This window comes from Amblyomma maculatum, chromosome 5 (assembly GCF_055883805.1).
Source record: "Amblyomma maculatum isolate TAMU_Amacu chromosome 5, ASM5588380v1, whole genome shotgun sequence".
NCBI classification, from domain to species: domain Eukaryota; kingdom Metazoa; phylum Arthropoda; class Arachnida; order Ixodida; family Ixodidae; genus Amblyomma; species Amblyomma maculatum.
Window position 1 is genome coordinate 58,615,024 of NC_139348.1, and position 72,089 is coordinate 58,687,112.

A 72,089-nucleotide genomic window follows, 5' to 3' on the forward strand; every position below is an offset into this window, starting at 1 on the left:
CAACCTTGAGGGCATGAATTTTGCAAGTGCCATGGAAAACACTGTAAAAACACAAAGTGCACAAATTTAAATACATGAATGTCAGGAGTTCTGCTCTTTCAAAATCTGATGTTGCCACCCGTCACGTGGTCTAAAGTGAAACGTCCCATCCAGACGTCACCATTACTCTGGTTGGCTAGGGAGGATATTTTTGAAGGTCCTGGGCGCTCAATCACGTGACACAAATTTGACGCAAAGTCTACGTCGCTTCTGCCTGTCCTGTCGGTGTTTTTTTTTGTTTGTTGTTTTCATAATGGAGGGAGTGAGAGGGCTGCTGCAAGTGCTGCAAGACATCTATCAAGTCCGATGGGCGGGAAGGATTAATGCAGCAGCTTGGCCGTTGGAGCGCGGCTTTGAACTGAAGGAGGGGAGCCTCTCTACGTCCTGCGAGCAAACGCACAGCAGCACACACTCTTTCTTCTTTTGAATGAAAGTAGAGGCGGGTAGACTAGCCAACGTAGACAGCGCGGTTTTTAATCAATGGCAGCTTGAGGCTGCCCTCGGCAAAGCGCAGTCACTATACCCAGAACAGCATGCACACTTGATTCCTACCAATTTGTGTTTTTTTTTCCAAGCAGTGAAATATGGGCTGCTTTGACTTGAGCTACAGCGGTGGTTCTACTAAAGATTTGACATTTTTGTGCACATGTACTTAGCTCAATCGGTCGCTTTTGCCTTTGCGGGGTAAACTATTGTGGAGAGGCAATACAAGGAACTACTACACGCAGTCGGCAGAAGTGCTGGAGGCAATGGAAGTCATGGCTGTGACTGCACTTCGAGTTGAAAATTTGCCCATTTACTCATCATAGCCATTCTGCCACAGCGTGTTTTACAGGCTATTCAGGAAGAACTTGCTTGATTTTGTGCATAAAGTTTTCATAGACTGCAGTTCATAAGCTATAAGACGGTGCCGACTGCTATGGCACATTAGCTGCGGCTTTCCCCGATGCATAGAAGGATGATTTCGCCATTTACAATTTGTGTAACACTCGCTACAGCTCGCTGGGGCATACGAGTAACCCATTCCACCCCGTTAGCCATGACCCGAGTGACCTAATTGAGTCTTGACTACATTCACTAACCTGTTATTGTGTTGCTGCTTTAAATATTTGTGTGTGTTTTAAATAACAAAAAAAAATTTTCCCTTGTACTGCCGATTTCACTGACGTTTTTCAATTGATTATTATACAAAATGTTCGATTTTCTACTCCTGACTGCCTTGATTATTGTGTCCTAGCTGTGTATAATTTTTTCTTTATATATAATGTAATAATATTATTGTTGCCACTCCTACTTGGGCCCACCAAAGGGCCTGCAGTATATTGTAAATAAATCAATAAATAAATAAATTTGAGATGATTGTGGCTGACCGCAGTCGAAAGCGTGTTAAACTCGTTTTTAAACCGGGACGTCGCATCGCTCTCGCACGACAGTTCGTTTAACGATGCCTAAGCCTACCCGACCTTTTCTTCTTTAATTCACCCTAATATATTTTCCTTTATATGTTACTGCCCGTAGCTCTCTATCTTGCAAGAAAAAACACTGCATACGCTTTGTTGTTCCATCAGCTGGCTTTGTATAGCTAGCTGTAATGAGGCGCACGGTCACCCGTTAAACCTCTTCCTTTATTGATTGGCCGCGTGAATGCAGCACCACAATGCAGTAGATGGCATGTCACAGCCACGTCATTGCCTCGGCAATGCATGCTGTGGCGCAGTGTGCAATATCTATATATATATATATATCTATATATATATATATATATATATATATATATATATATATATATATATATATATATATATATATATATATATATATATATATATATATATATAAAACAACGATATGAATTGTAGCCATTTTTATGCTGCAGTGATATCGTTCTGTTCACCAATTACAGCTTAACCACAAGCAAGATGACAGTTTGCTCAGAATATTAGCATCCGCTTTGGTGCTTTAGCACTATGATTAGTGTTACTAGTGGAATCTAGACACCTTGACAAGAAAGAAGGCGCCAGCTGGTCGCTATTCGTAACCACAACTGTGCTCAAACGGATGTTCTCTACTCATTTTCTTCTAAGGTTCCCTGACTGCCTGACAACTTACTTCCCTAGTTTGAACCATGTTTACAACTGTTACTTGGAAAAATGGTTTACTGTCGTTTGTCTGTAGCTATGTTATCCCAAATTCTACCGGTCATTGTTACAAATCCGCAACGGTCAGTAGTGGGTTTAATGCCCATGTCTTAAGGTATTTCCCCGGTCTATACAGTCTAAATGCTCTGGGTAGCAGAGCAGGGCACCTAAATTTGCTGAGCACTCTGTAATTTAGCCAGTAACGACTCGTAACTCACTCTACTCTGCTTACAAAGTAAAGCTGTGTTACTGTCACCAACGTCAGCATAGTAGTTTTACTCAAGAAGGGTACATCTCATTTTCTATCCATTTACTCTCCTCATATTCAGGGGACGCTTACTGATGCACGCCAACGTTTTTTTTTTGTTTTTTTTGTCATCTGCCCTTTTGATTACCTGCCGCCTTCGGTTATTGGTGTCTCCCTTTGAAATCTACTCTCAGCCTCAAGGGATCACGCGCTATCCGCTCTCCGCTTCTTTGATTAGTTTTAATTTTCAACTTTATTAAGTTACCAATTGAATGCAGTGTCTACATATTCTAGAACCGCGTCGGCTTAAGGTCGAACGTTTAAAAAGCTCTGGGTGGAAAGATTTTAAAAATGTAGAAACTAGGCGATATATTGAAGTCGCAAATTAAAACTCATACAGTGAATTAAAAACCAAAAAAATTTGGCACGTTTCACAGTTAGTGATCAGAGTGTCACATAGAACACAACCGCACTGTGACGTCCATCTTTGAGGACATTGGTGCATTTGTTCTGAACTTTAACGTGGCATATATTGGAGCATGTCTCGGCATTTTGACAATGCAAAGCGTAACACTTATCTCAGAGACGTTCTGGCCAAAACTATTTATGGGACTGTTGATGCTTAATTTCTTCACTTGTTTACGTTACTCATTTCATGTTTACGCTCCTCATATAGCCCTGATTCTCAACTTTTTCTAGTACATTCTCCATATATTTGCCTAATTAGTACGTATTTTTTATTGGTAAAAGCAGAATTTCCATAAACGCAGCAACCGCTCATATTAGGATGCGATAAATGAGCATTTGTTGCGATGTGCACAGATACAAAATAAATGGGCCATCATACTGCCTGGATGCAGCGGTAATGTGTCCGTACTAGACTCTCCACATTTCCTGCCCTGCAACAGAACAAGAAAAATATATGCTATCATGCAAGGAGCATGTTAGATTTATCCCTTCCCAGTAATTACACTCATGAAAACAGTTTCGGAACCGTGTGCAGAATGCAGGTACACAATGACAATTGATTATCATATTATGATATAGAGTAGCGATATTTTTGAGTGAGAAAAGAACAATATTTGCACCGAACATTACATGTATGTTACTCTGGCAGCAACATCAACGATCACAGTACAAGAGTTAGTCTACACTGTAGATTGCCAGTAATTGCTGCGCACGTTTTAAAATGGCGCTGATGTTTCTTTCATAATCTAAGAAACGATCTACGCCATGTTGCACGGACTGCTTGACTCTTCATTGAATGTTCATTTGCCAACAAGCCTGTGGTATCGAAACAGCTTACCTCGAAGGAAACATCTGTGGTTCCAACAATGACATCTGTAAGACCTTAAGGAGCCATATCTTGCAATGTCAATACTTATTCCAATGAATGGTCTTTGTATAGGATTCTCTTTTTTCGTCTCGTTTCAGGCCATTTGCATCGTTAGAGTTGACTCGTGAAGGGAATTACTATTTACAGCTCTCTAATGATCAGCTGTAAAGCATTCCGCGATAGCGTCTTCTAGGCCGCCATACTGAGGCGTTCTTTTTCATATTAGCGCTGTCAGCTTCCCCTGGACAACGATAACTACCTCGGTTTCATCTCTCGTGAACTACGTATGCCGACCTCGTTTTATTAAACTCAATCAATTGCAGCATTATCTATTACCGACTTATCACAAGTAAGTTGGATTTAGAAATTATTAGGTACCCGCACAAGGTACATGCGAACCAAACAGAGGCCTTTGAAACCGAAATAAAAGGTTGCACCTTGAATTCACAAGCATGTTTCGTTCCATGACGGTAAAAGTAAAGTCTTCGTTTTATCTATAATATTATCACTGATCATTCTCGGTGTACTGTTTTTCGCAAGCGAAGCACGAATTCGACATCGCAGCACACTAGCACTCTAGCGATTATTCATCTTCCGGAAACTAATTTCCTCTGTAAAAGAATCAACAAATTGATATTGCAGCACACTACCAAACAAACTTAGTTTTTCACTTACGCCATATGTGCAACGGGGAAGCATCAAGCAAAGCATTTATGCTGACTGCACCCAAAAAGAGAAATATGTCAAGTTTTTTCAACCAGCAGTTGCAGTAGTCAACGAATACACAATTTTCAATTGTTTCCTATCATTTCAAAGTATGCATCGATTGAGCAATCCACATAGCTCTCTAAATATATCTTGGTGCTATTGAGTCATTGCGTCAGCCATGAGTTTCTTGTTGCATCGGTGCCTCACTTAAATTCTTTTTCACATTTCGTTGTTGACTAGCTCGGTCCCACTCTGTTTTCAGTGCCTGAGACCTCTTGGTTCTTGATGATTTACGTACATGTTTCGAGGCTGCAGCTCCTTTATGGACGCTGTGTAACCTCCGTTCTGCCCCAAAAATGTTTGAAAAGATTTACCGTGGTTTTAGACACGGCAAGAGCGCTACAGCGACTTAACACATCGGGCCATTTTCAATGCATTAGAAACTGCTGAGGCCGCGAGTGCTTGGATCGATAAGAAATTATAGGAGAGCTCACTTTTTGTTCACACTGAAGATAGCGCATTGCGGAATTCCATGGAGCAAATAAGATATATCTGTTTTAAAGCCAGCAAAAGAAACCAATAAAACTTAACTAATGCGATTAAAGTAGAAAGAAGCGCAACGAATGGCCAAACGTTTAAGATCACCTCTCTGCCCTCAGCTGCAGTCTTTGCAAAATAGGCTTTGCGATAGATTGAAACGCACTATTTGAAACTGCAAACCATCGGAGTTCTAATAGTAAAGCCACATTAGCAACTTCAAGCACAGAAAGTTTGTATACATAGCCTAAATTTTCAATGAATTGCGAACTTCTACTAATATAAATTTACGTTTTAATGGCTATGATCAACGTAACGGAACTCTAGCCTTGCATGCTATCTGAGAAAGAAGAAACAGAAAAAATGCCCAAAGTGTGAGATAGTGATGCATGCCGACTATTGATTTTTTCAAAATCAGTTAATCATTGGTTGTGGCTGCTTTTGGGTTTCACGTTAAACAGCGCCTGTCGTTTATGACGCTGATGCGAATAAATACAGTGTTTTTTTTTATGAGCTATAAGCATCACATTAATGTTCTTAGACTATTCGCATTACAGTGGAGTGTCATAGAAGTGCGATATATATGATAGGAAATGAATATTGGAGAAGAGAGGCTGAAAAAAAAAAGTTTTTTCGGAAAGTCAGGAAGCGATGATAACCTTTTATTGCAATTTAGCATTATTCATCTTATATAACTTAGACAAGCAAGACAACGCTTTCCTCCTTTAAATCCCTAATTCAGTCCCGAGACGCTATAAATCGCAGCCCCCAAAATGATGGCTCTAGAATAGCTTTGAGAATATTGGCGGTGTTGTTGAAACGATAGAGGTGCTCCAACTTTTGTGGCCTCTTCACGAGTTTTTTTCCTTGCTTAAAACTGTGAGGGCATATTTAAAACATCCTAAGCGTCCAACACTGTGGATACAATAGTATCGCAAATGGGCCTAAAACGCTTCGCCATACAAAGCAAAACAGACAATAGCAAGCCCAAGTTAGTGGAGAACTGGATGTTCTTTTTTTCACATAGACAGTTAACAACCCTACCAATAGCCCTAAACACGTAGCTGCGGCTTTTGACGCAATGTTTGAGCACTAAAGGGTATCATTATTGACGTTATAGTTTTTGCAACTATCTTGCTGGTGAGAAAGAAGAGAACGAAGTTCGCTTCTCGTGTGCGGTCGACAAGGAAGAAGAAATTCGTCGAACACTATGCCCTCTTTGACTCCTTGTCTACCTCTCCCTGCATATATTTCAGTCCTCTTTTGTAACTATACTTCTCCCCATTATAGTATACTGTTTTGCATCCTTGATCGATAAATGATCGCTGTTATCACGAAAAATATTTACTTAGCCTTATTCCGTAGCACATCTTTCTGAAGTATGCAACATTCTTTTGCATTGATAACATCATTTCTTAAAGCCAATTTTTCAGTGAGCGCTAAGCATTACACAGTTACATACATAAACTTTGCAATATAATTTTGGTTCTTGACATACAAACATACAACGAAGCAAGTTTGTTCACCTAGCTCCCGCGAAAAAATTTATGATGCTTCTGAACGAGGCCGAACAAGGTGAATTGGCATTTTCGCGCACACTGAGCCACGCCAAAGAGCACTTGATTGGTTGCACAACTTTTATTTCCATCTCGGAAATGGGCATCATCTTCCCCGCCCCCGGCACGCGTGCTGGGGAAGACGGGGAGTCGTGCGCCCGCGGATTTTATGGATGGCAGGTAGCTCTTGGCTTGTTGCGGCCTCTTCCGCCAGATGGACGAGGCGATGCTGGATCGCAGGGTCCGCGCTTCGCAGCAGCGTATATCAGGCTTCTCTACTTGTTATATTTTGTCCTATCCCTGGAGATTCTGGGCGCTCCCAAATTATGTGGTCGAGGGTCCCTCTCGCCTCACAGTGGTTGCACCGATCATTGTCCCTAAGGTCTGGTAGCGCTTAAAGCACCCAGACCGGGTTCATGAACGTATTAGTTTGTAACCGCCTCCACGCAACAGCTTCTCTATTGTTGAGGCTGAAATCTGGCGGGAATACCAGTCCACGTCCACATTTATAATGGCGCATTATTTCCCCGTAATTTTGCAGACGCTCGTCGTATGCCCAGTGTTCGGGGGGCTCGACGTCTACCCTGAAGTAGAGAGCTCGGGCTAGCTCGTGAGCCGCCTCGTTACCAGGGACGGCAGCGTGAGCGGGTGTCCAAATTAACTGAATTTTCCTATTCAGCGTTCTTTTGGTGAGGATTTTGGCTGCCTCCGGCGATATCCTCCCCTTTTTAAAATTAAGGAGTCATCGTTCAGATTCCTTAGCATATTATTGGTGATCCCATCGGGGCCCGTGGCTGATTTAGTTTTCAGTCTTACAATTTCTGCCCTCACCTCTGCCTCCGTGATGGGGGCGTCAAGCGCCTCGTTGGGCGCACCACCGTAGCTCGGGAGGGGGAATGCTGATTGTCAGCAACGTACGTTTTTACTAACTTATTCATAAACGCCGCGTCGTCTCCTTCAAAGGCGTGTCTGACTTTTGCCAATCTGATTCCCGATTGAGTTTTTGAATTTGTTGGGTCCAGCAGATGCCGGAGCATGCCCCACTTTTTGAGAGATTCATGGCTCCCTCCATTTCATCGCACCTGCTGAACCAGTTTTGTTCGCACAAGTTGATCGCGTAGCTTTCAATTTCCTTGTTATGCTTCGCGATTCGTCTTCTAAGATTCTTGTTCCACTTTTGCTTTTTCAGCCTGCGTTCCATGCTTTGTTTAGCGTCCCACATGTGGAGCAGTCGGCTATCTGCTATACCAGGAGCGTCGTCTCCTACCAGCGTCTTTGTCGCCTCCCCAACGTGGTGCTTGGTCCATTCCTCGATGTTCTCAATCGGTTCTAATGGTGCAGTCGCCCGGATTTCTCTAAATTGATCCCATTCTCTAATGGCCGGTTGGTGCGCCCTGTGTGTTTTGACGCCCTCTTTGAGGACCGAAACGATAATGAAATGGTTACTGCCAAACGTTTGTTTCGAATTTTGCCAGTCTAAACCCCATAAGTTTTTTGAAAATGTCAGGTCTGGAGATGTGTCCGCGCACACGCTGTTAGCCGTTCTCGTTGGATTATAGGGATCCGTATGAAGGGTGAGAACTTGTGCGTGTCCTCCGATAGCTGCCTACCTTTGGTGTCCTGTATATCGTAGCCCCATTCTTGATATCTGGCATTAAAGTCATCAACGATCAACAAGAGATTATTCCCTGCCGCCTTGATGGCTTTACGCATAAGGGCCCTAAATCTAATTTTCTTTTTCTTGGGTGAGATATACATTTTAAGAAGAAATACACTAGGATACCCTTCTTTTTGCCTGTTAATATCTCGAGAAATACGTTCTCGATATCCTGTCACTGAAATTACATACGCACTAGCAAGCAACCAATCCTTGTAGGCGACAGAAATACAATCAGGAATGTCGTAAACCAAGGGACCTTTCTACGACCCATTCAATCTTCATGCACTCATGGTTATTATTCGGTGATGCTTTTCTACCTCTCAAGTATTCTTGATAAGCCATGCATCAGTGTCATGACATGTCCTTAGTGAAAAATCCCGTATCGCGGCAATGGGTTTGAATCGGTCCTGTATTATCCCGTATAAATTTCATACCTGTGTGAACAATCCTTAATGAAGCTTAACGGGTTTATACCGGACAGGTCATGTCCGGTATCTCAATCCGGATGGCCCGGACCGGTATAGAGTTAATACAGTGTAGACCATTTCCAGTATGCAACTCATATAGGACATCCAAGTCCAGTATGGATGTGATACAGGGCCGACCACCCTGTATTGAGCTCATATACAGGACAGGTCATGTCCAGTTTAACTGAAACCGGACAAACCCGTCATGAATGAATCTGATACGGGACAGTTTTTTCGGTTCTCAACACAATTCGGGCGGATCGTAAAGCTCAACCAGGATGACCACATCGGAACATGCCTTCGCGCTAAATAAGCATGGAACCATACATAGCATATGTTGAGACGTTTCTGTATATGTGGAGTATGCGTTGTGTCGCAAATACCTAGACGATATGAAGCCGTGGATGTGTGCGCTAGCAAGTATGTACACGCATCGCATTTTGCTTTTGCGTGTGCAGCAGTCGCTGCAGCTTGTACGATTTTGCGGTGCATCTTGATATCTGTGACTGAAGATCTGCCACGTTCAACCCGAAAATGCAAGCAAGAACGTAGCATTTCGTTAGCAAGGATAAAATACAATCCAGAACAAATGAAACACATCACTGACCATCGAAATATGCACAGATCGGCAGGGCATCGGGAGTCGCTTCCTCGAGTGTTTACGTATGCAAAACACTTGGTTGGAAGTAAATTCATTGACATCGCGGCTCCGATGGCATCAGGTGAAGCTAAATCAAGCAGGTTTACAAGTGTTGATGCACCGCATGCATTTATACGTAGCAAGAATTGCATGCGTTCGAAGACGATGACAAAACACATCAACACTAGTAAATTGTGACATTCTGAGCTTTGTCTGCAAGAAAGCTATACATTGTAAATATGCGGGACACGGATAACCCTTTGTGATAGCCAGGAAAAAGATTCAGCGCGTTTAAAAGGCGATCGTTCAATTACGACCACAAATTCTACACCCTACAAAAATACACAAACTACAAAAGAGCAATGTTGACTACAGAAATAAAAATATAACCACCACCACCTCATCCCGCCGTGGTGTAGAGGCTAAAGTGTGTGCTTGCTGGCCAAGAAGGCCGAATTTCGAATCGCAACATGTGCATTTTTTTTTTTGTTTTCAAATGTAGTCGTGTTATTTTATAGCTCTGCATGCTTTTTCTAACCTGGCATCCAGTTTTTTTTTTTTTGAAACAAGGGCCACGGATCATACTGGAATTTCCGGAATGAGTGCACCGCGCGGTTTCATTTCGGTTCAGCCTGTATCAATTAACCAGAAACCGGACGAACGCGTCATTTCTGGAAGTGATAGCAGGCAGAGTATTTCCGCTTCTGAACGAAGCACAACCAGAATGACCATGGAGGACACGCCAGCGCACTAAATAAGCATGATACCAAACATATTATGCAACTAATCTGTATATAAAGAGCACGCTTCGTTTCAGAAACACCTCGAAAATACGAAGCCGACGAAGTGTGCGCTAGCAAGCATATAGGTGCGTCGCGCCGCTTTTGCGCGTACAACAGTCGCTGCAGCTCGTACGATCTTGAAGTGCGTCTTCATATCTGCGAGTGAAGATCTGCCGCCTTCAACGCGAAAGTGGAAGCACAAACGTGTCGTTTCGCTAGCGATGCTGCTCGAGAAAAAAAAATAAACATTTCTGACCATCTAAACATGCGCAAATAGCCGCAGACCGGGCGACGCGTTCTCGAATGTTTGCATATTGAGAACGCTCAGTCGGAAGTGAATTCAGTGACCTCGCGGCTCCGCTGGTAGCACGTGAAGCTAAAACGCCCAATATAACAAGTATTAGTGCACCGGATATCTCTGTATGTAGGAAAACTTACAAACGTTCGTAGACGATGAAAAACACAACAGCACTAGTAAATTATGATATCTTTGGGTTTTCCTGCAATAAAGCGACACATGATAAAGATACGGGACATTTGTAAACCATCGTGATAGCCTGGAAAAAGATTCAGTGTGTTTAAAGGACGATCGGTGAATTACGGGCATAAATTCTACAGCCAAGGAAAATATACAAATTACGAAAGAGCAAAATTAGCTGCGTATACTGAATATACTGTAATAATGAATGTATGTAACCAACTCGCCCAAAATGTTGTATTATGAATAATAGCAACTGTAACCGTAACCCTTCGTAGAGTAGTAGTTAATGTGGCAGTTTCAAGACCATGAAGATTGAAGTTCGATTCCAGTCTAGTTTATTTTTATTATTTATTTTTTAAATGTAGTCGTGTTATTTTATCGTGTTGCATGGTTTTTCTAACCTGGCGACGTGTTTCTTTCCGGAAACGAAGACCATCAACCATACAGGCCATTCCGGCATCGGCATTCTACGCGGTTTCATTCCGGACTTCCCAGGGCAGTACAGGAAGTAACTGAAATAGCCCACAATCCTGTATCCCAATATTGTGCAGTAAACCTGTATGCGATTTCCTGTACGAATTTTATACAGGATTTTTCAGTAGAGGTAGGCTATAGGTAATGGTTAGATGGCGCGTGCGGCGAGTTCCGAAGGCAGGTTCGTGAGGACCTGCTACAGTACGGCTTGAGCAGTAGGCCGCTAGCAGCTCTCGTAGCGCAATTCAAATGGGCACATATTTAGGAACAATTACTGCGCAATGTAGCTCTAGTTAGACTGGTCAACAATGATGCATACCGACTCAAAACTGCTTGATAAGTATCACTTGTAATTAAATATACGCTCCTCACACGAGTGTATTAAGACCATTTTTGGGAAATCTATTTATTTAGGATAGTTTCAAGTCAAAAAATGAACATCTAGCCGCTTCTGTCTCTACTCCCTTCAATGCATCTTCTACACGAGCTGCCCGATACTCATGAGATATCACTAGGAGAGCAGCGGAAATGTAACAAACGCTCTTAATTACCCTTCGAAAGAAAGGTACTGTTCATGAAACGTGTCATTTTTTATGTAAAGGTATAGAGGAAAGCAAAGAATGTACACAAATTTTCGGACCACTTCATTTATTCACACTTGATGGAGCATCAAGAATTGTCAGGATAATAAATATTCCACCTAGTGACAAAGCCTCGCCGCTGTGGCTCAGTGCTTCCGGTTTTCGACTGCTGAACCCAAGAATGCGCGATCGAATCGATGCTTTTCGACAGAGGCGAAAAGCAACGCGCCCCTGTCTTGTCGATCCCAGTGCATGGTAAAGATTTAACATCTCTCCTTGGGCTAGTTGGTGCCCGCTTGATCTAGTGAAGAGATTGCGGCGAACCCTTTAGATCACAAGAAAGAAGACGAGACACAGGCGCTACATGGTGGCCTACATGGTTTGGCGCAATTGTTTCACTAGTTCGAAAAAAGGATCGCAGGCAGTCCAACTATCTGAAGCGTGGCATTTTTTCAAAGCCTGAGTAGCTATGGAACGTTAAAATTTATAACGCATACGAAAGGATACTTAATAACCAAACGTTGTGGTTTTTTCTTCAAAGTGAAATTCTAAACTCTATTTTTGGTAGTTGCAACACAGGCGACATTGCTCTCAAGAGAACGTGAGTACTTACTCAACGGAAACGGCGAGAAGCAGTAGAAAGCCTACGATGTATGCAGCAGAAATCATTTTACTGATTCGTATAGCGCATCCTGACTCATAGCAGATGCCTTTCAAAATTTAATGACAAAATTTGGACACCATTTATTTTAAATACTTTCTAAAGCTGGGATCACAGCGAAATAAGCATATATCAGCATACGGAAAGCAAATACGTATGCAGCGGAAAAGCTCCACGTCAGAAGGCACTTTGACGAGTTCGTGTGTCAATGTGTCACATCAGTGGCATAGGCGGTCGTTATTTCACATGATTTGTTATTATGCGTATTCTTCCCAATTTGAGGAATTGTATGCTGCATGGAAAAAGTAGAACGTGACTTTTTATGACTTTATGAATAATTCGCTTTTTTCACGTCATACCAAATATGTTAACTTTGTCCTAATTGCCCGAAGAAATACTGCGTGCTAGGTCCTACATGGGCGTACGCAGAGCAGTCTCCGGTATCCTTCTATCGACAGAACTGATTGGTGCGTGAATCAAACGCATCGACTTGTAGAATCCAGTGAAGTTATGGCCTTTCTTTACATTCATGGTTTATCAGTGCGGAATTCCGCCTAATATGACATACCTGTTTTACAGCAAATAAAGACGTACTGTAGCTTCCGTGAAGCAAATAAATGTAGAATTGAAATTGTAGAACAATGGTATACATAACAGTTTAATCTGATACACTATGAACTACAGTCTTTTTTTTTTTGCGAATTAGGCTTTTCCATATCGTGTGGCCTTTTTTCATTTCTCTAATTAGACCACCGCTATTCAAAACGGCAAGCATGCAAAGTAAAATTTGATACATCTTCCATATTGTGGATGTATTAGAAACCTCTGCTCATACACCTATACAACTTGGTGGCTATGCTCAATGCAGCAAAACATTGCTGCTGTGTATCACTATAACAAAGGAAAAATAAATGGGAAAAAACGAAACGACATGAGAGTAAAGCTGGCTGACTATTTGGTTCTTTTTGTTTTTTTATTTTCGCTTCCAGTGCTGGGGGCACCTCTTGGGCTTCACGTTAACCGGCTGCTGTCAATTATAACAGAGATGATACTATGATACTTTTTCTTGCAGAAGACAAAGATTATATTGCCGTTCTTAGACTGTTCGGGAATGTAGTTGAGCTCCATATTTGTGCGGACATTTATGGCAGGAAGTAAATATTGTAGTAGGAAAGAAAAGCTCAAAAATCAGAGCTGCGAAAATTTTTGATTTGTTGATACCGTTCTAACCCAGTTTGTGGTTGTATAGCAATGCATTAAAGAGAGACTAAAAAGAAAAATGAAGTGGGTTTGCATCGATAGAATGCCAGTTCCTAATTACAAAAAGCCACTCTTACCTAAATACCTAAAACAGAGCTGTTATGAGGAAGCAAAGAGGAAGAACAGGAATACAGGTATCTCCGCCACAGCCGAAACGGCCGAGGCTCGCAACTACAAATCATGTGACGTGCAAGGGATCCCGGAGGCTGACAAATGCGAATTACGTCAACTGTTTGAATGCGGTAGTCGGGTTTGTCTGGAATATGATAACAAGCTTTTATCACACGTAAACGACGGCGAAAAGACGAAAAGACAACGTAAATGTTGTGAGGCAAATGTAAAAATCTACTCATTTTGTCCGCTTGTACGCAGATGCCGCTTGTCTCTCAGCTAACACGGCGCTACAGGCGTCCACTTCAGTTTCGTTTATGTGTGGCTCAGGCACTTCGTGCGTGCTAGGATAGTTTGGTTTGGGTCTGCGGCGCCTGAAATACGAGCTCAGAGCAGCAGATGAGCCTACCCTAAGTGCGCATCGATTGAAGATCATGACTCGGCACGCACCTGCGAAGTATTATCCGCTCCCCGCGCGCCAGCAATCACGGAGTCCCCTCTTGCGTCATAGTGTTCGTCATCTTACCCTATTACGTAGTAGGAGAAAACAGTTTCAATTCGACCAGCGGGAACAAAAAAATACTCAACTTCTTATCACAATATCTCAGCAAAAATTTGATTTTGCCAGATATTTGGCGACAGTGTCACCTAATGCCGTTTATTAGATTTTGATAGCATATTTGGGTGTCTTTAGTGTCCCTTTAACGAAACAAACAAGAATTTTTTTCTTTTCAAATATTAACGCATACCACCATATGATCGAGACCGCAGCCTCTCAAAATAATTTCTACGGAAAACCTTCATTCATAAACGGAGGGATCAGCTTGCATGCCAACTTCTCGGATACTGCTACATGGCTGTACATCAAAGGTGATTGGTTTCTCTCGTTACTGGCTTTATTTTTCCCTCAGTGCAATATTTACCGTTGCTAATGTGCTCATTGCGCCAATTTGGGACTGAAAACAAAGTAGCATAATGCGTTGCGAATGAGAGCAGTGACAGGATGCATGCAAGAAACGGGAACAAAGTGGAATGAGAATTTAAGAATGTAACAGAAGTGATTACACGAGGGGGCGAAGTAGATTGAGACTGCCATTAGGAGAGGTATTTCGTTAGTACTCAATTTGCGAAAAATATTTCTTTGCTGCCTACTTATGAGGAACTTTATAAGCAGTTTTGGTTAAAATAGGAGAATAAAAGAAGTTGATAGTGAAAGCTTCACGACTATGACACGCCACGGCCTGGGAACTTCCCGACATTTTCAGGGATCGACCTCCGGCTACACACAGCAGTGCCTTCGGTTCATTTATCAGGGTGGGCGTCCGCTTGCGTGGAGCATAGCTCACGAAACGAGACTTCTTGCTCTATATGCGAAATCGCCACAAAATACGCTCAAGTTGCCAAGTACATGGGGACGAATTAAACCACATCAATTTCATGATCGCCGCAAGTAACGATGATAAAATCGCCTAAATGCATGCGGATGCTTTCTGCCCCACGATCTGCATTCTTTAGAGGAAGGTACGCTCGAGGCACAAAGTATTGTTTGTTCCTCCGTTGTATTAAACCATTCGCCTGCATGCGTTAATGAGAACGCCGCAACCATCATAAAAATTCAGCCCACCGCAAATAGATGCGGAGTGGATGTGAAGCCGATTGGTGGCGTGCTTGGTGCGAGGACGTAGAGGGTGAGGGAGGAAAGTTCCTTGCTTTTGGGCTAGGAAGAGAGACGCAGTCGCCCTGCCTATGTGAAAGTGCAGCGTTCACAGTATTCGTCGTGGCGTCTTCCGATTATCCTTCGTCATTCTCAGAAACGCGAGCGCGATGCAAGTGGCCCGCAGTCACGGGTGCGATAAGATAAAATATTTCGTCAACTTACCACCACCATCGGCTCTGCGTGAAGAAACTTTATTCGCTAAGAATTTTTATCCACGGGGTCATGAAAGAATAACCATGAAAAGTTGTGAATCCCTCTTTTAATGCCATTTTTGTCATTTATTATGATTGCAAATGTTTTTACTAACGTCTTTATTAATTGTAACTCCTAAATGCGCCGTTGGGAAGTATGCCAATGCCGTCCGATAACCAAAAAATGCAATACAATAAGCGGCTGCTTTTCTGTGGCTTGGTGACGCTCGTCCATAAAAAGCTTTTTGTGCGTGATTTAAGGGTGAATAAATTTTAATTACTGGTGGATTGAGTGAAATTAAAGGTGTATTTAATTTGAAAACGTAGATAAGGATGCTGGTTTAGATTAGGGTCGGTTAAAAGAAAAGATTGGTTAATCTTGGTGGCCGAATTAAGCGTTGATTACGATGCGGTTGAGTGTAGCAACTTTTATTACTCTGTAATAATGGTAGACTGTGACGGATTAAAATTAAATTAAAAAGATATATGTTGAGGTATAGAGAAGAATAGGCTAGTCTGAGGGGTTTAACATTTAAAAACTGAGGTATTCCTTTTTTCGAAACAGAAGCTTGTGCCCTAGACGTCGCCTTTTATCGCACAGAGCACCGATACAAGCCCGCCGATAAACAGACCTCTTAACGAGAATCTTTGGCATATTTTGAGCGCAGTTCCGTTTCCTTGGCTGTGGTGTGCAGGGCGTTTGCCTGGCGGCAGAAACCGTACCTTGTTTCTTACCCTGTTACTCGATGTATGAATGTAACGTGCTGCGCACTAAAGTCTTTTTATCAAGTTGGCCGCAGTAATTGTTGCATTATTTTTGCAATCCAGTCAGGCAGGCAGCAGAAGAGGGTTTATTGGACCATGCATGAAAGTAAGGAGAATAAATGTTTCACACTTAGCCCACAGACAAGTTTTCAGGATAGAATCATTAGGTGCAATTAATCCAGCAGAACCCATACTTCGTCCACCTTAGTATTCGTAATCAACCCCGACAAAAGTTAATTGACTCATTTGCAGCGCAGTCGATCGGAATGCTGTGTAAGCCAACCAAATCGGCCCTATCGTAACCTAATCCATCGTAAGACACTCTTCCTTTCAATTACGCCCATAATCCATCGCGCCTTAAAATAATCTGCCTTATTTCAACGTATTTCACCTTCACTCTTAACCTACATTAATCTAACCATAACTCCCTGTTGTTCACTTTATTGCATGCTTATGAAAGCAATCACTCTTAATTATTACGCAATTGCCCAATTCAACGTAATACACAACAATTTACACGTAATCAACACTAATATAACTCAGTCTGCATTACTTCCTCGAAGTAGATCCTTATTCAATGTCCTTATTCAAAATCAATGTAGAATAGCAATGCGTGTGTAAGTGCGCGTTTAAGAACCAAGAACGGTCGAAATGTTTGCACAACTTCACGGCAGAATTCCTTAAAGGTTAGGTCTCATTGGAGCGTTAAGGCCTAAGCCAAACCGAAATAAACCAAACACCATTAATCCAAAGTCACCTATCATAACCAACCTTAATCCAAAAGTGCCACCCCTATATACTGTCGTATTCCAGCGTCTTCGTTTCTATACACCAGGATCATTCGTTTACATTTTACTAGGCCGTTTTGACCATTTGACTGTCCCGATGGCGCCACTGCGATGTTTCGAGACCAATTTTTACTCGCCGGACGACCCCGGATTTCGCTTCCAGCGGTTGATATGTATTTCTTGTAGCCGTCGCAATTCACAGAAAAGCCTAAAAAACTCAAGAAACGCAATACTTGCGACCAGGCACTGAGCGCTCTTGGAACCCTTTCGTGTTTCCTTCCTTAAAGAAAAACACACCTAGAACAGTTCGTACAACTTCACCTTCTTCATGCAGAGTCGGCACTGCTGAAAAGCTGCTGCCAGGGATCCTATGGTTGAAACGAATGGCCGCCGTTCGGCGCTATATTGCTTCTCTGATTAGCTCTCAGAATTTAACGTGTATCAAATTTGTGGCGTAAAATTGTGAGAAGTGGGAAGGGCATTTGCGCAGACTTAAAAATGCCATGAACTTGAAAACTAATTTTTAGCAGACCTATTCATGCTACTTGTATGGTAAAATGGTAAACATAAACCACAGTGTGGCCAAAAGGAAGGTATATATTGTAGAAAGGAAAGCCCTTGTGCTTGTATTACGAATGTGGTGAAGTGCACTGCTTTATGATAAGTGGCGCTTCCTGAAGCCTGATTGAATGATGTTGCGTAGCAGGAAATACATCATGCATACACATCATACGGTGATGTCAAAGTGGCGTTTAATGACTTAAAGGATGTGCTGCGGAACGTAAATGGCGCTATTTGGGCGCCACGTTTCGGGCCACATTCAGGCAGGCAAGGGCAGAAATATATGACGAGTTTGATGTGGAGTACCTGTTAGCTCACCGTAGTTTGGTAGACATTTGCGATGGGTGGTGAAATAAGCAGAGACATCATCATCATCATCATCAGCCTGACTATGCCCAGTGCAGGGCGAAGGCCTCTCCCATATCTCTCCAATGAGCCCTGTTCTGTGCTAGCTGCATCCACTTGACCCCTGCGAACTTCTTAACCTCATCCGCCCACCTAACTTTCTGCATCCCCCTGCTACGCTTTCCTTCCCTTGGAATCCAGTTTGTTACCCTAAGCGATCATCGGTTATCCTCTCTTCGCACTACATGTCCTGCCCATGCCCATTTATTCTTCTTAATTTCCACTAGAATGTCAGTAACTTAAGTTTTTTCTCTGACCCACTCTGCGCCCTTCCTACCTCTTAATGTTACCCCTACCATTTTTCGTTCCATAGCCCTCTGGGTTGTCCTCAACTTAAGTAGAACCCTCTTGGTTAGCCTCCACGTTTCAGCGCCATAGGTGAGTACAGGTAAGATGCAACTGTTATATGCTTTCCTCTTTAGCGATACCGGTAAGCTGCTAGACATAATCTGCGAGTGCCTGCCAAATGCGCTCCATACCAATCTTATTCTTCTTGTTATTTCCTTTTCATGGTCCGGATCTGCGGTTACTACCTGTCCTAAGTACACATATTCGCCTACTACTTCCAGTGCCTCGCAACCTAACGTAAACTGCTGTTCCTTCCGAGGCTGTTGAACATTACCTTAGTCTTCTGCATATTGATTTTTAAGCCGACCATTCTACTTTTTCTATCTAGGTCATCAATAATTACTTGCAGTTCATCCCCCGAGTTACTTAGCAAGGCAATGTCATCAGCGAATCGCAGATTACTGAGGTATTCTCCATCTACTCTTATCCCTAACTGCTCCCATTCGAGGTTTCTGAATACTTCCTCTAAGCAAGCTGTGAATAGTACTGGGGACATCGTGTCTCCTTGCCTAACACCTTTCTTTATGGGAATTTTGTTACTTTCTTTATGCAGAACTATAGTTGCTGTGCAGTCCCTATATATATCTTCCAGCACTTTCACGTACGGCTCGTCTACCCCCTGATTTCGCAATACCCGCATAACCGCCGAAGTTTCAACTGAATCAAATGCTTTTTCGTAATCAATGAGTGCTATGTATAGAGGCTGGTTATATTCCGAGCATTTTTTTATCACCTGGTTGATGGTATGGATATGATCGATAGTAGAGTACTGTTTCCGAAAACCTGCTTGATCCTTTGCTTGATTGCAGTCTAAGGTTGTACTGATTCTATTAGCGATAACCTCAGTAAATACCTTATACGTAACAGACAGTAAGCTTATTGGTCTCTAATTTTTAAGGTCCTTAGAGTCCCCTTTCTTATGGATGAGGATAATGTTTGCATTCTTCCATGGTTCCGGTACCGTCGATGACACCAGGCACTGCGTATACAGGGTGGCCAGTTTTTCTAGCACGATATCTCCCCCATCTTTTAACAAATCTGTAGTTATCTGATCCTCTCCAGCTGATTTCCCCCTTTTCTTAGTTTCTAATGCTTTCTTGACCTCGTCCTTCATCACTGGTGGAACGTCTGACTGGTTTTCCCTACCGCCAATCTCATTACGGTCCTCACTACTTTGGCTGCTGTAGAGATCTGTATACAACTCCTCGGCTACTTTGACTATCTTGTCCATATTCGTGATGACGTTGCCCGCCTTGTCCCTTATCGCATACATCTGGTTGTTGCCTATGCCCAATTTCTTCTTTACCGCCTTTAGGCTTCCCCCGTTCTTTACAGCATGCTCAATTTTCTCCATGTTATACTTCCTTATATCGGCCACCTTGAGCTTATTGATTAGCTTTGATATCTCTGACAATCCTATCTGGTCTGTTAGTTTGGAAGCTTTCATACTCGGGCGTTTCTTATTCAAATCTTTCGTCTCCTTAGACAGCTTACCTGTACCCTATCTTACTAGCCTACCGCCTACTTCTACAGCGAACTTAGTAATGATATCTCTGAAATTATTGTTCATTGCTTCTAGGGTAATGTCGCCATCCTCAGTCAGAGCTGAATATCTGTTCTGTAGCGAGATCCTGAACTCTTCTACCCTCCCCCTCACCGCTAATTCGTTGATGGGTTTCTTTCTTACTAATCTGTTGCGTTCCTTCTTCAGATTTAGGCTAATTCGGGACCTCACCATCCTGTGGTCACTGCATCGCACTTTTCCGATTACCTCTACATCTTGCATAATGGCGGGGGTTGAACACATTCTGAAGTCGATTTCATTTTAGTCTCCCCGTTAGACTTTTCCATGTCCATTTCCGGTTCTTCCGTTTGCTGAAGAAGGTATTTATGATTCGTAAGTTATTGCGCTCTGCAAACTCAACTAGTAACTCCCCCCTGCTATTCCTAGAACCAGTGCCATAGTCACCTACTACCTGGTCTCCTGCCTGCTTTTCCCCTACCATGGCATTGAAGTCGCCCATCTGTACAGTATACTGCGTCTTTACTTTTCGCATTGCCAATTCTGCATCTTCGTAGAAGCTTTCAACTGCCTGGTCATCATAACTACATGTGGGTGCATAGGCCTGCACAACCTTCAGTTAATAGCGCTTATTAAGCCTAATCACGATGCCTGCCACCCTCTCATTTATACTATAGAATTCATCTATAATGCCCGCTATATACTTATTGACAAGGAAACCTACTCCTAGTTCTCGCCTCTCCGGTAAACCTCGATAGCACAGTACATGGCCATCCTTCAGTACAGTATATGCCTCATTCGGCCTCCTAACCTCACTAAGCCCTATGACATCCCATTTCATATCCTCTAGTTCCTCTAACAGCACTACTAAACTAGCTTCACTAGCTAGGGTTCTAGCGTTAAACGTTGCCAGGGTCAGTTTCCAATGGCGGCCTGTCCAGCGGAGCCAGAGATTCTTAGCACCCCTGCTGCGTCGCAGGGGCCGTGGTCAGTTGTTCCGCAGCCGCTGGTGACTAGGGGCCGGGGTTTCATGGAGCTTATCATGAGAGGTTGCGGCCAATTACTGCACCAGGGTGGCCAACTCCTGTTCTGGCGAGGGAGTGCGTTGATGGAGAGGTGTTCACCGACATCAGGTCGCACCCCAAACCTGTTTATGCAATTCCATCAACACGCGGATATTTTTTTTTATCCCGTGGAGAATTTCGTGGCACCGGGATTTGAACCCCGGTCGTCTTGCATGCGAGGCGGATGTTCTACCGCTACGCCACCGCTGCACCACAAGACATCTTGCTTTAATGGCAAAGCGCTCCGAAACGACGTTATAAGGCTACTTGTGCAACTGTTCAGAGGATTATTATTGAAGACGCCAATTTATAACCGCACGAGTGCACTAGCCCTACTTGCGATGCAAACGTTGCGATCACATAGAGAAATCATCGATCCACACGGTTGTTGTGGCTCCACACTTCCTAGCTGGTTCCACATTTGCTAGCTCAAGCGGTCCAGCTGCAGGAGTTGGGGCAGTACTCTACAGCGCGTTTTAAAGATGATGCTAATGGACGTTTTCTTGGCCTCGCGTTTTTTAATGCAATCAGAAAAGAATTTTTCTTTTGATGTTCTGCATTTCATCGTTTTGACAAGGGATACGCGGTTTATTGTCTTCATCCAAATGCCGTCATAAGTGAATGTGAGGTGCCATTGGCGCTCATGAGGAGCAATACAACTTTCCTCTCCCGTTCTGCGTCGGGCCACTTCAAATATCCCTCTTCTCGCGTCTCGTTAACTCGCTCGGCGTCTCCGTCCGCAGCTCCTGCACAATGTCCGACCGCATGTATACCATGCTACACTAAGGCCGCAACACAACAACAAAGTCTACTGGCTCTCAATGCAGCTGGAAGCATCCAGACAGCCGAATGCACCGCACCTGATATGTTCTGGAGCATCGTCATTTTTCATACTTGGTGCCAATATATAGCAGGAAACGAAGGCATTTTTTTTCTACATCTTTTTTTTTGTCAGAATCAATAGCCTGATTGTGTTCTTGCGTAACGATTGTGTGCTTGCGTAACCTTGCATCATGCCTGCTCCACATGTCATGTGTACGGCACAATTTGAACAAAATAGGGAATTCTCGACAATACGTCCTCAGGTCAGGGTGGGAGCAACAGAGGGGTTCCCACGGCACGGCCGCACTTAATCGAGAGAGCGGCCGCTTACGGTGACCGGAAGAGATGGCCGCCACCGTAGCCAGCACATGTTCTGGGGGGCGCTGATAATCTTCCACTTCAATCAGCATTAAAGCCTCCACCCCGGAGATATTTCTGTTTCCTTATGTAGGCCCCAGTTTCCGAGCACGCAGCACCTTTCGTATCGCTTAGTGACCGAAGAACTCCATTTCGAAGTGAACAGACAAGTTTCGTCTCCTCAAGCACGCGACGCGCTACGCTCGCCGCCTCGATGTGCTTCTAGCGGATAGTTGCCTCATCTGGCCAATTGAAGACCAGCTTCATGACATCACGCCGCCAATAGGAATTCCTGATAGTTGATCGGAAGCTCAGCTGACAAGTTGTACGACAAAGTCCAAGACTGTCTCGAGAGTTAATTTCGACTGCGACTGCAGAAACGCAGTGGCGCTCACTCGATGTCTACATTTGCGCATTTATACAGGAAGAAGTCATTGACTTTCCATAAAAACCAACTTCTCAAATGAAGGCGCACCCCTTCCGCGGTTCCTACAAGGTTCATACCGCAGCGCTGCGCAGCAACGCTAAGACAAACAACTGCGGAACAACTTTGACGCAAGTCTGCTCGCTTATAATTAATACGGCCCAAGCTAATCGGTGTGCGTACTCGCGTCTACAAAAGATAGTAAAGACATGCGGTATGGCTGCAGTTCTGTTTTGTTATTAGTTTTTCTGCATTTGAAGCTTTTCTTAGGCATGCAAGTAGAAGGATACTGGCTGCCTTCAACGATATGAGAGACCTATTTATAGTACCTCTCATTTCTTTCTTGTAATGAAATATAAGAAAAGAATCACTACAATGCTTATTTCAGCTGTATCTCCCCTGCACCACGGGTATCAAACTCATGTTGCTATGCGGGCTGCATTAAGGTAAATCTCGCTCCTACCGTAGCTGCCAGAAAATGGAGCAAAGTAAAAAAGACTGAATAAAAATCAAGAATAGTAACAAAAATGAAACCAAAGTATTTTTGTCAGACCAGACTTCCTTTCTTCAAAGAAAATAAAAGCGTCTTGTGCTGCCTTCCGCCTCCACGTCGGGCACTGTCCACTTCAGGATGGCTTGGAAACAGCTACTGAAATCGTAAAGCGGTTATACACCCCGTCACTTCTCCTCAAAAGAACAAAAGTAGATCTAGAGGTAATAGAGAGGGCCTGTTGACCGACGCCTCTCTGTCTATGCCTGCTGACATCGCTGGAAAATCACACAAATCGGGACGCCAATGCTTCATTCACACAAAAAACGGTGCCATCTCAGAAGGAGGCATTTTTGTTTATAGACCTGAACCGGCTTGTAGACCCACCAGTTCCGAAAGAATAAAACGAAGCGCAGCCAACACATCACACAACTGTGACATGATTATTTTGTTGCTCCAGTCCTTCTCTCCTATTATTAATACGTCCATGGGCATGTAAAAATAACTATTTTCTCCTCAAGTGCATGGACGGCATTCTGACACGCTTAAAATATTTGAAATGGCCTCAGTTCATGCTATTATTTTTGTCTTGGTGTCATGGTATTTGCACAGAAGAGCTCTTCTTTCAGGCGGGCAATTCCTGCACATGTTGTAGAGTTTGCTTAGCTCACCCGAGTTTTTATTTGGTTCTATTTTTTCTTGAATGATACATACCTTGCTTTCCGTGACCTAAGTACTCAAAGACGGAGTTGAAGTACATTGAAAGCAACTCGAAAAACTTGAACTCCGCCTTTGTACGGTGTCAAGGTCGCATTTTCTCTCAACGAAACGAAAGTTGTAATGGTTCGTGTGTCGTGCCAGTCTTGAGTGATATATATCCTTCTCTCCGAGACTGGAAGTTACGGGATCAATGCACCGAGCTCGAAGCCAGCCACAGTATTTAGGTTTGTCTATGACTTTCTTGTAATTCGTAAAAACTTCAAATGGTGTTTTGGGACACGAGTGTCTCAAGTTGTAACTATATTCACTGCCTGCCTTCAACCACTAAAGGTAACCATTGAGTGCTCAGCCGAAGGTCACATTAGATTTCTGAATTTGTGTTTGCATTTCAGACTTGAGCTTGTGTGCTGAGACTGTGAGCCAATGGGCAATAAGCTAGTTCTTCCGCATGCCTCAGCACATTCAAAACTAGCAAAGAGATCTATAGTAATGTCTTGTTTCATCAGCGCTCTTGCAAAAAAATACACACATCAACAGGTGGGCTGAATTCAGAGCCAACTGTGCCACCTTCACAAAGCAAGGTATCAAGTACATCTTTTAATTCCCGTAGCAGAGAGCATTATAAAAGTCCTGTTCTCTGCTATCAGGAAGCCACTCAAAGCAAACGACTGTCCAAGAAGGATATCTCCAGAGATCGTAATGTTGGTTTGGCTAGTGTGTAGTAAAATTGATTACTTTGTGACTTTGTTTTGTTTGGTCATTGTGTCGCGGCTTTAAGCAAACGCTCATCTTCCCTATAAACCAGTTATCAGACGGCACGTGTTCGGTGTCTTATTGTTTTGTGCTTCGATCAGTTTGCGCCCCCGGATTTGTATAATGGTTAAAAAAGGTGTCTATAATGCTCTTTCTACATACTGGGTTGAAAGAGAAAAGTAGAAGGCTAGAGAGCATAAAATAGCACTGGACAATGGTTGAAAATCAGCATCTGTTCAGGAGCTGAGCCAAACTTTTCACAAGGGAACTTGTCTTCATCTGGACACGAATGAAGACAATCTTCTTGCCGAAACTTTGGCTTGACTAGCGAACTGAGGCTCCCCCTCAAACCTTATTCAGTACTCTTTCATACCATGTTTCCATAATGTGCCTATGTGGTGTATCACACAACCTAAAAGCTATTTTAAAAAGAGCAGGAATTTGCATTATCCTATCCGTGGTAAAAAAATTGAACCAGTGGTGTAATAAAAAAGACAATTATCGGAGCACTAAAAAGCCCGACTGTGTAGACAAACATTGCAAATGCCAGGTAACCTCCAAACAAGATGTATATTCCATTTCCCTGTCTTGTAAAAATATTTATATCAGCCAGACTAGCCTGTGTAAACACAAGGCTGCAGAACCACAGGAGAAATCTGAAAGATGTCAGCACGGGTGAGCTCAAAAAACTGCCGTATGTGTAAACTGCACCACTGCCCTTGAAAAACAGTTTTTCTCTGCAAGTGCTATGGCACCTTCCCCTCCAATAAGTGATAGCAGAGGCTCACGCCTTTTCAAATTTATTTGATAAGTGTGTCAGCACACAATCCGGGCACCTGGGGAGAAAAGTTGTTTTCAAGCACCCATGCGCATGTTATGTTAGATTGGCAGGAAGTCGTCATAGGCGTCGGCAAGTGATGCGCAAAAGAGGCACTTGCCATACCAGCCATTGCCCATACTTGTTTGAACCAAACAACTAGCCACCTTTCACCCAAGAAAAAACTACTGCAGACGCCCATGTTAGCCAGCGCGTGTGTTTGTCTTTCTTGTCCCTGCCACTACTATGCTGTATTCTTCTTTATCATGAAAGAACATGCCTGCCAGTACATACTGCTGCTTGAAGCTGTTCAAATAGCTTTGCCACTATATATATATATATATATATATATATATATATATATATATATATATATATATATATATATATACACCTCTTGCGCCAGGCCAATTGGTGCTCGCAATTTGCACATTACGTGCTGATTGGAACAGTATGTCTACTTTTCCCGACCTAATAAACATTGCATTTCATGAATGAAGTATTACATACGTGCATGGGTGAGGTTTCAGTGTGTGGTGGTGTTTCGACAAGATACATTAAACTCATTTTCCATGCACGTCACTCTGTGGCCTTAAATTATTTAAAGCTGCGAAATGTTTCCCGTCCTTTAGCTCACAAGTAGTCTATAAAAGAGTAAATGAACAGACTTGTTGCCTTTTGGTTGAGTAGACGGAGTTATACTGATGCCATTGGCGAGGATCGTACCGCGTTAATTGCGGTATTTATATATTTTGTTTTGCCCTCAACACCGAGTTCGTGGCACTGATGATTCGATGGCAGCCTGATGACTGGACGAAGAATCAAATCACGTCGAAATGCTATAAGTCAATATGTGATCTTTCATATTGCATTTTCTGTTATAACCATGAAACCAATGTGTTTGCTTTCGTCAAAGCACACCAAACTGTTACGTAAAACAAACACTTCTAGCCAATTGATTCTTTTTTGATGGTCGATACTGTTGCTAAGACAAGGTCTACATAACATATATGGCAGATGCAAAGCACAACTTTAGATTATATTAATATTATTTCTTAGAAAGCAGCTACATTTTTGCAGCAAATACGAAACAAATATGGCAAAAAAAACATCTGCTTGATTCAAATCAGCAGCTTCTCGCCCAGTTAGAGAATCCAGGATGCAAATTAATTGAGATGAGATACCCCAAATCAAGCAGCTGCAGCACTGTTTAAGCATTCATGAGCTAGCTTAAAAAAGCAGGCATCAATAAAACATGAAAAGCCCACTGTAGCCGAATTGTTGCCAGGAAGCGTAAAATGAAAAAACATAACAATTTAAAATTGTCAGAAGATGATTGAAGTGACAGCAGAGTAAAAAAAAGTGTCCTAGCCAAGTTGATTGAAATATATAACAATCTAAGGCTGCATTAAGCAATATAAGCACTAAAAATGTCAAGGCATATTTATTTACATATTTTTTTGCGTAACCTCAGTCGCTGAATTATTGGAGAGTAGAGTGGGTCTCAAGCATTAACACAAAACATTGCCGGTATTGCAGCAACATCAGCAAGGTCAAACGCGGCCGTCTTAGAAGGATAATTTTTTTCTTAGAAATAAACCTAAAGCGCTACACAATTTCTCCCCAGAGTTAGTTACATGACCTCAGTTAGTTCCTTCTGACGCTTTATTTTGTCATGTACCAGAATTGTAGCCTGTGTATAGTAGGTGCCTCTTTCGTTGTGTTTTGTTCTTCTTTCCCACTTTCCCATTTCTCTGTTGTATATGCAGCCAGAAGTAAGAACAAAGCTTTACACAACATTAGTGGTGCATTCAGTGTACAGTTTTTGAGTTTCTGTTCACATATCTCTCATTTCTTATGTAGGAAGGTACAGATTCTTAACAGTTAATTAGATGTGGAAGAAAGCAACGATATGTTGCTCATTTTTTTGTCGCAGGAAATATAATAGAGATAACGAACTAAATTCATGCAGCGTCTTACATGTGCAATGCTTGGACCCTCCTTGTTGGCATCTTGTATCTTCTGCTGCAGGCTGATTCAAATTTCAGATGTGTTTTCTGGAAAGAGCAGGATAAACATACTTTCTGCAGACATTTATTCTAGTTGAAGCTATCATTCAATATTTATGGAACTTTTTTATTAGCGTCGTGCAAATAAATTTAGCAACCCTTCGACGTTTTATCAGCTTTGAATGAAAGCTATCATACAGATAACTGTTTTGTTCTAATTGCCTGAATAACGTCTTTGAAGGCCAGATTCAACTTCTTGAGAAAGGAGGCTACCCTCCATGTTATCACCGGTGTTGCAGCATATGTCGTCTGCAAATTTTAAAAGAAACCGACCAGATTCTAGTCTTATAGTCTGAAAACAGAGTATAAAATATATCCTCAGCTGCATGAAATTTCAGATATAATGTCAAGGTACTTTTCTCCCCAACTCGTAAACTATCTGTACCCTTTGTTCGAGGAACGAGAGATTTATGTGAAAATAAATGTGGTAGGTTGAATAGACGATTCAGGTTATACTCAGTATTTTTCGAATCTATGGTTGCATAGACATTGCATATATGAGAAAAGGGATCTGAAACAGAGTGTATGAACATAACTAGGCATACATATATGATGTAGAACATTCCTGAGCAAAAGAAAACCTCTGCACAGAGAGCCTGCACTTCTGGCTGATGCCAAAGCTAAACCTTTTAGAGACATGACGGAAGCTTTTGACATAACTAAAACTGGTGGCAGTATCTGTTTGCACTCCTTCAGTTTTACCTTTGAGCAAAAACGTCGTCACAGATGGGCGCGTGTGACTTTGCTGTCATTGACGTATATACTGTTAAGTCAAATTTGGTCTTGTTTTGAATACAGCCGAAAAAGTTACATGACAACTCGGGGCGTGAACACTCTCGCTTTTGTTCTTGCCTCACAGGAAGACAAGGTTGAATACCAGGGCTTCAGTGGCCACTGTACAATGTTATCCAGTCTTTCCACTCCCGTGCCAATCCAATGATCACATAAAAAAGTATTTTGTGAGTTGTAAGGCACAATATGTGAGCAATAACACTGACTAGCAGGTTTTTATAATGCAACTTCTGTGGACATCAGCTAACAACATTAGTTATTGTTAACTGACAGACCTTCAAAAAAAATGCCACTGTTTGGTATATATGTGCCCGAATTATTCATTCACACTGATGCTGCGAGGCCTTGAGTCTCTCCCTGAAATTTCTTACAAAATAAGGAAATTTTCCATGAGGAGAAAAACCATGCTTTTCATAATAATATTGTGACGTAGTGGTGACAAGGCCGTACACGCCAAAAGAGGACACAGGCGGGATGGTACTGAAATAACTTTATTGGGGGCTGACTTGCACCCGCAAAAGAACTAAGCAACTCGGCGGCGGCGATAGCAACAAACTTGCTTGTCGGTCGTCGGACAAAGAATGCCTGTCACACTCCTCAACGCTCAATTTAAAGGCTGCTCAGAACAATCTAGATAAAGTCGCAAACAGCTACCAGCACGGGCTGGAACATTGTAGAAAGACACACGAGTGGCCGGAATCTTCGGGACAGATCTCGGTGGATCATGCGCTACAACGAAACTGATAAAGGTGTGACTGCGACATCGAGCATTAACAAAGATTACGGAACTGATACGCGGTCCAGAATCAGAGTGATAAGGCCGTATGATGGCGGCTGTTAAAAAACAGCAAATACAGTTTTGAAGCTTTCGCCGCAATATTGTGTCGTGTGCTTCGATGAATAAGCTTCCGTCTGTAATGCTCTGAAAGAAAATGCTTTCATCAGGACATGCTAGCATCATTTGCTGTCTCCTCAAACATTCTTGGATCTGCTAATTCCTAGCATGCACTCGTTTGCAATTTCTGTCTCACATCAATATAGTTCCCAATTTCCATCTGTCTGACAAGCTCTTAGATGAATACCCAATGTTTATGTGTTCATTGGCTGAACTAGCTTTGCATAATTCGTTGCCACCTAAGCCTCGTTTTCTGAGATGCTGGCCATTATTACTTCAGGTGGTGTCTAGGAACTTACAACCACATGCAATGTGTGCTATTATTAGAAGTGTAAGATGCCTAAAAGGGTTCAAATGTGTTTGCAAATTTTTATTTCCTGTCAATCTTTATTTTTGCATCTGACGGCTTGAAGCTAAGCAATGGCACCATTATTATTGCCTACAGTTATACTGATCGCTCAGTTGTTTTATTTTAGCCTGCATTTTGCATGGGCAATTTCAGAATATATTCAATCTGCATGAGCCTTGGCTTCATAATTTATTTATTTATTTTCGATACCCTCAAGCGCCGAGGCATTACAGAGGGGAGTGGGCAAGCAAATAACATAAGAAAACATTTTTGTTGTTAAAGGCCGCACAACAACGTAGTTAAAATGTACCAGCATACAGTATTGGAAGAAGTCAAGGAAATATCAAAAACGTGTACAGAAACAACTGTAACAGATGCAACGCAAGAAACTGAACAAACAAAGTGAAAAAAATAATAAAAAACGAAGGAAATATCAAAGCACAAAGAAACTAACTATTCGCATCAGATAACAGCGTCGTCATCAGATACTGACGATAAGCAGCATAATCCCGTATACAGGGTGTTACAGGAAAGACTAAGTAATTTTTTAAAATGGGCTTTCAGAGATAAAATTGTTTTGGTTGCACGAAGTTATCAAGGGTCTGGGCGGGTTCTATAATACGAGTTAGATGTGCTCTTCAGTGGAATAATTAACTAAAATTCGTTAATTAACTTTTTAGGTACTGCAATTAGGTGCATGATTGTAATTCGAAAATTGTAGAGAATCATGAGTCAACCCGATATCCACCGTTAGATTTACGAAACCTTTACTGTGCGGAGAACTGCAGCGCTCAGAAACTCAGCTCTCCAGACGCATGCAACGGCTCCGCGCGGCAACTGAGCGCCGCAAAGTCACGACCCCATTTGACGTCAATCACAGTTGTACAAATCACAGCCTAGCCGGGTGTTATCTTGGGCCGAGCAGCGGCGAACCACTTTTCTTTCAAACCACAGATAAAGCGCGGCGCGCGTGCGATGTGTACAACTGTAAGTGACGCCAACTCGGAGGCGTGACTTTGTGGCGCTCAGTTGCCGCGCGGAGCCCGTTGCGCGCGTCTGGAGAGCTGAGTTTTTGAGCGCTGCAGTTCTCCGCACGATAAAGTTTTAATACATCTAACGATGGATATCTGGTTGATTCATGATTCTTTACAATTTCCGAATTACAATCATGCACCTAATTGCAATACCTAAAAGGTTAATTAACGAATTAACGAAGTTCTAGTGTAGTGCAAAGCGAGACGAGATGAGGGTCCCAAAGGGGGGCGGCAGATTCTAATTTAGGAAGAACAAGTGTTTTCTAAAGTAGTAATTTTAAAGAGACAGGGGTTTTCATTAGGTTACGACGCAAAAACCCTAGCATGCGGTTAGCGCTACTAATAATTAGTTCGACATGCTGTTTCCAGGATAGTGACGAACTCATGAGTACACCCAAGTACCGGTATGATGTTAAAGATGCATTAAAGCGCACTTCGAGGATTTAGTTGTATTTGCCATACTTTACGCAAAAGAGAAATGTTATTGAGATCAGTCTGAAGGTAGTGTTTCCAACTCATTTCTTTTTTCAGTGAGCAGTTTCCATCCTGCTTGTGCAAAAACATTCAACTGCGAATTCATGCAAGTTTTTCAACTGAGTTTATATACTTCATTTTAGATTGATATTCTTTACATTGATTTAGCAAAAGCTATTAACCATATACTTCATAGCTGTCATACGTGTGCTTTTGTCAGCCATTATTATCATAGATTCATTTCCCTCTCACTCACTGCTAATGGTATACGCCTGTGTACAGAATGGCGTACTGTTCTAATATAGGTATTGGTGCAATATTTATATATGCCTTCAAGCCATGCTGAAGGCATACATGGCATGTGTATATGCTAGTCTTGCATATACGTGAACGGTCATACAGTGAGTACTCTGATGTCTGCATAGTGAATTATATGTGCTAATTTCATACTGCACTGGACAGGTCTTCACTGCTTTTACAGTGCTTTTATGAAATGATGCAAATAACATTAGCACTTTCAGCTCTTTTCTAGCCAGGCCATATGGAAGAGTACAACACATGAGACATATGTTGCATGCCGTATTTCGGAATAGACAGTTGTTATTTCACTATGTTACTCCCCATGTGCATGCACTCGGGTATGCCATGTGACACTTTTATCACATAAAATTGCATGAATTACAGGTTTCTCATGCAAACAGCACGCCTTTATAGGATGTGTGCATGCCCTCAACAAAGTTTATAGGGACAGGCACTTCTGCTCAGGTACAGGAAGTTACATAATGTACATGTGCATTGCATTTGTAAGAAAGTGATTTCAGCTGGCCCAGAAACAACCTCATTTTAACATGTTCGCTACATATTGGGTCATCGACGGGTTATATCATTTATTCAAGTAATGTGGCGGCAATAGTGGATCATAATGTTAAGGACGAGGAAGAAGCGGGCAGTGGCGCTGGCAGCAGCTGTCGCTCTAGACCCGCTAGGATTCATTAAAATCATCTCACGGACATCGGACATCTTCTCTCTATTCTATTTTCTTTGTTTTCATCGGCTTGCCGCCCCGTAACTTTTTGGTACAGCGTCCGACGTATGTTCATCTCAACTCATTCTGCCCTCAAGCGGCGGCGCCCACTGCTTCCGTCGTCGTCAACGGGTTCCTGGGGCGCATCTGCTGGCTGTTCCCCAACCTACCGGCTCGACCTGACCTCGCCGTTCTTCAGGCCAGGATGAGGTAATATGAACGTACGCAGCACTTTCCAAATAAATGTTAGGGAGCGACAAGGCAATGAACACAACGAACAAAGAACAGAGAGACGATGTCCAATATTACCGTGAGATGATTGTAATGAATCCCAGCTGGCCTAGCGTGAGCGCTCCTTGTATTGTATGAGTCGCGCATGCGCTCTGGTCGTTATCAGGCAGCCGCTTGTAGACTGCATATACCAGCAGCCATCTGGAATAAGCGCTCTTCTTCTCGTTGCTTCCACGCTGCGTGTTCGTTGTTGGACGCCGAAACATGGTGTCAGAATTGGGATGGCGTTCATGTATGCAGTAACGCACTGATCGAAGCGGTGTCACTGTGCACTGCACGATGAATTTAGCGAAGCCACCGCAGCTGCTGGTGCTGTCCAGTAGCACTGCGAAGAACAGGAGCCTCTTCAAGCAGTAGTCTTGTTCCTGTAGACCACGGAGTCGACGAAAAAACCACGGACGGAAGAAACCAAAACCGCACTGCTGCTCACTGTAGCCGGAAAAGACACCCTAGAGGTATTCAAAAACTTTTTGTTTTCGGAGAACGAAAGCAAGGAAGATTATCAAAGTGTTACAAAGAAGCTCGAGGAATACTGCAAATAGCAGCGAAACGAAGTGTAGGAGTGGTATGTCTTTCGTTCAAGAACGCAAGCTGAGGGCAAACCCTTCGAACGCTTTTCACGGGACATGAAGACACATGCACGAAGCTGCAGTTTTGGAACCTTGACTGACTCCATGGTCAGGAACCAAGTTGTTTTTGCCACAAATAAACCCAGGTCCCACCATCCGGGAACAGCTAACTGAAATACTAGAAGGACAAAAGAACATACAGAAAAGGCTGGCCGAAATTGAGACAAAAATAGAAAAGTTTGAAGCTACCTCTAGAGCGATAACAGAAGTCAGTGCTAAGGTCTCTGATATTGAAAGAAGCGTTCGCAACTTTCAAAGCAAGCTCACTGACTTGGAAGATCGCTCCCGACGGAATAATATTCTTGTTTATAGCATCACTGAGGAACCCGATGAAACGCCCCAGGAACTTGCCTCAAAAGTAGTTGAAGGTGTGTTCAAAGACAAATTAGGCATAGCCGTGTCGTCCACAGAGAGGATACACCGTATTGGCCGCCAACAGCAAGAACGACCGTGTCCTATAATTCTAAAGCTTATCGATCATCGCGAAAAAATAAGCATACTGCAGAACTGTTATAAACTGAAAGATACAGGTACTTCAATATCTGAAGACTTTTCAGTGGCAACCAGGCAAAAAAGGAAGAAACTGTGGGAGAGCACGTCCGAAATTAGGAAATCGGGAAGGAAGGTTAAGTTAGTCTATGACAAACTTAAGGTTGATAATGAGTTCTTTGCATGGGACGACGCTACAAATAAGAGAATACCCGCTGGGAAAAGCCTTGAGCCAAGGAAACATGCGTCGGAAGGGCAGCAATGAATCGATACGAGGGCTCAGGAACCTTTTCAATGTCTGAACCTCAATGCACGGAGTATACTTAATAAATCGGAGGATATTGAGAGTATTTTGTTAGCGCACAAACCTGATGCATTGATCATAACCGAAACGTGGTTACACGCTGAAATCAGCGACTTCGAGGTGACACCACCCGGCTACCGAATCTACAGAAAGGATAGAAGTTCTAGAGGCGGCGGAGTTGCCATAATGTTAAGAGATACATTGCACGCAATTAGGCTGCCTGACATATCTGGTATTGAGTCCGTCGTTATTAAAATCTGCTTGAAGGAGCTTAATCTACTTATAGGGGCATTTTATAGGCCTCCTAGCACTGACACTACTTTCTTTGATGAAATGAATTGCTTTTTATGCGAGTGCTCAAAATATTCCAATAACTTACTTTTAGGGGGTGATTTTAATATTCCATCAATCGATTGGACTAAAGATTTCCCTGAAGCGTTGTCAACTTTTGCAGAGCCGTTTGTCGATATTATTCTTTTCCATGACTTAGTCCAGCTAGTCAGGCAGCCTACACGTATTCAAAATGGCACCGCCTCTATTTTAGATTTATTTTTTGTATCGGGTGAATTGCTTCGTCGTGAACCAAAACTGCAGGTTATGGACGGCATATCAGATCATAAGATGGTACGCCTAAACTTACATCTCAACGCCATTACGAATTGCAAGAAAGAAAAGCGAGTGTTTCCGAACTTCACACGTGCTGATGACGTTGGTGTTTTGGACACACTAGATAACTCCTTTTCATATTTCACGTCTTGTTATGAGTCTGATTCATGCTGTGTCAACAGTTTGTGGTTAATGTTTAAAAATCTTGCATTGAAATGTGTGAACGAGTATGTGCCATGTAGTTGCAAATTTGTACACAACACTAATCCCTGGATCACTAAAGAAATTGTACGTCTAAAACGGAAAACGAAAAAGATGAGAAAAAAAAATCCGGCAGTGCCCCTCTGCGGCCAATGTTCTGAAACTTACCGGCATGCGCCAACAGCTCAAGAGTTCAATAAAAATAGCAAAATATAACTACCACAATACAACAATGAAAAACTTTCTTCTTTTATCTCCTGCTAAGTTTTGGCGACATTTTTCATCTAGAAAAGACCCATTCCCCGCTATGTCCATTGCAGATGTAACTGTCACTGACAAATATCAAATAGCGAATTCTTTTAATCAGTTTTTCTGCTCCATATATACAGATGACGATGGCAAGATACCGCAGTTCGCAGTCAGTGACACGAACCCTCCGATAAATAATATATGTATATCTGAAGAAGGCGTTCTATCGCTCTTACTTGATATTGATATTAAGAAGTCACAGGGAATTGATGGGATACCCAATGCCTTTCTTTTCAGGTATGCAGAATGGTGCGCTAAGTATCTATCGCTCATATTTAGGAAATCTCTGTCAGAAGCAGCACTTCCTAACGATTGGAAGTATGCTAAAATCACACCGATACCCAAATCAGAAAACAAATTGCTTCTTTCGTCTTACAGACCGATTTCACTTTTGTGCACATGCGGCAAAATTATGGAACATATAATCTTTAAACACATATCCACTTATCTTGAAAAACACAATTACATAGATCCTCGGCAGCACGGTTTCCGCAGGGGGGTGTCAACCGTCACACAACTACTTGAGGCAGTGCATGATTTTTCAGCAGCTATAGATAGACAGAGCCAAATAGATATTATCTTTTTAGATTTTGAGAAAGCGTTTGACAGCGTTTCCCACCTAAAGCTGTTATTAAAACTTGAACCAATACTTAGAAATGACACATTGCTTTCCTGAATAGTGGCGTATCTTTCGTAGCGGCACCAGTGCGTGTCGATTGAAGGAGCGTGTTCCAGTCATGGGCCGGTCAGGTCGGGCGTTCCGCAGGGGTCTGTTCTGGGGCCTCTTTTCTTTTTAGTATTTATTAACGATATCATCAGCAATGTGTCCGTGAAAATAAAACTTTTCGCAGGTGATTGCATTATTTACAATGAAATTAAACATCCGAATGACCAGTCTGAGTTAAATTTATCGCTAGCTAAAATAGAAAACTGGTGCACAACGTGGCAAATGAAAATAAATAAGAAGAAAACAGTAGCAATGACAATCACTCGTAAAAAAAAGCCCCTAACCTTTCCCTACTCCATTAATAGTCATCTCCTAGCATCCGTTGAAAGTTATAAATATTTAGGTGTAATTCTAACCTCTGATCTCAGATGGAATGAACATGTGTGTTACACTGAAAAAAAAGCGATGCAAAAACTCGGTTACTTGCGAAGAACCCTACGCCAGTCTACTCAAGAAATAAAACTTCTAGCTTACAAAACATTTATCAGGCCACTTCTTGAATACGCTTCAGTAGTATGGGATCCTTATACTAAGATGAATATTAACAAACTCGAAAACATCAAAAAAAAAAATCAGCAAGGTTTGTTTATAGTTCGTACAGTTGGCACACTTCAGCAACCGCTCTAGTGCAAAAAGCTAATTTAGATCCTCTGCAGTTACGTCGCTTTTATGAACGACTGAAGTACATGCATCTTCTCTACTATTCCAAGCTAGGAATAAACCAGAATCTATATATCGAACCTGTTATTCGGCGCAATACGCGTGCACATCACTCTAAAAAAATGAAAGAGTACACCTGCAAAACCAACGTGTTTAAAAATTCTTTCTTCCCTAGAACAGTCAGTGAGTGGAACGCACTTCCTGCTGATATTGCAGAATGCCCGACCGTCGAGTCTATGTTATCAAAATTGAAAAAGTGTTCTTGATATATTCACGTGTAGTGCTTCTTTATTACTGCTGGCGTTTCTGGTACATGTGGTTTACCATTGGTTATCTGTTCGGATATTTTGCTCCTGTATTGCTCCTACCATTTCCTTGCGCATGTGGCTTCAATGTCTGCTTCTAATGTATCTTTTTTTTTTTTTTTGTCAATTTCACTGTACGAACAGCGTGTTGATGTGTTAGTATTTTAATCTATAATTTGGTGGCAGGTCGACACCGGGATGATTTTTTATTTCTTAGGTTTTTCCTCTTGTTAAGCTGGTTTTTCTTTTCTGCTGTGTATTTTAACAATGTATGTAATCCCACTCCTGCCTAAGGCCTTCTGTGAAGGCTGGCAGTATTCCTGAAATAATAAAATAATAATAATCACGCGAAAAGATGCTGAAAGTTAAGGACCTTGCTTTGCTGAGGGCGGAGGAAATTTGCAAGGCTGAAGAGGTATGTGCCGAACAAAACAATACATGGGCTCAAACGGAGAAGCAAGAAGCACGAATTTAAACGCGCCAGCAAGGCAACTTTTCAGCCTGTGAACAGTGTGCAGAATGTTCAGAGCAAGATGAAGCTCAACGAGAAGAATAAATTGCTCAGATAAAAACACGCCGACAGTTCAAATGCTTTCAGTGCGACCGCTTCCACGAACCCGGCAGATGCCCAGCGTTCGGCAAAAAATGCTTGCGGTGCCGTGGCACTAACCATTTTTCGGCCTGTTGCAAAAACGTGTCACAAGTAAGGGAAGTATGCGGCGAGCAGGAAGATTTTGAAATACTCGACGTCAGCTTAGGCAACAGAGCTGATTGGGTCATATTAACGCGAGAGTGGCTTCCCAAGTAGTGCCTCTGAAAGTAGACACAGGCTCGCAAGCGAATTTATTGCCTTACTCTGTTTTTTTTTTAGGCTTAAAGCGCAGTCTGGTTTAAAAGCAAGCCCCTCCGTCCTCCGCCCATACACCGGTGATAAGCACATTGGCGTGGCTACGGTCCAAGTGATTGTGAGCGACCAAAGTGGGTACTTCGACTTCTTCGTTGTAAAAAATTAAGGGGCAACCAGGCCGTGTTGAGACTATCTGCAAGTGAAGCGTTAGGTCTGTTGTCGCGTTCTGTGACCACTGTGCACACGAACAGCACTGACCAGGTGTGTAAGGAATTTCCCGATTTGTTCCAGGGTATCAGCTGCCTGATAACGGCCAGAGCTCATTGGACGACGGAACACTCCTGCCCGCTTCTTCCTCGTCCGTAACAACACGATGAAGCTAAGGGTAGATTATATTGTGACGTTTTTGTTTACCTCTCATTAAAATCTGCTATATTTTGATCATAATTCCCAGTATTTGTGGCCAGACACCATGAATAAATGGCGTGACTCACTGGCGACCAAGTGTGCAGTGAACATGCTAACATTCAGATCGTATGAGCTGGAGCTCAAATGACTGTCACGATGGCAGTATACATGCACATTATGTAGCCTTCAGTAACGACGAAACCTATCCACCTGTCTGCATAAAAACAAATTTTGTCCTTTGCATGCTATACGAAGCCTTTCAGTACCGATAATACAGAAATCGTCATAAATGCTCATGTTTAGTTCAGAAGCATATTACGTAGCTTTTCAGAAACAAAACTGAAGTGCCTGTCTCCGTACAAAAAACAATCGTTCAATGAATACTGTATCGAACGTTTATTTACCAAGCACACAGAAATTGTCATATGTGCGTCACTTATAGTATGTAATAGGCCCCGGAAAATCCTTCGGCAACTCATTACCAGCGGGTTTTACGCAAGATAGAGGACATTTTTTTTACATAGCAACAGTCAACTAAAATAATGCACGCAGGCGTCTGAGATATTCTGTTATGGTTTTTTAGCACTTGCGTATATGGAGAATTTCTCTTCGGCCGTTCTGTTGCCCTCTATTCTTGATAAGCACTGTCACAAACGGGGCAGCATTTATATTTTCATAATATGGAAATTAACCATATGTAGTATTCTAGAAGAGTTTATTGATATATTTCAGTGTATTCTGTGTGTCTCTGCCTTGTCGGTAATGTCAAGAGCACGCGTACGTGCGCGTTCTCGTCGCGGAGTAGTTTCCGCGCAGTTAGAGAAACCCCCTCGCAGTGCGCGAGCGGGGGCGTCCTCCTAGCTTGTTTTGCAAAGTGACCCCTAGCAGGGCCGAAGTTGTTGGCGTACGTGCATCTTATTTTGGTTGTTTTGGTTGTGACACGTTTTTTCATCCGCCACATGGCGGCCATGCAGTGTGGAAGTTGCGGGCCTACGTGCCCCTTCCTGCGTGTGCACTTGTGCGTGTTTGTTTCTACGGACCCTGACTTGGGGAAGGGACTATTGCATGGGCGTGTCTTACGCATTGTCAGCCGAAGGCTACAAAAGAAGCCGACTCGGATCCAACGGCAGTGCGCCTCTCACCTCCAAGCACTCTGGGCTCCCCGAACCGCCGCCGCATCGCACCACGAAGACTTCGCCCCAGGGCTCCGGAAGGACCATCGCCTTCGAGAGCTCCCCATCTGCGTCGTCTTTGTGAGTGGAGTGCCGCCGCGCTCGTCGGACAATATGCCCGTTTCCTACTTTCTTCTGAACTTTCTCTACACTCGTCTTATCTTGTTCTAAACGTCTGTGTTCAATTTGCATGTAGCTTTATAGTGAGAATTTTGACTGATGTATTTGTAATTGCTAGTTTTTTTTGTACGCTACCTTAACTGTGTTGTTTTAAATGTCTGTAAATTCTTGCGTCGTATAATCCTGTGTACAATACTGAGAATATATAGTGGTTTTTCCATCATTGACTTCGTGGCTCTGTTCTCATTCACAACGCTGAACCTAACCGGCTAACGCTGGGTGTCAAAGTTCCAACTACCTTTGCTTCGGTTCGAGAAGGTGTCTCGCACCCCTTCCGGAGCCGTGACAAGCACTCATCCCGCATCGAAATTGATTGCATGAGTGGCTTATATAGCCAGCGAGAATAAAACAGCCGAAAATAATAATTCCCTTTCAGGATTCCATGCGTCGTCCTCGTGTCGTGTAAGACTAACCCTTATTCTCTTATCATCACTGTGGTCTTGTCAAAACTTATAGAATATAGCATCTCATGATAAATGACATTCAGGTCCTATGCTCCTTACGAATCGTTCCTGACCGGCTTCTCGTGTTGTCTGATATACGAACGAACCCTTAAACTAAAGCACAGTTCTCAACACCACGAAGACCAGATGATGTTCTTAGAGTTGTCCGCACTGGCGTCTGGCCTCGACTTCCACTCAGAAAACCCCGCTTCGTTCGTGTTGCCTCCCATAGTTTGATTTTAAGGTGTTTTTGAAGTATGGAGGGATGGTGATCTTTTATTGGGTGCAATAGATATAAAGGCCGATGTGTTAAATGATTTGTTTTACAATGTACTCCGGTTCATTCAAAAAAGAGCGCCTGTATGGCCGTAGTGCACTGCATCTTACTCGAGCCCCGCCACCGTGTTGCAGTGGTTAAGATGCCTGAATGCTGTGTCGGAGTACAGAGGTTCGATCATTACTTCCAGCGGCTGCATTTCCATGAAAGCGAAACAGAATGGCTCCCGTGTGCTGTGCGATCTTAGTGTACTTTTAAGAAACCGAGGTTGTCGAAATTTCCGAAGTCTCCACTACGGCACCTATCATACGCCGGAGTCGCTTTGGGACTTGAGGCTTAACAAACCAAACCAAACTGCATCTAGACTGGCTTCAACTATTACCTAAAGTTTATTGCACCGCACCCCGCATTTTATACGCAGAACTAAGCCATATCACCGAAACCAACCACAAGGAAAATACTCAATACTATCAATCTAAATCAATATAGGGATTATAGGCGAAAGAAAGGCAGCTAAGGAATAAAAAAAATTGCAGAACATGGCTAGAGCACATGAGAATCGCCATATTGTCACCTAACCGAATCCTTTGAAGAAAGCCACCTCAGCGTCACTGGTTTAAATGTACCGCTTGCTGACGCACAAGCTTCCTGCTTTTTTACATATTACGCCTCAACTATTTCCCAAACTACTTTATCTCTACTGAGTTTCAGAAGCATGGTCTAGTTGAATTCCAGATGGCGACTTTTGCAGGTTTCTCAGGGGTTTGGAAGAAAACTTCCAGATTTGTTGCAAAAATTCAGCAGGTGTTGAATGGCAAAATCGTTGAAACAACTCCTAGTTTGCCCTATATACATGAGTCCACAGTGCAAAGGATACACCACTTGGGATCTAAATATAGTGAATTTTGTTTTCTGTTTAAATTCGTAACCTGCTCCTTCGTTCGACTTCTTCACAGTGCAAATTTCTGAAAGTTTGGAAGTGTAGCAGGGACAGCTTTAACCTAGTATTTACTTACAAATTGTTTGATGTCATGAGACACCTCCTGAACATCAGGAATAACCTCGATTGGTTTCTTGTTTCTTAACTTTTTCTCGAAGTTGCTTGACCTTCTGCAGGATCATTTCACAAACAGCCAAAATAAAATAGGCGGGAGATCCTGCTTCCTTCAGCCGCTTAAAATAGGCGCCAAAACTTACACATTATGGGATAGCAAGCCTCTTCCAAAGAATTCTGCAGCGAATTGGTAACTATCGCTCTTTTGACGAGCTTTGAATTGGAACGTTAAAAGGTAACAAGCCTTTCTGTGATCTGGGAGCATACGCCCAGCATAAGTGATCCATTTTTAAGAAAAGCCTTAGGTCTAGGAACTGAATATCGAAATTAATCAGCACCTAACAAGTGAACGCGAGACCCTGGCTGTAATTGGTGAAAAGGGATAGCGTCTGTTAGACAGCTGTCTATAAATTTGATTCCGGTACGTCTGTCAGAATAATCAAAATCATCAACATAACAAGATAACCCCAGTTAAGACAGGTAACCGGCCCGATAGTGGAAACGTGGTGACAGAACATGGGCCAATGGCGGCACATTGTTACTAGTATGTTTCTGATATTAGTCATGCCATTCTTTAAGCTGGTTACAACGCACCAGTTATGCCATTGCTTGCTGGCATTGGTACTATGTCAGGAAACCAGGAAACATTGTCCTGCTATACGTGTGGCTCGCCAATATTTCGCATGTGCTGGTGTGAGCTAGGCAACATCGTCCATCAGATCGATTGATTCTCCGACATTTCATATACACTCATGTGCGTTCTGAAATATTGGTCGCTCGTTTAGATTGCATTGCGAACATTTGATATACATTTATGTATGCTAACAAGTTCCCTCATTACGGTAGCGCTGCCAACATGAGGTACATCTGCCACATATTAATCAACATTACCTGGTTGTTTAGCCAGACTGCTATGAGCGTTGGTCAACCTTACCGCTTAGACTGCCAATATCTCTCCTGTTTTGGCATGCACTTGTTGACAACACTGTTCCGTTGGTTGAAATATGGCTTTTAGGAATAAGACCTTCCTCTGCGATCTACGGTGTTCCAAATTATTCTTCACATCTTTTAGGTGAAAAATAAGCAGCACATTGAACTAGCTCGTGTGTGTAGGTTATGCAACGAGGCGCACACAAATTGTAGGAATAATTCTAGTCCGTCTTATCTGATAGCGATTCATGGACATTCAAACAACATTTGTTGCTGGGCATTGTTATATTATAAAACTAGAGGCAGTCGCATCCCTATTCTACTCCATTCGAGTGCATTCTCAGTGTACGTGAGGTTTTCGAGACATACGCCCCGAACGTTGCCTTTATATTAATGTGAATACGCACGCAAGACAGAAAGAGTCCATGAAAATGTCCTTGACGCGGTTAGCTTTTGATCCGAACGTTTATTTCACTTCGGCATCCAAAAGAGAGAGGTAAAGACCTGCCTAGTATGCCAATGGCACATAGTGTGTCGTAAAACGCCTCGTTGTAGCTGTTTAGGCGGCCATCTTGACACTTAAGCATGAATAAGAGAACCGAAACTGAATATTTAGAACTGAATGTCTGGTGACACACGCGCTTTATGAAAGTTCTACAAATTGGAGATGCCTAGAAATGCGACCGTCTTCAAGTTTACAAACTAGTTATTAAGAGGCTAATTATAATATTTCTGCATCGTATTTAAATAGGTAGTGGACAATTGCAATTACTTTTTTTTTTCTGTCCGCCTTTCCGCATAGCATACTTGGCAAACTGCTTTGATGTACTTGTGACTATTTATTGTTAAAAATCTACAAAACGTGTAGATAAGCCGCGCCAAACTATTTTACTGATTGATTTGTATTTTTTTTTCTGCCTACAAACCACAGCACACCACATTGGACGGCGCACTTTACAAGAACGGCACCATACTACACACAGGAAAAATAACACAATGGACGTAGATTAAATCAGGAGAAAAAAATGGCAATGGGAAAGTGACAGTAATAAATATTGGGACAAGCATCACTACACACAATCGAAAATTTCTAACAAACCTGGTAGCAAACATCACAATCTCCGTGTTTTCATTTATAGAGAAAGCGAATGTCTTGGCATGATTATCGCGGTCATTTCGTCTCGAACAAGCTCACACGTGACGTCACTCTGATGAAATTCACCAGTGGCCTTTTAGCTGCATCTCATAAAGAGAAGCGACGCCCCGATTTTCTCTGGGTGCATTTTGCTGTGCGCTATGTTGCTTTTCTTTTTTGTTTAGCTTGCAAGAAATACAGATTACAAATATTTCTAGCTATACAGCAAATGTGTTTATATTGAAGTTTGAAGTTTATTGTATTTCAAAGGTTAACAAAACATGAATACAGAAGGAGGTCCCAAAGTCAAGGACTGCGGAACGGGACCTCCTATGATGATTATTGAAAAGAAATACATATTGAGCAGTTGCAGAAATTATACAATATTTCGCATCAGTGGGTTGGGGCGAATGAAACATGAATTAGTACAGACGCTATTGATGTAATAACAAAGAATAAACACCTAATCACATAAAGAAAACATAGGAAACAATTCATAAAAAGATATAAAGGATAACACATGAACAGATTACCTTGAAAATTACGATAAGTGTGATAACAAAAACTGACGAAGAGCGGATTTAAAGGCAAAAATAGTTAATGATTGTTTGATAGTTGAAGGCAATGAATTCCAAAGAGTGGTAGCAGAGAATCGGACTGATTGTTTCCCATAATTAGTGTTTGGTTTAGGCAGCAAGAAGTTGTTGTTGATGGCGAAACGTGTGTCCGTACGACGCGGAATTTGATCATTGGTGGTTAGTGAGAATGGAAGTAGCTCTGTAACAGATTTGTACATTAGGATACGTAAACTGTAGTCGATTATTTTCTTCACAGAAAGAATATTGTGTGACTGGAGCAAACGAAGAGCATTTTCTGAGCGGTGACTACAAGTAATAATGCGTATAGCTTGATTTTGGATAATTTGCAGAGAAGATAAGTGCGAAGGGTACGTGTTTCCCCAAGATGAAATGCAGTACTGAATGTGAGTGTGGATGAACGAGTAATATAGAGAAATGAGCGTGGGAATATCAAAATACGGCCGAACTTTAATTAGCACTCTAATGCCATAAGCCATTTTACGAGAAATAGATGTGATGTGAGTCCGAAATTTTAGATGTTTATCAAGTTCCACACCTAAAAATGACACATGATCAGAAGCAAAGATAGAGTTAGAGCCGATGTTAACAGACGGGGTTTCGCAGATAATTTTGAGATGAGCTGAAAACTATAAAACTAGATTTGGATGCATTAATGGACAGCATATTATCCCGGCACCAGCTTAATACATTGTCTACATCAGCATTCAGTTTTTCAACCACAGTGTTTATGTGTAAACCCGATGTTAAGATGGTGGTGTCATCTGCATAAAGAAAACAGAATTATTAAGGCGCACAGGGAGGTCATTAATGTACAATAAAAGTAAGAGAGGACCAAGAAGAGAACCTTGCGGAACTCCAATGTTTGTGGTCTTGTATTTTGAATATGTCTCTGATATGAATACCGCTTGTTTTCTTTCGAATAAATAGCTTTTGATTAGAGTAAGGGCAGGCCCAGTTATTCCGATAGCGTCAAGCTTATTGAATAAAATAGTATGGTTAAGGGAATCAAATGCTTTGGAGAGATCGATGAATAATGCACCAGCGATGTTACCCGCATCAATGACGGATTTAATTTGATCAGTGAGAGCGATCACAGCTAATTCAGTAGAGAATCCTAATCTAAAACCAAATTGGTTAGTCGAGAGAATGTCAAATTTAGATAAATAGCTATTTAGTCGGACAACAATGGCTTTTTCGATGATTTTACTGAAAAATGACAGAATAGCTATAGGGCGGTAATTTGAAATGTTATGCTTATCTCCCTTTTTTGAAGATAGGAATGAGCTTAGACTTTTTCAGCGCAGTAGGAAAAATTCCGGATTTGAACACCAGGTTAATAATGTGAGCGAGGACATCGCAAACGAGATGAGCAATCATCTTTACGTGAGAAGAATGTATATTATCCAGATTGTGTATTATTTTGCAGATCTCGTCAGGTGACACAGGAAAAAGGAAAATGCTATGGGGAGATCGTCGTAATGTATTACTTGTAGCAATGTTAGAATTACCTGATGGTAAATCAAATGAGTCACTAAACGCTTCAGCAATGTCTACCGGGTTGCTAAATGTTTTCTCGCCTGAAGAAATTGCAGATATGGGAACTTTTGTGGTGGTTCTGTCTAGGAATGCTTTAATAATTTTCCACTTCTTGTTAACGTCATTTCCGGCTAGATTTAACTCTCTTTCATAGTATTTTTTCTTAGCTGTTGTGAGGAGCATGCTTAATATATTAGAATAATTCTTATAGCGTGCTAGAAGTCTCAAGTTGAATGGTTGTTCTTTGCTCTTTTTGTAGAGGTTATCTTTTCTCCTTAAACTGTTTAATAGGCTGGAAGACATCCAGGGATTAATCGGAGCTGAATATTTTTTATTGCGCGTAGATACAGTGGAGCATTGATTAACAGCATTAGAGATAATAAGGAAGAACTGGTTAAATGCATTATCAGCGTCTTCAATGGCCTTGATTACTGACCAGTCAACACTGGCAATCCGTTCAAGGAATAATGCAGCACTCAGTGTTTTTTTAATGCGGAGTGTATGCCTAGCCTGGTTAACATAGTTATCCAGCTGAATAAAAATAGGGCAGTGATCAGTTAAATCAGCCTCTGTGACACCTGCGTCGGGGGCGGTTATTAGGTTGGATAAGGCGTGATCTATAAGTGAGCTTGAACCACTTGCCGAAACGCGTGTCGGAATGGTAATAAGATTTTCAAAACCATGAATGTTTAAAACATCCAAGTAATCTTTTTGTGAAGGGCAGTTGGGGTCTAATGTGTTAATGTTGATGTCACCCATTATAATTACATTTTTGCGTTCCATAGATAACGCGCTTAAGACTGAGTGTAAAGCTGAACAGAAATCTTTGACAGGAGACGAGGGTGATCGGTATACGCAACCAATGATTAAATTTTTTTTATCTCGTGAAAAGAAAGATTCATCCGGTTCAATCCATACAGATTCACAGTTTATCACTGCAAGAGCTAGATCAAGTCGGCGACGATAATGATAGCTAGAGGAAATAAAGATTGCTGTGCCACCATGAGCGCTGTCGTTACGATGGCAGTATTCTGCGCTGTAAGAAGGTAACGAGTATAGTTCTTTATCAGTTTCGGACAGCCAAGTCTCGCTGACGCAGATAACGGAGAACTGGTGTTGAGTAGCTGATAAAAAGTTAGCAATGTCGTCCGAATGTTTTCTTAGACTTCGTGCATTAAAATGAATTAAAGATCTACAAGAAGGGGAACGATAAGGTTTTAGGTTTGAAGGCGTGAAGTACGAGGCCATCCTAATGAACGAGATGGGCAGAAAAAAAGTACACAATCTTAGGTGAAGATCGACAGATCGGACTCGGATTTAATACGGAAGACATGGCTATTCTCTGACTTACGTGCCAACATTTGACAGTTTTTCGTCCAGAGATACAGCCATCCCTTTTCTTTCTTGAGTGCGCGTGCCTTAGTGAGAAGTTTTTTTGTTTTCCATGGTCAGGTGGTCATTTACGTATATTGGATCCTTTACTTCCCCTGAGAAACCAATGCTACCAGTGTCAAGCCGTGCCTTGCGAGCCCTTTCCAAGAAGTCATTTCTTTTGGAGCGGGAAATGAATCTAGCAATAATGTTCGGCCCTGACTGTGCAGGGACCCGGTGAACGATATCCAAGTCAGAAGTGTCAACAGGGCAGCTAATTATCTCTCCAATTGTCGCCACAATTGTAGCGCAGTCTTCGCCCTGTGTGCACGGGACACCTTTGATTTCTATGTTATTGATTCTGGAATACTGATCTTGATTAGCGATGCGATTTTTAAGCATTTCGTTTTCGAGTTTGAGAGCTTTGTTAGCAGTCCAAAGTTCAGCTTGAGTGTCCTGAACTTTTTCCACCATATCATTCAAGAGCGCGAGGCTAGAATCCATGTTAGAAACTTCCTTATTCAATCCACTCATGTCAACTCCAGATTCCTGAAGCTTGATAGTTACCTTTGCAACCAGTTGATTAACTAGTTCACTCATCCTGGCCTCAAACATAGCTTCCAGGTTCTCTATTTTTTTGCTAGTTCGGCATTGGTTGGCATCGTGAAAAAAGGTGCATAAAGTACACAGCGACGCAGAGTTAGCAGCAGCAGTGGTTGCAAGTCTAAGTTTACTAAAGAACAAGAGAGTAAAGGCACCAACCTGGGTGAACAGTAAAAGATGCTTAGCGGTAGATTCGATGACCGCAACCACTGCTGCAATGAAGCTGGGGTACAAGAGTCGATGGCTTTTAAGGCTGCAAGCAGGAAGTTCGCGCAGGCGCTTCAGCGAAGGCACAATTCCGGAAGGTGACGTCTCAAAGATGACTATTCAGTTCGCGCTCGTTGACACGTGGCGGGGCGCAGACCAACTTGCAGGAAAATGGAATGAAGTACAGGTACTTGGGACGTGCAGGGGCTTGGAAACCTGGGTGAACAGTAAAAGATGCTTAGCGGTAGATTCGATGACCGCAACCACTGCTGCAATGAAGCTGGGGTACAAGAGGCGATGGCTTTTATGGCTGCAAGCAGGAAGTTCGCGCAGGCGCTTCAGCGAAGGCACAATTCCGGAAGGTGACGTCTCAAAGATGACTATTCAGTTCGCGCTCGTTGACACGTGGCGGGGCGCAGAACAACTTGCAGGAAAACGGAATGAAGTACAGGTACTTGGGACGTGCAGGGGCTTGGAAACCTGGGTGAACAGTAAAAGATGCTTAGCGGTAGATTCGATAACCGCAACCACTGCTGCAATCAGGGCACCTATTTTTTTATTGCTCACTGCTTCAGCCCACAGCGCAGATAACGATAAGCCCATTCACCAGAATTATGTCAGAGAATTTTATTCTAGTTACTCGCTAGTAGACAGGCGTATGTATAATGTAAAGAAAAAGTAGACTAAACCATGCTCTAGCTCACTCCTTCATATCTAAGCCTCACAGGTTCACAAAAGTTATATCTGAGTGCAAATTGTACTAAGTATCCAATTGTTTTGTTAAATATGTGTTCTTATTCGCAAGCAGAGTTGAACCAATAAGCTTGCCCGGTTCCGGGCGCTCTGTGCAAGTCATCTCCAGCAGAGGCTATCCGCCAAGATGATTGCATGCATTTGAAAACGACCCGAAAACTTTTGTCGCGATTTCTTAAAAATGAGTGGGTCCAAACAATGCACTCGCCATGAAGACCGCCTTTTTCTCCGCCCCCCCCCCCTCCTTATCCACCCTCAAGCTGCTGCTGAATGTGGAAGCAATGAAGACACCTGGCAGCAGTACTCGCTCCCCGAAACCACCCTCATTTGTCCGTGTTAGTGCTCACGGAACGCGCTTACCTCGTTCGACGGTTTACTGACCCTTGCTGCATTATTTGCTCCTTTCACCCCTCTCGTCCTTTAACAAAGATCTCTACCTTGCGCGCTCCCTCTATGCTCCGCACCAGCATTCCTGCACGCCGCGGCAGACTAAAACAACAGAGGGTGGAACAAGGATGTGCCTTTTCTACCGAAGACTTTGCTCTCTGAGCCCAACTAAATTTTTACATTCAATCAATGCGCTTATCAGCACTAGCTGCCAAATGAGTGAGTATATTTCTTGGTTCTATTTTAAAAGTCATATTTTGTGCGCTCAATCATGGCCTAAAGTTTTGCGAGTGGCAGAATGCAAAATAATTAACCCTGCTTAGTCTCCAAGGCTAAACATAAGCTCGATTATTATTTCAACACATGAAATTTTCATTTCTATTTATTTAGTACTGCTTTTCATCAAGCTATTTACTTGATTGGAACAGGTTTTTATATATTGTTTTAGATGCTACTTATATTCTATTTTTTTACATGTAGGCGTAGATATTCTCTTAAGCTGAAATATATTTGCTTCTACAAAAGTTTCGTGCTCCACACTCTTGTACCCCGTGCCTGAGGGGCTGCATACAAAAGCAAGCGATTCTGTGTTAACATAGAGCAGTTGTTCTTTTTTACGCCATTACCGTAACGGTCATCACTAACGATGGTCGACACTTGCTTTTCGTTCAGCCTTAGCTGACTTAAGTTCGGAATAATTCACTTTTCATGCCGAAATTCGGGCTCCTTTGCTGTCCACAGTAGTGTTGTCTGTTGTATTAATTTGCGTTCTTGAATGATGCAGTTAGCTCCAAAAATGCTCAGATGTTATTGAGTGAACATTATGATCCCCTGGAATAATATGCTGCAGTGTGGCGACCATTTCCCAGCCTCAAAATTATTCCATGCGACCTTTGTTCTCACGTCTGCTCTGTAAAAAAAAACATTACTCTTACTATTCTAATCATACTCGGAGCATACACATACGCGGTGATGGGTTACTACTTCGCACTCCTGATGAATAAGTATTTGACGTACGCATACAATGCTGTTAGCTCCAAATTCAGTTTTTATGACAAGAAATATTTCGTTACTATAAAAATTGTTGCTTGGCTAGTTGGTGACATACGCCTAGAATAAAAAGGTAGCGTAAAAGGACGATTACAAAGGAAAGGACACAAACATGAACGTTTATTTATTTATTTATTCTTTTATTCACAGCGCCACATGTGGTATTACAGGGGGGGGGGGGGGGGCCTACAGTTCTACAAAGTATAAGAAAAAAAAGTTACAAAGCCGATGCAAACACTTCATTGTCAGACATATGAACGCAGGATGTAGACGGAGCGTTCCATTCTCAAACAGTGTGTGGAAAAAACGAAGATTTAAATAATTCGGTTCTGCACAGAAAGTGTACTTGTCCCTAAGAACTGCTGTTCTTGGGTGATTTATATTGTGAACTAATTTTAGCCTCAATGTTATTCGTTTCAGGTGGCTCCTATTGCAATTTGTTTTATGCTGGTCATGGTACTTTGTTTAGTATAATTTCCTGACACATAGCTGGCAGCCAAATTCTCAACTCTTTCTAATTTCAGCTCATCAACATTTGTCGGCGGATCCCATGCAGTACATGCATATTCCAGCGTGGACCTAATGCTAGCTTGATATGTTCAGAGTAAGGTACGGTGAAAAAAGGTAAGAGTGCATAGGATGGGACACAAACACGAACGCTTCGTGAAGCGTTCGTGTTTGTGTCCCTTACTGCTATTCCTGTTCTTTTGCGCTACCATTTAATTCAAAGGATGTGATTAATTTGTGCACGAAGGTTTCATTTCTTTTTGCTTGCAATGCCCAACTCTTCCTAAACTATGCTTTCATGGTCAGCACCATTTGCAGCTACGCTGTCCATCCCCCCGGAGTCTGCAATATGATAACTTGAGCATCATCAGCATCGATTTCGTAATGAAGCATGGAGAAGAAAGAAAACAAGCAGTCAGGCACTTGGAAGCTGTGTGGAGCGGTAGCTGGTGATGCTTTATATAAACTGTCATACTTCACTTCAGCTTATAACAGTCCTGCTTTTTTTATTGGCCAGCGCTTAGTACCTTCCATTAGCCCTTTTTCTCTTTAAAGCATAACAAGTGTCAAATACCTCTGAGCGGTCGAGCTGTCTATCTCCTTTCCATCAAGCTATACGCAATTGTCATTCCTCCATAGACCTCTTCATGTGTTTATGGCCGTGAATTCGTTTCTGCACACTAACTTTGACATGCGCTTAAAAGAAATTGCGTTAACGTGGCCTGCATTTTGTTCCCACTAGCTGTCTGCGGTGGCGCCATGTTCGAGATGGCTCGCTCTCGAGACGGAAAGCGCTACGCTTTTTGAATTAGCAGAAATAAAGCAGGGATATAACCTACCATATGACTGAAAACTTCGCACGCCATAACTTTTATATGCAGCACAAGAGGCCATTTTTTGCGAGAGTTGTCTTTGATGCTTACTGCACTACAAGCTTGTCATATCTCAATCATTGTTCCCATCCATTCCTGGCTTATACCGCCAAAACAAAAAAAATCCTTGGTATGGTGAATGTACTCTTATAAAGTCCGCTTCAAAAGAAACTGATTACGCATACTTACCTGTCTTGCAAGGTTGAGACAGGTAGGCTGCTGCTAAGATATCCCTGACGGAGCTAAGCCACACGATAACCTTGCGTGAAAAGCCGCGCTACCAGTATATTTAATTTTCTTCGTTTCCGCAAATGCCATATCTCTTACAAGGACAACATCGACATCGCTGAAATACAGGCTTTCATCATCAGATGTATTCCGAGAGCAATCGAAAGCGCGAAAGGCTCAACGAGACATCTGATTGAGTTTTCTCAGACAGCATCTAAGACTGCCCACCATTTATCTCTTTACCCTGCGCTTGAGCAGTACCGGCGCCATCTTTCAGAAACTCCGTTCTCACCAGCGTCCTAAATACAGATGCTGCTTCCGCTGCATCGCCACTAGGCCTTCCAGTGAGCCTGGCACTGGTCACAACCTCCGCACCCGAACTTACTCGAACATCTGGGCCACCTGCGCACTCTTTTATTACTAAATAAAGAAATCTCATTTTCAATACATATTTCTGGTCATGCTTCACATGATTCAGGTTATGCATCAGAATTGAACAAACAGCTCTATGCATTTGGATGGCTCCAACCAGCGGATTGTCAAAAAAACACCAAACCAATATAAAAATCCTGATACTAATACATGCATGCCAGTAGGCATGCTTAGCTACCAATATTGCCCTGCCAATGAATTTGAGAGCATGAAAATATTCAGAAGCCAGTTAAGAACATCCGATGGCAAATATTACGATAGCCGACAATTACAGTTAGGTTGCCAATATAGAACAGCCAGTCAACAGGAATATATACAGGGTGTTAAAAATTAGACTTTACTGATTATTTAAAAAAAAGCGAAATGCCGCACGCTCATGCCGTTTTTGTACACTGGTAATGCGGCCAGGCGGACACAAATTGGGGTATTATTCGTCCCCGTAAACTTAGTAAATAACTAAAATTCAATAATTAGCTTTTTATTGGCTGAAGTTAGCTTGCATATTTATATTGAGAAATTGGAGGCAAATGCTTTTTAGGGCTACCCCATTTTGTAAAATTTTATTAACGCACCTGTGTGCTGAGATGCGGGCGTCTAAAATTTCGTCACAGTTCGTCGAATTACGCGTGCGATACGGCGGCTCTCGGCGTGAAGCACCTCCCATGTGTGACGCAGCTGTTGCGTATGGCGCTGCCTTACAAGAGTATGTAGCGATCGGCGACGTGGATCATGAAGGCGGAATCAGTTCTAACCGTGATAAGGGATTTCACGTCTGCCTGACGATGTGGCTTGCACCCCTAGCGCTGCTCTCGGGAATAAAAACAGCATATCATGGCCCATTTTATCTCACCCATGTTTATACGGCGGCACCAATCCTAGTTACTACGTTACAAAGCTATCGCAAACATTAGTCCGCAAGCAGTGTGATATCGCTTTCGCGCGTCAAGAAATGCTGGCCGAGAACAAAAAGTGATCCGCATCGCCGCTCGCTACTCTTACAAGGCAGTGCCATACGCAACAGCTGCGTCACACGTGGGAGGTGCTTCACGCCGAGAGCCGCCGTATCGCATGCGTAGTTAGACAAAATGTGACGAAATTTTATTTATTTATTTATTTATTTATTTATTCGATACTGTCAATCCCATCAGGGATCGTAACAGGAAGGGCATAAAAATACAGAGGTACAAAATATAGTTTTGGCATTTAATCAAGTACATGAAAGAAAGATGCGCATCTCAGGACACAGGTGCGTTAATAAAATTCTACAAAATGAAATAGCCCTAAAAAGCATCTGCCTGCAAGTTCTCAATATAGATATGCACGCTAAATTCAGCCAATAGAAAGTTGATTATTAATTTTTAGTTAATTACTAAGTTTACGTGGACAATTATTACCCCCATTTGTGTCCGCCTGGCCTGATTACAAATGTACAAAAACGGCATGAGCGTACATCATTTTGCTTTTCTTTAAATAATCAGTAAAGTCTAATTCTGAACACCCTGTATAATTATAAATTGAAACCGGAAAATAAGCATCGTAGGTATGCCAGCTTTTTCAATGCCTACATATACGCCCTAACTCTGTTTTTATCTCGACTACATATTAGTCGAGTTGCATTTGTATCGGATTCCAAACAAGGAACGAAATTTGTGGCAAGTTTTATTTCAATGCTGAGCCGGTATTGGCCCAATGCTGCTGTGCCACTTGGGACATGCCGATTACATTGCTGACTTGATTTCATTTCTAAGGGCTGACAGGAAAATATCAGAAAGTATTGGTGCCGCAGACGAATAGTACACACAACTGGTTTCTTGACAAAGAACCTCTCTTCAAAAAATATTGCGGATGAGTTCAAGTAAAATTCAAGCAAGGCCACGAAAATGTAGCGGCTTATTACAGCTGCATTTTGTAACTGAATGTCGCCTGTCGTCATACCGTTTTCTCTAACCGCAATCAGGAGTTCTTGAAGAGGAGCAGGATAATACAAGTCCTCAATGCCAATTGAAAATCCACTGTATTCCAGTGGAGGCAGTGACTCAAGTTCCTGTACGACGTGAGACGAACTACGCACAAGGAGGAAGTAATCGCTCACCAATGTGACAAAGGGCTTCTGGAAGTAGCCAGTGATGGCCCGTTGTCGTGTTCCTTTTTAATAAACTTTGGTGCGTAGAGGCATTCCAGGCTTGTGGGTTTTGACCGTGAAGAAAACTTCAAGGAAACTGTTGCATTCATCCCATTTGACTTTGCCGTCATGCCCTCAAGAAGTGAGCTGCAGATGAAGACAAAGTCTCCGGTGTAGATTTCTTCACAGTAATACATCACAAGCCTGAAATGCCTATATGAATTATCGTTTCGGAAAAAGGAACATGGCAACGGGTCATCAGTGGCTAGATTAAAAAGCACCTCGGAACTTTGCTGAGCGATGACCCCTTGCTTGACAGGAACTTGAGTCCTGCCTCCTCCGGAATACCGTGAATTTTTGATCGGCATTGAAGAATTATATTATTCTGTTCCTCCTCAAGGGCTCCTAAATGCGGTTAGAGAATAAATTATGACAACAATCGACGTTCCGTTCAAACTGCGGCTGGAATAAGCAGCGACTATCTCGTGGCCTTGCTTGAATTTCACTTGAACTTCCTCACCATATAGTTTAAAGGGAGTTTCTTTGCCCAGAAAAGAGGTGTATCGTTTTGTCTGTGGCACCCATACTTTGTGACATATTGCTGCTTATCGTCGGAAATAAATTAAAAGTCAACTATGTGATCGGCATATTGTTTATATATCTTGTTATGTTAATGATGTTTTTATTATTCTGAAAGACTCTCCAGAGTCAAATTTAGCTACAGCTGTCGAACAGACGCTAACCCTTTTCACCAATTACATTCAGGGTCTCACGTTCACTTGGTAGGTACCGGTTAATTGCAAACAGCAGTTCCTAGACTTAAGGTCTTTCTTTTAGAAGGCTCATCATGCTGGGCGTACAGTCCCAGATCACAGAAAGGTTTGTTACCTTTTGATAGTGCCCATTCAAAGCTCATCAAAATAGCGATAGTTACCAATTCGCCGCAGAATGCTTTGTGAAAGCCTTGCAATCCCATAATGTCTACGTTGCGGCGTGCATATTCAGCGGCTGTGTGTTTGTGAACTACTCCCGTAGAAGGCCAAGCGTATCCAGCAAAAATCAAGAAACAAGAAAAAAACCGGTCGAGCTTATTCCTTATACTCATGAGGTTTCCCATGGCATCAAAAAATATGTAAGTAAATACCAGGTTGAAGTTGTCTTTTCTACACGTTCAAAACTTTCGAAAATTTGCTCTATGAACACTTCGAACGAAGGAGAAGGTTGCGGAATAAACATAAAACAATATTTCAACATATGTATATCACGAGTGGTGTATCAGATTCGCTTGCACTCCGGACTCGTCTACATAGCGGTTTCATCGATCTCGGCGCATAGTTCGCGACAAAGAAAATGATAACGCGTTGTATAGCGACAACGAGCATGAACCAACACGGGATACAGAATTGATAAGCACGCCGGATAACAATGATAAGGCCGCATGCCAGCGGCTGTCGAACAGGAACCAATAAATATTTAAACAGTTCGCGGCATTACTCCTCCACTTAAAAAAAAAACATCACCTCGATGTTTCGAAATAAACAAACACGAATTAACATAAACATTGCAAAGCAAACATGAATAGCCTTTAGCGCGCATATTATGGCTTAACGCGTACAACATGCACAACTTCTGGATGCACTCAGCGCCGCTGCGATGATGCCGCGCCGTCGGGAACGACCTCGTAGTTCAACTGTCCTAATCGGCGAAGCACCTTGCAGTGGCCGAAGTATCGGCGTAAGAGCTTTTCGCTCAGTCCGCGGCGGCGAATCGACGTCCAAACCCAGACTTTATCTCCCGGCTTGTACTCAGCATCGCGTTGTCGTAAGTTGTAACGTCGGGCGTCGGTTCGTTGCTGATCTTTTATGCGCATTTGGGCCAGTCTTCGGACTTCCTCTGCACGTTGAAGGTAGGTGGCGACGTCCAGGTTTTCCTCATCGATTACGCGTGGCAGCATTGCGTCAGGCGTCGTCGTGGGCTCCCTGCAGTACACAAGGCTGAACGGGGTCGACATGGTTGTCTCCTCTACGGCGGTATTATACGCGAAGATGACGTAGAGTAGAATGGCGTCCCCTGCCTTGTATTCGGCGTCGACGTACATTGCAATCATATCCGCAATAGTTTTTTTGAGACGCTCCTTAAGCACATTTTTCTGGGGATGGTGCGCAGTAGTTCGTCGATGGCTGGTATGACTGTATTCTAGGATGGCTTGCGTCAGCTCTGCCGTAAATGCCGTTCCGCTGTCCGTGATAAGGACTTCTGGGGCGCCGTGTCGCAAGAGAATTAGTTCGACAAACAGCTTTTGCGACCTGCCGCAGTATCATTGGGCAGTGCTTTTGCTTCGGCGTATCGGATAAGGCAGTCGGTGGCCACGATGATCCACTTGTTACCCGCAGATGAAGATGGAAAGGGGCAAGAAGATCCATTCCAATTTGTTGAAAGGGCAGGGTTGGGGGCGGTATCGATTTCGGTAGCCTAGCTGGCCTGATCGGCGGCGTCTTGCGTCGCTGGCACTCACGGCACGTTTTTACGTAATGGGCAAAGTCGGAAGGCAGTCGCGGCCAGTAGTACTTCTCCTGGATTCGATGCAACGTGCGCGCAAAACCGTGGTGTCCTGCTGTTGGGTCGTCACGAAACGCATGAAGAATTTCTTGTCTGAGGTTTTTAGGCACGACGAGAAGCTGCACTGTCGTGTTGGAAGCGAAGTTCTTCTTTACGATGACGTCATTGCTTAAGGCGAACGACGACAACTGACGCCTAAACACAGCAGGAGGAGAAGCGGTCTTGCCTTCCAAGTAATCTGCTAGGCCTTTCAGCTGAGGATCTGATCGTTGTTGTTGTGCAAAGCTGCTGGCGCTTACTGGTCCCAGAAAGGCATCGTCGTCATCGTCCTTCGGAGGAACATCGACGGGAGCGCGGGATAAGCAGTCTAGGTCTAAATGCTTGCGGCCCGACTTATAGACTACTGGAACGTCATATTCTTGAAGTCTTAGGCTCCATCGGGCAAGGCGGCCGGAGAGGTTTTTCTAATTAGCAAGCCAGCAGAGCGCGTGGTGGTCGCTTACCACCTTGAATGGTTGACCGTACAGGTATGGACGGAACTTATAAATGGCCCAGATGATCGCGAGGCACTCCTCCTCGGTCGTCGAGTAATTGACTTCGGTTTTAGTGAGGGACCTGCTAGCGTAGGCAGTTACTTTCTCCAGTCCGGCCCTCATCTGGACGAGAACGGCTCCTAGACCCAGACTGCTTGCATCGGTTTGAATTTCGGTCTCGGCGTTTTCATCAAAGTGGCCAAGGACAGGAGGGGAATGCAGGCGGCGCTTAAGTTCGTCGAAGGGTGTTCCTTGCGGTCCTTCCCATTTAAAAGGTACGTCTGCCTTTGTAAGCTGCGTCAACGGCTCGGCGATACGCGAAAAATATCTGACAAATCTTCGATAATAAGCGCACAGCCCAAGGAACCTGCGCGCGGCTTTCTTGTCAGCAGGCGGTGGAAATTGTGTGATTGCAGCTGTTTTCTCCGGGTCTGGCCGAACACCATCCTTGCTTGCAATGTGACCTAAGAACCGGAGTTCCTCGTAGGCAAAGTCGCACTTCTCTGCTTTTAACGTTAGTCCCGATTATTTGATGGCTTCCAACACGGTCTGCAGCCGTTTCAGGTGGGCAATCTAGACAACATCGCATACTGCTAGTAGCAGAAACTGGAACACTGAGGAACATGCGCGACTGATCGGAATCTTCGAGACAGATCTCGGCGCATCGTTCGCGGCAAAGAAAATGATAATGCGCCGTATCGCGACGACCATGAACAAACACGTGATACAGAATTAAGTGCGCCAGAATTAAAATGATAAGGCTGCATGCCAGCGACTGTCGAAAAGGAATAAATAAAGATTTCAACAGTTCGCGGCACTATAAAGTCTCATGTGCGCTGTTTTTCCATGTTCTTGTTGGCCATTTATTGTCACTCATTTTGTTTTTTGCAGCGAATCTCAGCAAAGGAAAGAAATTTCTTCACTGTGTTTTATTTTGACACATGCGCTTCTGCTTAATAATAAGTGGTTCGCAGAAAGGGAAACGCGCAGTGTCCGTCACACTTGCTATGTGGACACCTGAACCGCGCCGTAAGAGAAGGGATAAAGGTGGGAGTGAAAGTGAAAAGAGAGAAAGGGGAGCCGTGGTGTAGGGCTACGGAGTAATTTCGACCACCTGGGGACCTTTAACGTGCGCTGACATCACACAGTACACGGACGCCACTTCGTTTCGCCTCCATCGAAACGCAGCCGCCGTGGTCGGGTTCGAACCCGGGAACTCCGGACAGTAGTCGGGCATCTTACCACTGCACCACTCCGGCGGGGCCCTCTGCTTACACAGTAAATGTTTTTGGTTCATAAACTGACATGTTTGTTGCACTGAGGTGTATTTCTTGCCGGTCATCTGGTTCGCCCCTAATCAGTATACTGATTTCAATTGACAGTTTCAATCCGTGAACGGTTATTGGTTTCGGAGATATGACTGAGGTCTGAGTGCAAAATGCCGGGTGTGATGCAATAGACTTTACTTGATAGCTGGCGCCATTCGTGTTTTTTATGTTCATTCTTTGTCCTTGTTTCATTTGGTTGGTTGGTTGGTTCATAGGAAGGGAAAGGCGCAGTATCTGTCACACTTGCTCTGTGGACACCTGAACCGCGCCGTAAGGGAAGGGATGAAGGTGGGAGTGAAAGTGGATAGAGAGAAAGGGGGGCCGTAGTGGAGGGCTACGGAGTAATTTCGACCACCTGGGGATCTTTAACGTGCGCTGACATCGCACAGCACACGGACGCCACTTCGTTTCATTTGCGCCGTTTTCTATTTCAAATCGACCTTTGTTGTTCGCAGCTTACAGATCGCCCTTTTTTCTCTTCTCCACGTTTAGCTTCATAGGTGAATTCTCTTAAGATGGAAGTTATATTTTGTGCTTTTGAAGAATACCAGAAAGCTGCAAGTCATGATCCGTGAGTACTTGCCAAATGCGCTTACATATCGCCCTTTTCTCTATCCTCCATATTTTGCTGCATAAGTGAATACTCTAAAGATGGAAGTTATATTTTGTGCTCTTGAAGAATACCAGAAAGCTGCTATCACGATCCGTGAGTACTTGGCAAATGCGCTTACATATCGCCCTTTTCTCTATCCTCCATATTTTGCTGCATAAGTGAATACTCTAAAGATGGAAGTTATATTTTGTGCTCTTGAAGAATACCAGAAAGCTGCAAGTCACGATCCGTGAGTACTTGCCAAATGCGCTTACATATCGCCCTTTTCTCTATCCTCCATATTTTGCTGCATAAGTGAATACTCTAAAGACAAAGAGCCCGAAGAGATGTGGACTGATGTTCGTGATATAATACAAGAAGTTGCTACTAAGGTAGTTCCAAAGCAAAAGAAATGCAAAAAAGCAAACTGGTTATCTGAAGAGGCTTTGCAAATAGCTGAGGAAAGGAGGATGGCAAAAGGTATGGGGGAAAGAGAAAGATACAAGGTTCTCAATGCGGATTTTCAGAAAATAGCAAGGAGAGATAAGAATGCCTTCCTGAACATACAGTGTCAAGCAGTTGAGGACAACAGCCAATTAAGAAACACAAGAGCTCTGTATAAGACAATCAAAGATATCAAAGGAAGCTTCTGTGCTAAGCTGGGCGTGATAAAGGACAAACGAGGCAAGGACCTCACTGAAGCCTCAGAGATAAAGAAGAGGTGGCAGGAATACACAGAAGAACTGTACAAGAAGGACCCGGATGTGCAATCCCAACATAGGACGGTTGTGATTACTGATCTCGAGCCGGGCATCCTGAAGAGTGAAGTTGAATGGGCCTTAGCCAGCCTTGCTAAGAACAAAGCAAGCGGAATTGATGGTATTCCAGCTGAGTTGCTTCAAAACCTCAACCACGACGCTGTTAACACACTGCATACATTATGTCAAAAGATTTGGACAACCCTGCAGTGGCCACAGGATTGGAGGAGGTCAGTTTACATCCCCATTCCAAAGAAAGGCAGTGCCAAAGATTGTTCCAACTACCGCACGATCGCGCTTATTTCGCATGCTAGCAAGGTGATGTTAAAAATCCTGCAAGGTAGGCTGCAGCAGTATGTGGATCGGGAGCTTCCGGACGTGCAAGCTGGGTTTCGCAAGGGCAGAGGAACTAGAGACGAAATTGCCAACCTTCGCTGGATCATGGAAAAAGCAAGAGAGTTCCAGAAACCCATTTACTTCTGCTTTATTGATTATGCGAAAGCGTTTGACTGCGTAGATCACAGCAGATTGTGGCAAGCTCTCCGAGAGATGGGAGTTCCAATTCACCTCATCTGTCTCCTCAGGAACCTGTATGAAGGGCAAGAGGCCACAGTCAGAACTGGGCATGGTCTTACTGATTGGTTTCCGATTGAGAAAGGGGTGAGGCAAGGCTGCATACTGTCGCCCTGCCTATTTAACCTATATGCAGAGTGCATCATGAGGAAGGCCGGTCTGGACGAGTCTTCAGCTGGAGTGAAGATTGCTGGAAAACGTATCAACAACCTTAGATATGCGGATGATACCACTTTAATGGCAGAAAGTGAAGTGGAACTCAAGAGACTTCTGATGCGCGTACAAGAAGAGAGTGAGAAGTTTGGGCTTAAACTGAACATTAAAAAGACGAAGATCATGGCGTCTTGCCCTATCAAGTCCTGGAGCATCAATGGACAAGAAGTGGAAGCTGTGACAGATTTTCTGTTCTTGGGCGCCAAGATTACCTCGGAAGGAGACTGCAGCCATGAAATTAGGAGACGCCTGCTTCTGGGAAAGAGAGCAATGGTTAGCCTTGACCGCCTAGTAAAGAGCAGAGACATTAGTCTGCCAACCAAGATCCGTATAACCCGTGCTATGGTCTTTCCAGTTGTGATGTATGGATGCGAGAGTTGGACTGTGAAAAAGGCTGACCGCCGAAGAATTGACGCGTTTGAATTGTGGTGCTGGCGAAGACTCTTAAGAGTTCCTTGGACTGCCAGAAGATCAAATCAGTCGATATTGTCGACCATAAACCCTGACTGCTCATTGGAGGGTCAAATTCTAAAGTTAAAGCTCAGCTACTTTGGTCATCTGATGAGAAGAGAGGAGTCGCTGGAGAAAGATTTGATGTTGGGAAAGGTTGAGGGTCGCCGGAGAAGGGGTAGGCAGCGAACGCGATGGTTAGATGGCATTCTCGAGGCATTGCAGATGAAGCTATGTGATGTTAAGAAGATAGTGAGAGACCGGAAAGCGTGGCGTGACATGGTCCATAGGGTCACGAAGAGTCGGACACGACTGAACGCCTGAACTGAACTAAAGATGGAAGTTATATTTTGTGCTCTTGAAGAATATGACAAAGCTGCAAGTCATAATCCGAGAGTACTTGCCAAATGTGCTTACATATCGCCCTTTTCTCTATCCTCCATATTTTGCTGCATAAGTGAATACTCTAAAGATGGAAGTTATATTCCATGCTCTTGAAAAATACCAGAAAGCTGCTATCACGATCCGTGAGTACTTGCCAAATGCGCTTACATATCGCCCTTTTCTCTATCCTCCATATTTTGCTGCATAAGTGAATACTCTAAAGATGGAAGTTATATTTTGGGCTCTTGAAGAATAAGACAAAGCTGCAAGTCATGGTCCGTGAGTACTTGCCAAATACGCTTACATATCGCCCTTTTCTCTATCCTCCATATTTTGCTGCATAAGTGAATACTCTAAAGATGGAAGTTATATTTTGTGCTCTTGAAGAATAAGACAAAGCTGCAAGTCATGATCCGTGAGTACTTGCCAAATGCGCTTACATATCGCCCTTTTCTCTATCCTCCATATTTTTCTGCATAAGTGAATACTCTAAAGATGGAAGTTATATTTTGTGCTCTTGAAGAATACGACAAAGCTGCAAGTCATGATCCGTGAGTACTTGCCAAATGCGCTTACATATCGCCCTTTTCTCTATCCTCCATATGTTGCTGCATAAGTGAATACTCTAAAGATGGAAGTTATATTCCATGCTCTTGAAAAATACCAGAAAGCTGCTATCACGATCCGTGAGTACTTGCCAAATGCGCTTACATATCGCCCCTTTTTTTCAATCCTCCACGTTCAGTTCTATAGGTGATACTGTTAAAATGGAAGTTATATGCTGTGTTTTTGAAGAATACCAGAACGCTGCATGTCATTATCCGTGATTACTTTCCAAATGCGCTTACATATCGCCCCTTTTTTCTATCCTTCACGTTTAGCTCCATAGTTGTGATCGGACTATTGTGATCGGAAGAGCTGCGGAGACCACCGCGTCGGATCTTAAGAACGGCAATAACGATCGAGACTGGACGCAGGTGCCACTGACCCCCCTCCAACCCCCGCCAAGCCAGAGCGGGGTGGGGGGGGGGACCGTCTGGCCCAACATCGGTGCCGGTGAGACGCCATTGCACCTGGCACCAGCCGGCCGCAACGAACAGCTCGTCCCGCGGCGGCGATTATCAGGTGTCCCGCCAACAATTCAACGAGCGGAGAAAGGAGTGGAGGCGACCAAATTCCAGTCCCTTCAAGTGTCGAGCCTCGCTACGAGAGCGGGCGTGCATTCTTCCCTTTCGTTTCGTGGTGCGCCACGGGGACAGCTTTCGGCTAAGTGGCCTCGCTGAATGCAGCCCGGCGACGTCGGGGCCGATGAGTCAGCCCAGGTGCAAGCACGCACTGAGACAAGCGGCTGACGGCATCTATGCCGTCTAGACAACCACCTCCTCACGCTCGAGCCAGGAAAAGTAAGAGGGGCATGTCAACGAGTGCGAGCATTGTTGGGGCGTGTGTGTGAGGGCGCAGGAAAGTGAGGTGACAGAGACACTCCCTCATAAACTGGCCTGCCTTTCGTCTAGGGACCATAGGGATTCAACCCTATAAACCCTGGTGACAAGTGTGTGTTGTTTGTCGTAAAACAGAGACTGTTCCGCTAGTCAGTCTCAATAAAAACGCTGCCATGTAAATACTGTATATAAAAGCTTTAAATCTCACTTCAAAGGCCGGTTTCCAGCCGCCTCGTCCTTGTTCCGGCTCCGACAACCAACCGGGCCTACAAAACGCAACCTGGGTCACGAAAATACTGTTAAGATGAAAGTTCTATACTGTGTACTTACAGAATACTAGTAAGCTGCAAGTCATGATCTGTGAGTACTTGATAAATGCGCTCATATCGCCCTTTTCTATCCTGCACATTTAGCTCCATAGGTGATTACTGTTAAGATGGAAGGTATATACTGTGCTCTTGACGAATACCTAAAACCTTCAAGCCATGATCCGTGAGTACTTGCCAATTACGCTTACATATCGCCCTTTTTTCTATCCTCTACGTTTAGCTCCATATGTGAATACTGTTAAGATGGAAGTTATATACATTGCTCTTGAAGAATACCAGAAAGCTGCTAGTCATGATTCGTGAGCACTTTCCAAATGCGCACTGTCTCAATATGATTTTTTTCTGTCTTCCATTTCGTGATACAAATCTGCGGCTACTACGTATCCTAACTAGGTTAATTTTCTTCCACCTGCAGCGCTTCACTAACTGTTGTAAATTGCTGCTCTTTCCGAGACTGTTATACATTATTCTAACCTTCCGCACACTAATTTTAGTGCTACCATAACTAAAAATGTTTACCAGGCAGTGCAAAAGAAAACAAAATAGAGAGATGGGCTCGACAGCTCTGCCAAAGCGCAAACGAGTAGCCCTCTCGTCTTCGCCATGCAGGCGCTCTTTCCTACTATTGCCTGCCTTGGTAATCGCCTACGGGGACAAGTGGTCACTTCGTCAGCGCCAGAACGACAGTGATGAAGCATATACCTATTCTGCAAATTCAGCTGGCGTCACCTTGGACTGGGTTCGTTTCCACCAGTGCCTAGGACCATCTATCGTCGTAGGAAATCCAATCGCCGCTGACATGTTTTCCAGCAGCTATAAGAGACCATCCGCGGAACGCGGCGCCCTATGCGCTCGGCAGCTGCGCCACAGGGCGGACAAGTTCTCTTCTTGTCTTCGCCATGTAGGTTAAGGAAAAACGGTGCCTCTTTACAAATTAGTCAAGTAAATACGTTTTAATTGAGATGCGGCGCCCTAAAGTGAAGTATTTGTATTGTCGTTGAATGCGTTGGTGTTGTCCGTTCCTTACTTATGCTATCCTGGGATATTGCAACTAACCCTGAGCTGACACCACCACCATACTTACAAAACTGCAGCAGCTAGCATCAGGCCAAACCATGTTATTAATGAAGTAAGACCTCAGCTGCCAGTTGGCAGCCACAAACAAATCAATACTCGAATTAGGTAAGCGCATTACTGAATTAGAAACCCACTATCGTGACCTCGCATTGCCTAAAACAGAGGCTGAGTGCATAAAGACTGATACCGCGACGCCTGCTTACTAAATCAGTAAAATCGAATCCAGGCTAGACGATGCCGAAAACTGATCGTTCCCCAACAACCGAATTTTCTATGGCTTGCCTGACACTAGCTAAAGGGAGACGACCCCTGAGTCCAAAGAACTGGTCACTCGCCTTTGCAGTCAAAATTTGTACGTAACCATAGATCAAAGGGAAAACAGCGCGGAACAACGAGACAAACGAAATAAGACACAACACAAGCGCTGTCTCTCAACTGAATTTTTATTCGAAGAAAACCATAAACCCAAAAGAAATAAAAACAGCTCATCGCCTTGGCGTCACTCCACTGAGCGATGTTGTGCGAATTTTGTTAAACGCGTTTTCCAGAAGACAAAAGAATTTATCCTAAATAACGCCCGCAAACTGAAAGACAACAATTATAGCATAGGACAAGGCTTTTCACATTCTGTCCATAAAGCACTCAAACAACTACTCTATTTCTCAAAAGATTAAAGTGTTAACTACGCGCCGCGGTCTAAAACCCTGCACAAAGGTCCAAAATGGTACGTATTAGATAACTTGGTGCAAACTGTAAAAGAAAAATCATAGCAATCCAAACCTACTCGTTCTTAAGCAACTCACCGACGGCACCCCACTACCCCCCCGCCCCCTCCCCGGGGTAATCTTACTTTATCTGCTGTATATACTAATATACGAAGCTTTTTGCCGAAAAGGAAACTAGTATCAAGTGTTGTCTTATCATCATCATCATCATCATCATCATCATCAGCCTGATTATACCCACTGCAGGGCGAAGGCCTCTCCCATATCTCTCCACTTAACCCGGTTCTGTGCTAGCTGCATCCACTTGACCCCTGCGAACTTCTTAATCTCATCCGCCCACCTAACTTTCTGTCGCCCCCTGCTACGCTTTCCTTCCCTTGGAATCCAGTTTGTTACCCTCAGCGACCATCGGTTATCCTCTCTTCGCACTACATGTCCTGCCCATGTCCATTTCTTCTTCTTAATTTCCACTAGAATGTCGTTAACTTGAGTTATTTCTCTGACCCACTCTGCACGCTTTCTATCTCTTAATGTTACCCCTACCATTTTTCGTTCCATAGCCCTCTGGGTTGTCCTCAACTTAAGTAGAACTCTCTTGGTTAGCCTCCACGTTTCAGCCCCATAGGTGAGTGCAGGCAAGATGCAACTGTTGTATACTTTCCTCTTGAGCGATACCGGTAAGCTGCTAGTCATAATCTGCGAGTGCTTGCCAAATGCGCTCCATCCCAATCTTATTCTTCTTGTTATTTCCTTTTCATGGTCCGGATCTGCGGTTACTACCTGTCCTAAGTAGATATATTCGCCTACTACTTCCAGTATTTCGCTACCTAATGTAAACTCCTGTTCCTTCCCGAGGCTGTTGAACATTACCTTAGTCTTCTGCATATTGATTTTCAAGCCTACCTTTCTACTTTTCCTGTCTAGGTCATCAATCATTATTTGCAGTTCATCTCCCGAGTTGCTTAGCAAGGCAATGTCATCAGCAAATCGCAGATTACTGAGGTATTCTCCATCTAGCCTTATCCCTAACTGCTCCCATTCCAAGTCTCTGAATACTTCCTCTAAACAAGCTGTGAATAGTACTGGGGAGACTGTGTCTCCTTGCCTAACACCTTTCTTTATGGGAATTTTGTTACTTTCTTTATGCAGAACTATGGTTGCTGTGCAGCCACTATATATATCTTCCAGCACTTTCACGTACGGCTCGTCTACCCCCTGATTTCGCAATGCGTGCATCACCGCCGAGGTTTCAACTGAGTCAAATGCTTTTTCGTAATCAATGAATGCTATGTATAAGGGCTGGTTATATTCCGCGCATTTTTCTATCACCTGATTGATGGTATGGATATGATCGATAGTAGAGTATCGTTTCCGAAACCCTGCTTGATCCTTTGCTTGATTGCAGTCTAAGGTTGTCCTGATTCTATTAGTGATTACCTTAGTAAATACCTTATACGTAACAGACAGTAAGCTGATTGGTCTGTAATTTTTAAGGTCCTTAGAGTCCCCTTTCTTGTGAATGAGGATAATGTTTGCATTCTTCCATGCTTCCGGTACCGTCGATGACACCAGGCACTGCGTATACAGGGTGGCCAGTTTTTCTAGCACGATATCCCCCCCGTCCTTCAGCAAATCTGTAGTTATCTGATCCTCTCCAGCTGATTTCCCCTTTTTCATAGTTTCTAGTGCTTTCTTGACCTCGTCCTTCGTCACTGGTGGAACGTCTGACTGTTTTTCCCTACCGCCAATCTCATTACGGTCCTGACTACTTTGGCTACTGTAGAGATCTGTATAGAACTCCTCGGCTACTTTGACTATCTTGTCCATATTAGTGATGACGTTGCCCGCCTTGTCCCTTATCGCATACATCTGGTTTTTGCCTATGCCCAATTTCTTCTTTACCGCTTTAAGGCTTCCCCCTTATCACGTTGTCTTATCACGCAGTAGCAATCTTCTCATCCTTGCAGAAACATGGCTAACAAAAGACATTAGTAATACCGAAGTTTTAACTGCGCTACCCAACTTTCACGTTCACCGTAAAAATTGGGACAGTAACCGCGGTGGCGGCGTGTACATTGCATCATCATTGCCGTGCATACGCACTTTTCATCATCAATAATCTGTGTAGATTATGGATTCTAGCTGCTTTGGCTACTCTGCCGCGCTCCACGCGAATTGCGCTGTTAAGAGTTTACTGCAAGCCAACGCACAATGATCCCGACTTTTCCTACACTCAAAACAATGTGCTTAGCAAACTCACGTCATTATACCCTAAAGCAGGTATTATTCTCTTTAGTGATTTCCACTTTGCTGCTATTCACTCGCATAACCATTCCTCCATGACAGATACTTCAGAAGCAAGAACCTTCTTTGATGTCTGCCTTAAATTCAACCTTACTCAGCTAATATTACAGTCAATGCGAATTGCGTAGAATTCCGCCAATGCGTCGGACCTGATATTACTTAACAATACTGATAGCACAGGACCGAAGGTAAAGAATCAGCAAACAGGTACATCCCGGTGGCTAGTTTCCGTAACAACCAACAAAAGCCGTTGCTCACTATACAACCCTTAAACGCCGAAAAAAAAAACATTCCTATCAGGCAGAAAAATGGAGCCCAAGCTAGGTGTCATAAGGAAAGTACTACAATGCCAAAGCTGTATAAAGTACTGCTATTCGTGACGAAAAACACCTTTTTTCTCGTAGTAAACCCGCGGGATCTGTGCCCAACCATGCTTAATAACGGCGAATCGCCAATGATGAATGCAGTGATATTTTCAGTGCAACGTTTTCATCCGTTTGTACTGAAGAGTTTGATTTGCCTGCTAATACCCTCAAAACTTCCATTATAGAATGAACCATGCCTCCAGTTTCGTTCTTCAGAGATGTTATATCATCTCAAATCAAAAATATAATTCTAACATCATCAGCCGGGATCGATGACATCAACTCAAAATTCCTGAAAACTAATAAGCACCAATTCTGCTGCCGGCTTATCAATATTGTACTCACAGCCTCTCTCCTCAGGCAGTATACCGGATGGCTGGAAAGTTGGAATGGTATTCCCAATCTTCACGTCGTCAGGAACAATAACTCGCCCTTAAATTATCGATATATTTCCCTAGCTCCTCCTCGTTATAACCTGGCTTTTCTCCTCATTTTCCTCCTCCTCCTCCTCCTCCCTAGCAACTATTCCCTGTATGAAATCATGGAGCATCTACCTAATTCTCAAGTCATGAGTCTTCTCAATGCCAACAACTTCTTTATTCATCAGAACATGGCTTCCGTAAGAACCTTTCCTGTGAGACACAATCGGCTATATTTATCCATGGTTTACATGCTAACCTGGATTGCAACCAACACACTCATGATGTCTTTTTAGATTGCACAAAAACATTAACCAAAGTACCATATCAAAGATTACTACTTGAGCATTCTTATATATTTGAACAACTCGAACCCAGTTTGTCATAGTTAATAACGAAATATCTGATTCTATTCCAGTAACCACAGCCGTCCTCCAAAGATCAGTGCATGGACCGTTGTTATTTCTAATATAATATATTTATCGTACAAGTAACACCTCTTGCGACAAAGAATTCCTTCCAGACTGACCTAGCTAATGTTCAGAAATGGAGCGACACGTGAATAGTGACACTCAACCCTCCCAAATGCAAGTCTGTAAATTTCACTCGTCTCAATGAACTGTTTATATTTTCGCACAAAATCACCCAAATGCTAACATAAGCAGTTGACGCATTTAAGTACTTAGAAGCAACGCTAACTCGTGATCTAACTTGGCGCAGATTTTCTTGCAGGTTCAAACATCTCCCTTTCATTCCTTAATCCTAATTTCAACATATTCCTTTCGTTGTGTTGGTGATCGTGCGACATCACAAGGCAATATCTCAAGCTGTGCATTAAGGTTCGAATCATTCTCACCTCACAAAAGGACAGGGAACACAGGGGACATATGCTAGAGCAAAAAGAGCGGCAGTCTCGTGCTTGAATCTCGGTAATGTGTTATGATAAACCACGATGCCTCAATAACCGTTTTTAGTCAATCTTAAAGATGGCACAGGACTCTGATGTTGAAATTGTTGGAGCTCCAAAACACTGTCCGCGGTAAAATCTCTGCCCTGATTTTAGGAACATTTTTTGAAATGCAATCCTCTATTGAAATCTAGTTACTGAAATCGATGGTTTGAAATGAGGTTCATTGTTCCGCAGGCCGAAATTCTGAATAGCTAAACGCAAAAGAAGAAAATTTGAAATGTCCCCAGTTTTATAAATTTTGTCCTATCATTATTATATTCAAATAGTTTCTCTTCTTTGTCTTTGAGGACAGTATATGAATTATGATTAAATACGAATGGGTATTGAAATATCTGTTTGCATTGGAGGCATCATAAACGCTATGCGCTTAAAGATATGGCTTTAAATATATAATAATTGTCGCCATAATAATTCCTCACTGAGTTTCCCTCTTTTCCTTGATAACGTTATCGAGAAATCTAAGCACTGAAACTTTACTCTCGAAACGTAACAGTTATACATATCGTTATTGATTGTACGTATTTGTTTTTTCTTTGTGGATTGTAAAAACGTTTCAGCGCCTAAACCTTTAACCGTCAAATGTAACAGTGAAAATGTAAATCATCATCGTGAGTGGGCATCCTAACCTATTTGCGGGCTTTGACGTTAAAAGACACATCTTTGAGGACATTCGGTGAAACACCCGGCCTGTAGGATGCTGTGTAGTTCTGGAACTCAAGTTTACCTTCCGATAGCCACTCCGCTCCTAAGGGTCGATTTGTGCATGACGGCAGGAGGTCGAAGGGCAGTCTCATGCTTTTCTTGCCTCCAGAAACGGGAACCTGTGCTTCGCAGATGTTGACCTGAGCAAAACAAAATGTAAAATAAGAAAACCCTCAAGCTTCACTTTAAGACTAGGCGGATAGCGTGAGGTTGTTAGCTTCATCTATGTTTTCAGACCCGACTGCCTACGGTGCAACAAGAGTCACTTTCAGTTCTTTAGTCAAGACGTGCTACGACGCAATGATTCAGCGCGTTGTTAAATTTTCTTATTTTTGCATTCAAGGTTGTATGTCTAAACATATTTATCTTAATGTTACTTCTGTCGTGATATGTGTTTTTTTATCATTTTTAATAGTTTTTAATCATTTTTTGATATCGACAAATAATAAAAATGTGGAGCCTTATCATTGCCCACCAATCACCCATCACGCTTGCATCCCTCATAAGCTCTGTTTTACATGCATATAACAAGAGGTCTTCATTTTCCCTGCCACGTTCCAAACACTTCGACAATTCTCGGCAAAAGTCGAGCCCGAACTGAGCACGGCGAGCTCATTTCGAACGGGATTAATGACGAAAATATGAAATATTGAAGCGCCAGTGCAACACCTTTCGGAACTTCAGAACAACTTAACAATGTGCTTACCAACCAGCCAAGATGTTGCGACATTGAAAAAGAAAGTGGCAGGCATTGAGGCCGGCACCTCACCGGCGATGAAACAGATGCAGATGCAGCTCAATGATGTTGAACAATACAGCCGGCGTCAAAATATGGAGATACATGGTCTGGCGCAGAAGGAAAAAAAACCTTGCTTGAGAAACTAAATGATCTAGCAAGGAAGTTCGAACTTCCCGAGCTGATTGACTGCTATCTTCTGGGACTGCACCGTTTGCCAGCATCGGCTAATACGGTCCCTGTTGTGGTTGCCCGATTTGCTCCATACCCACTGAAAAAGCGATGGATGGAAGCGCGTTCTTGTCTGGAAAGTTCGCCGACAGGGTAGCCCGAAAACATGCAACCTCGCTTGCGCCCAACAGTCTCGCGGCAGAGGACCTGATTCCGCTTGACCCCGACTACACTATAATACTACAGCTCTACACAAGCATGCGGAAAGTATATCCCGAGCCACATAAAAAGCTTAGCAACGAGGAAGTCATAGATCTGAGCCTACTTCAGACGGGTACCTTCGTTAATTTACGCATACTGAACGTGAGGCATCCCACGACTTTCAGAGATGAATGCCCATGGTGCGTGAGGACCCCTACTCTGTACCACATAACGTGGGAATGCAGTGCACATCAATTACAAACCGTTCCAAACCAAACTGAAAGGCAGTGGAAGGCTTTGCTGGCCATTTCTGGCCCACAGGCTCAGCTCTACCTGGTCACAAGAGCTCGCAAGCTGGCAAAAGCCAGTGGTGCGCTGGAGTGGGGGCGCCAACCGCTCGCTAGCCTTGGCTGAAGAGGCGAAGAAAAACATCCCCAAGCATTTATTAAAGTTTACTCACTCACTCACTCACTCCTTCTTTAGTTGTTTTTTTTTTTTTTACTTACTTATGTTTATCTTTAATTCTAAGCTTGCTCTTTACCTATTTCTTTGCCTAAACCTATTAATTTCTCCTTTCACGAGAGTTATTTATCGGACAAACGACGACTTTTTCTTTCTTGTGGCCGTCTTTATCAAAGAGATAAACGTTTTGACGCAGTGCAACAAATGCTCTTTAAATTCTGCCCACAAAACGTCTACAGCACTACTATGAACAAATAAATCACAAAGATCATTGAATTCATGAATAAGGTAAGTCACAAAAGACGCATCATTCGCTCTATTGAATGTGTGCACATATTTCGTCGGGCCCCTCTGACGATCCAAATTCGGCAAGTATATCATACATAGCAACGTTTCATGATCGGAAATTCCTGTTGTTACTTTCATTTTATACTCACCTGGGGCCGAATTGCAGACAGCTTACACTCGCAATCACACTCACACTCATAATCTTCCTATTGGCCAGCGGCAACACGGCAGGAGTGGCCTTTCTTTACGTCATCGACGTCTGCTGTTTACATCACGAACGCAGTTGAAGGGATGACGTTGGCTACGGGCCAGTTGTGAGAGGGGGTTGTGAGGGAAAATGGCGGCGATCTATGCGGCGGCCGGCGTTCTCATGAGGCGGTAGCGGCGGCGCCCCGACGCGATCATCGGCGAAGGGCGGTGTACGAAGACTGTTTGACGTGCCGGGCGATGTATGTGACGCATTTTGCTACTCGAGAAGGATACAGTACAGTGACTGTGCGACGCGATGAACTGAGATAGGTGTGTGCGGCCGAGTGCGTTGTCTGTGCGGCGGCAGATAATGTGTACACTGCGCTTTTTCCGAAATGCTAGTGGCTTCCAAGCCGCTACTGGCAACGAGTCGAACGACTGCCTCGCGCAGCCGACAATTCGAAAGCGTTTGCGGCGTGCAGCTAGGGTGGCGACGAAGAAAGGCTTCCTTCGTCACGGCAGCATACCCGGCGTCGTCGGGTTTGTCGACGGCCCATCGGGCGTCTATGAGCAGCCGTGTGATGTCCCTGTTTTCAGATATGAGATGCCAACATGATTTGGGCCAT